The sequence below is a fragment of the Tachysurus vachellii genome, chromosome 7 (genome assembly GCF_030014155.1).
Source record: "Tachysurus vachellii isolate PV-2020 chromosome 7, HZAU_Pvac_v1, whole genome shotgun sequence".
Classification (NCBI taxonomy): Eukaryota; Metazoa; Chordata; class Actinopteri; order Siluriformes; family Bagridae; genus Tachysurus; species Tachysurus vachellii.
In genome coordinates, this window is record NC_083466.1 from 4380108 (window position 1) to 4452196 (window position 72089).

General features: G+C 39.1%; 5 gene segments (V, D, J or C); all 5 read right to left on the reverse strand.

Moving 5' to 3' along the window:
* Positions 1-471: 471 nt before the first annotated feature.
* On the reverse strand, positions 472-2405 carry LOC132848094 (T cell receptor alpha variable 12-3-like). The segment is given in 4 exon segments: positions 472-539; positions 1041-1089; positions 1871-2223; positions 2366-2405. Coding segments are annotated over 4 exon segments (510 nt in total).
* A 2549-nt stretch (positions 2406-4954) lies between these two features.
* Positions 4955-5483, reverse strand: LOC132847873 (T cell receptor alpha variable 12-3-like). The segment is given in 2 exon segments: positions 4955-5301; positions 5428-5483. Coding segments are annotated over 2 exon segments (387 nt in total).
* Positions 5484-10826: 5343 nt separating this feature from the next.
* Positions 10827-11439, reverse strand: LOC132847874 (T cell receptor alpha variable 12-3-like). The segment is given in 2 exon segments: positions 10827-11173; positions 11316-11439. Coding segments are annotated over 2 exon segments (387 nt in total).
* A 48206-nt stretch (positions 11440-59645) lies between these two features.
* Positions 59646-60123, reverse strand: LOC132847875 (T cell receptor alpha variable 12-2-like). The segment is given in 2 exon segments: positions 59646-59986; positions 60084-60123. Coding segments are annotated over 2 exon segments (381 nt in total).
* An 8231-nt stretch (positions 60124-68354) lies between these two features.
* LOC132847876 (T cell receptor alpha variable 12-3-like) lies at positions 68355-68844 on the reverse strand. The segment is given in 2 exon segments: positions 68355-68692; positions 68790-68844. Coding segments are annotated over 2 exon segments (378 nt in total).
* Between the last annotated feature and the right edge of the window lie 3245 nt (positions 68845-72089).

Below are 72089 nucleotides of genomic sequence, written 5' to 3' on the forward strand. Positions count from 1 at the left end.
GTGGCGCATAAGAACACTTTTTCTCTTAAACACAAAGTTTTTTTAAGATTGTATAATATGTTTATATAATAATATGTATAATATGTTTATATGCGGCACGAATTGCCGAATGCCGCGGTAGAAGACGTTCGTTCTTAAAGGCCACATCTGTACACACATACCAACTACACAGAAACTCAGTCGGGGGTGACTTGGAATAAACCATTCACTGCATACAGTATACTACAAGAACATTACAGTGGAAGCGTGGCTGTGGTCAAGCATCGGTTATCGAACCAGTGGGTAACATGTGACGATTCTTTGTGCTTTAAAAGTCTACCATGATCTGAGAGAGAATGAGTGACTGAGCAGACACACACACACAGATAAATATAGCCAGAGCAAGTCTTTTTCTTTTTTTTTTGTCTGTCTCCTGAGTCTTCCTCCACAACATCTCCTGCCAGGGCACTACAGTGCTGCCGAAACTCTGGTTCAGCAGTCCAAGAGCTGATGAACACTCCAAAACCTGCTGCAGCGCAACATGTCTCTAGCTGTATCCCCTGAGACAACAATACATGTGTTGCTCAGGAAATGGCCTCACCGGACAATCTGGAGACATCTCTGGAACTGTTTGAACATGCACAGATGCATGTTAATGGTTGGAGGAGAATTGGGCCTTGAGACTTGACGCGTGATGTGTGTTAATGGTTGGAGGAGAATTGGGCCCTGAGTGGTGAGGAGAGTAACTCCTTATCCTATCCAAGGAACCAGACATTACCTACATGTTTCTGTTAACAAATATTACAATTCATTTGTTAAGTGTCTCATGACCCTGATATTTGAAGCATAAGAAGTCCCACAAGCCACCATAGGATTTTGACTCCAATATCTAATGAAAAACATTTATTTCCACATCCTTTGGGTTACACCAGTTTGTCACACATCCTTTTGGGTTGTTTTAAGCCCCAGCAATGGTTCTCCTAGTAAACCCCAAAAATCTGATTAAGTACAGCACAATTGAGAAAAAAAATGTCTGGCCTTCAAGTCACCCCCAATACTACCTGCTGAGGGTATGGTGAGTGTCTTGTTTACAGGGGCAGATGACAGCATCTAGAGAAACACAACACTCTATATGTTGTGTACCGAACCATATTCAGGATCATTAACATTAGACACATTGCACAGATGCATGTTAATGGTTGGAGGAGAATTGAGCCTTGAGACTTGACGTGTGATGTGTGTTAATGGTTGGAGGAGAATTGGGCCTTGAGACTTGACGTGTGATGTGTGTTAATGGTTGGAGGAGAATTGTCACCCTGAGTGGTGACACTCTGTCCCTGCTATCAGGTGAAGGCTATCCTAAGTGTGTCCTTTGCTCCCGGTCAAGAGAATGACAACAGCAAAAGGACTGTTTACCGAACTGTTGTGCTATGTATTCAATCATTCACCAAATGGTTAACAAAGGTTTATACCTAAATTTTCAGATGTCACCTTGAAAATTTACTGAGTTGAGCAAGTAGAATTTTGCCAGGTTGTAATAACTCACTTTGAAGAACTTAACACTTTTGTTCTAACATTATACACACACAGCTATAAATACATGTAAACATTATGTGGCAGTGCTACAAGGTGGGTCTTACTTTTGCATTTGGCTGACTTTTCTAACCCTGTTGTTCTTCAGAGTCAGATAGATGGAATCTTTACTTTTTCATAACCAATACTTTAAAGAGAATATCATAAATATGTTACATATATAATTAGGTGAGGTTAACCTTTTTCTGAGAGAGAGAGAGAGAGAGAGAGAACACGCAAAAATAACAATGATACTTGTCTCCATTATTAAACTGAAGAAATTTACAGACCTTTGGCAATTAGTATAGTATAACCAAACTGTGTGGTAGTTTATGTACAGTGCAGCTGGGTTTCCTGTCACTGTGGGCACCAGAGCACAGTAGTATAGAGCAGAGTCTGATACAGCAGCAGAGGAGATGATCAGATCCACTTGTTTTTTATCTTTATCATCAACCTTAGCATCCAGACGTGGTGGAAGAGGGTTACTTTTATCTCCACTTGGCAGGATGTAAAGAAGAAGCTCAGGATTAGATTTTGGATATTGTTTGTACCAGAACAGACTCTGTACAACACCACTGAAGCCTTTGTAGCTGCAGGACAGAGTAACATCATCACCTTCATCTACAACTTTATGAGTGAAAAGTGGCTTTATTGGATCTGCCATGGAGTCACCTGTTATAGAGAAGAGAACATAATGTTATTAGCCTTAACATGATCAAGACAAAGTTAAAGAATCCAGACTCACATTCTGATTTTTTCACTCACTACTATTTACCATGACCTTTAAAGTTTCTGAATTTAAATGTGAACCCACTTAGTGAAAGCCACAGGCACATCAGTATAACAGTGAACATGATGAATGGTGATGAATGGTGTTGCCAAATGAAGAGGTCTCTCTGTACTCTATTATGTGAACATCATAAAGGTTCATGAAGCTCCACCCCACAGCATCACATGACACTTCCTTATCTTCTGACAGTTTCTTGACTTGTTATATATATAATCATAAATCTCCAAAAAGTCTCAGTTTATTGCCACATTACCAACTCTTCTAAAATCCATACATTCATGTGGGAATCATACTCTATATATACAGATAGATATACAACATACAGATCAAGTGATATAAACAAAATTCACATTTTCGTTCCAAAATATATAGAATGTGTCTTGCATAATTTGTCATCCTCCCGAACTCTTTGTTTTTAGACTGAAATTTATATAAACTTGAATCTAAATCATGAACCTACAAAAATAAATAACTAAATAGATAAATAAATAAATAAAATTAATAGTAGCCGAAAAAACCATTAAAATTCTGTTGTTATATTCCTTTTATATTTCAATCTAACCCAACCTAATCTTTTAAATAAGAGACATGGTTACATAGAGAAATTATCACAGTAGTTGTCAGACTTTGACTATGTTGCCCCCTAGTGGAAAGAAAGAGATTCATTTAATTGCCTCCAAATATGATTGTATTTATGAAATTATATTTGTAGTTTGTGGCCTAATACAAGGTGAAATTCTATTTTTTAAAAGCTAAAACTACATGACTGCATTTTTACTTAAATCACCTTAAATAGATCTTAAAACAAAAGATTTTACCTCATAAAATTTGTCTAATTTATATACAGTTATTTCCAGATAATTTTCCTGGATGTTTAATTGAACTCCTCTCAGAAGGAGTTAAAATCTCCTCTCCTTCTTATGACCAAACCTTTATTAAGGATTAGATATAAATTAATATTGTTCTGGATTATAAGAAGGTAAATGAGAACAGGATGCAAACAAAATTAGTAATACACTGAAATAGAGCCAGACACAAAGCAATCAAACATATTAAAAGATATGACAACTATAGCATATAAGGAGCAGGATGATATGTTGCTTCCAAAACTGCTTTAGTTCTTCAACTTAAATCTGACATATTTTACTACTTTTAGATCCAATGATATAATTATTGTCTCAGTAATAAAATAATTGAGAGAAATTTAGTTTTTCCTTACATCATTCATGTGAGATCATTACAGTGGCAGCATGGCTGTGGTCGAGCATCGGTTGTTGAACCAGCAAGAAATGTGTGATGATTAAATTTTGTGCTTTAAAAGTTTAACATAATCAGAAAGAGAGAGGGAAAGATGAGTGACTAAGCACACACACACACACATAAATACAGACAGAGCAAGATTTCTTCACAGAACAACAGTTATGATTCTTTTTCTTATTTTTGTCTGTCTCCTGAGTCTTCCTCCACAACTTCTCTTGCCTGGGCACTACAGTATATATATTCATCAATATATATCAAGGACACCAAACACACAGCCACACACACAAGAGAATGACAACAGCAAAAGTGAAGGGCTGTTATGGGGCAGTTTACCGAGCTGTTGTGTTATGTATTAAATCATTCCCCAGATGGTAAAGAGACTGCAGAGTAACTCCTTATCCTATCCAAGGAACCAGACATTACCTACATGTTTCTGTTAACAAATATTACAATTCATTTGTTAAGTGTCTCATGACCCTGATATTTGCAGCATGAAAAGTCCCACAAGCCACCATAGGATTTTGACTCCAATATCTGATGAAAAACATTTATTTCCACATCCTTTGGGTTACACCAGTTTGTCAAACATCCTTTTGAGTTGTTTTAAGCCCCAGCAATGGTTCTCCTAGTAAACCCCAAAAATCTGATTAAGTACAGCACAATTGAGAAAAAAAATGTCTGGCCTTCAAGTCACCCTCCGATACTACCTGCTGAGGGTATGGTGAGTGTCTTGTTTACAGGGGCAGATGACAGCATCTAGAGAAACACAACACTCTGTATGTTGTGTACCTGAACAAATTCAGGATCATTAACATTAGACACATTGTTTCAGTACTTTGATAACATTCATAGATATTTATAATATTAATACTAGTAACTATGGTTAAATCCGCTTAGGTTGAGTCCAGTCGAGAAGCTTTTATTGTCATGAAAACCATATACATCTGAACCAGTACAAAGTAAAATGAGATAACGTTTTTCCAGGACCATGGTTCTACATAGAACAACACAAAGATAAGGACTTAAAGTAAGTTAGTCCTAGCCACATAAAGTTCATTTGTGCAACCTGGTTCAAACAGTGCAGGAGAAAAGACAAACAAACAATACAAATCAATACAAAAACTACAAGACAATACTCAAAAGCACTGACCAATGTACATATTGTATATATTCTACAGTACATATGCAAAAATACAGGAATGAACACCTAATATAATAGCAGCAGTTATATGAGGTAGTGTAAGGAGTTAGAGAGAGAAAGAGAGAGCAAAATTTACAGGGCTCCTGTTCTCCAGTGTTAAAGGAATGAAATTTACAGACCTCTGGTGATTCCTATAGTAACAAAACTGTGTGTTAGTTTTTGTACAGTGCAGCTGGATTTCCTGTCACTGTGGGCTGCAGAGCACAGTAGTATAGAGCAGAGTCTGACACAGCAGCAGAGGAGATGATCAGAGCTACTTGTTTTTTATCTTTATCATCAACTTTAGCATCCAGACGCGGTGGAAGAGGGTTACTTTTACCTCCACTTGGAATGATGTAAAGAAGAAGCTCAGGATTAGATTTAGGATATTGTCTGTACCAGAACAGATTGTTTACGGTACCACTGAAGTCTTTGTAGCTGCAGGACAGAGTAACATCATCACCTTCATCTACAACTTTATGAGTGAAAAGTGACTTTATTGGATCTGCCATGGAGTCACCTGTCATAGAGAAGAGAACATAATATTATTAGTCTTTACATGATCAAGACAAAGATAAATGACTCACTATTTAATAACACTATTTACCATTACCACTAATGTTTCTGAATTTAAATGTGAACTCACTTAGTGAAAGCCACAGGCACATCAGTATAACAGCAAACATGATGAATGGTGATGAATGGTGTTGCCAAATGAAAAGGTCTCTATGTACTCTATTATGTGAACATCATAAAGGTTCATGAAGCTCCACCCCACAGCATTACATGACACGTAATGTTCTTCTGAAAGTTTCTTGACTTGCTGCAGTCCACCTAGTCACCTCCAAAACAAGTGATATATCCATTATATATATATATATATATATATATATATATATATATATATATATATAACATTATAATATATAATACTTACAAGTATATATTGTCTTAAATAATTTTTCATCTATATATAAATCTCCAAAAAGTCTCAGTTTAATGCCACATTAACAACTCTTCTAAAATGCATAAATTCATGAGGAAATCACACTCTGTATATAAAGATAGATACACAACATACGGGTGAAGTGATATAACCAAAATCCACAGTTTCATTCAGTGTCATCCTCACAAACTCATGGACTGAAATGTATATAATCTTGAATCTACATCATGAATTTAAATAAATAAATAAATAAACAAATAAATAAATAATATTATTACTAGGCACAAAAACATTAAAAAGAAAACAGTATTCAATTCTGTTTTTAAATCTGTAAATTGGTTCTTTTAAATAAGGGACATATACAGTGGCCGAGAAGTGCAAAACACATTAACAAATCCGAAAACACATTAACAAATTTGAATACACAACGACAAGTCAGACAACCCGGAAAAGTTAGGTATAGTTTGTGAATGGAAACTTGCCGATCATCAGACAAGACACCTGTCATTCAAGATATACAGGTATGGAATCTTATGTGTAACGTGTAAAGTTCTCCATTTAAATATAAGAAAATAACAGAATTAATCCACAGTAAGGACAAAACATTTTGTATACTTTTACACACACTTTCCACCTATTCCCTGCAGCAGACTGTTGAACTTCATGTATACCTTGAGTTAGAGGTGTCTTGTCCAATGATCGGCACGTGTTCCAATCACAAACTATACCTACCTTTTCCGTTGGTTGTCTGAGTTGTCGTTGTGTATTCGGATTTGTTAATGTGTATTCGGATTTGTTGTTTTGTTTTCGGATTTGTTAGTGTTTTGCATTTCTCGGCCACCGTAGACATACTTACATAGAGAATTTATCACAGTAGTTGTCAGACTTTATGACTTTATGTTGCCCCCTAGTGGAGAAAAAGATGACCTTTTATTATCTTTAAATTTTTCTTCTAATTGCCACAGATGTAGTTATAATTTGTGGCTATTCTATTTTTTTTTAAGGATAAAACTACATGACATACTTAAATCACCTTAAATAGATTTTAAAACAAAAGATTTTACTTAATGAAAAAATGTCTAATTCATGTACATTTATTTCAAGTTATCCATTAAAGGAACAAATATTCTGAATGATGATTCTAAAGCAGTACACAGTGTTAAAATCATTTCTAGCTTTGAGTCCATTATATCAAGGTGATGTTATCTAATGTGTTATAATTGAGACAAGCAAAGTTTTCATCAAGTTCAATCCTTACACCATTCATGTGAGAACTGTTGTGTCTTTATTAACATAAAGACTTGGACACACGTAACCTCTTATTGACTTTATATTACTTACACATGTACACTTTACTTCCTCATCCAATTACAGGCATATATACACACACACACATACCAACTACACAGAAACTCCGGGGGTGACTTGGAATAAACCATTTACTGCATACAGTATACTACAAGAACATTACAGTGGAAGCGTGGCTGTGGTCAAGCATTGGTTATCGAACCAGCGGGTAACATGTGACGATTCTTTGTGCTTTAAAAGTCTACCATGATCTGAGAGAGAGAATGAGTGACTGAGCAGACACACACACACACACACAGATAAATATAGCCAGAGCAAGATTTCTTGACAGAACTAAGTTATGAGTCTTTTTCTTTTTTGTTGTCTGTCTCCTGAGTCTTCCTCCACAACATCTCCTGCCAGGGCACTACAGTGCTGCCGAAACTCTGGTTCAAGTCTGCCATGAAAGCAGGAGCAGTCCAAGAGCTGATGAACACTCCAAAACCTGCTGCAGTGCAACATGTCTCTAGCTGTATCCCCTGAGACAACACTACAGGAAATGTTGCTCAGGAAATGGCCTCATGACCGGACAATCTGGAGACATCTCTGGAACTGTTTGAACATGCACAGATGCGTGTTAATGGTTGGAGGAGAATTGGGCCTTGAGACTTGACGCGTCATGCGTGTTAATGGTTGGAGGAGAATTGGGCCTTGAGTGGTGACACTCTGTCCCTGCTATCAGGTCAAGGCTATTCTAAGTGTGTCCTTTGCTACCGGTCAAGAGAATGACAACAGCAAAAAGACTGTCTACCGAACTGTTGTGCTATGTATTCAATCATTCACCAAATGGTTAAGCGACTGGAGAGTAACTCCTTATTCTATCCAAGGAACCAGACATTACCTACATGTTTTAACAAATATTACCAGTAGCCAGTGAACCCCTTCTAAAAATAACCAATTTTTTTCCATAGTACTGCCTGAACACCTAAATCTTTTAAACTAATGTTTATCAAAACACTAATAAAACCATACCTTGACCCCTGTCAGCTATACCTCCAACCCTTTGTAAACCTACCCTTTATCTCCAAGATCCAAGAAAAGGTTGTAGCACAGCAGTTATGCTAATAGCCTACATAGGAATAACATTTATGAAATGTATCAGTCAGGATTTAAGCCTCATCATAGCACAGAGACAGCACTGGTTAAAGATGTAAATGACCTACTACTGGCCTTTGATCAGGGTTGTGTCTCCTTGCTGGTGTTGCTTGGCCTGAGTGGAGTTTTTGACACCACTGATCATGATATTCTTCTTGATAGGCTAGAGAAATATTGTTTGAGTTAAGCGAAAAGCCGTCTTCTGGCTCAGGAATTATTTGACAAATTATTATAATCAATTTGTAGGGGCACGGTGGCTTAATGGTTAGCACGTTCGCCTCACACCTCCAGGGTCAGGGTTTGATTCCCGCCTCCACCTTGTGTGTGTGGAGTTTGCATGTTCTCCCCGTGCCTCGGGGGTTTCCTCCGGGTACTCCGGTTTCCTCCCCCGGTCTAAAGACATGCATGGTAGGTTGACTGGCATCTCTGGAAAATTGTCCCTAGTGTGTGAGTGTGTGTGTGTGTGTGTGCGCCCTGCGATGGGTTGGCACTCCGTCCAGGGTGTATCCTGCCTTGATGCCTGATGACGCCTGAGATAGGCACAGGCTCCCCGTGACCGGAGGTAGTTCGGATAAGCGGTAGAAAATGAATGAATGAGTGAGTGAGTGAGAATTTTCTTTTCTCATGATGCCATCTATTTTTTAAAGCACACCAGTCCCTTCTGCCGCAAAGCAGCCCCACAACATTATACTACCACCCCCATACTTCACAGTTGGGATGGTGTTTTGAGGCTTCAAAGCTTCGCCCTTTTTCCTCCAAATATACCGTTTATCATTATGGCCGAACAGTTCAATTTTTGTTTCGCCAGACCACAGGACATGTCTCCAGAAATTACGATTTTTTCCCCCATGTGCAGTTGCAAACTGTAGTCTGGCTTTTTAATGGTGGTTTTGAAGTAATGGCTTTCTCCTCCCAGAGGCTTTCTCCTCCTTTGCTGTTGTCCTGGGGTTGATTTGCACATTCCGCACCAAAAAAACTTTCCTCTCTGGGACTCAGAATCTGTCTCCTTCCTAAGCGCTATGATGGTTGTACATTCCCATGTTTTTTTATACTTGCGTATTATTGTCTGAACGGATGGACGTGGGACCTTCAGGCATCTGGAAATTGCACCCAAGGATGAGCCACACTTGTGGAGGTCAACAATTCTTTTTCTGATGTCTTGTTGGATTTCTCTTGATTTTCCCATGATGTCAAAGAAAGAGGCTCTGTGTTTGAGGTGTCCCTTTATATGCATCCACAGGTGTGCCACAAATTAACTTAAATGGAATCAATTAACCTATCAGAAGCTTCTTAAGCTCAGAATGGATTCAACTGGAGGTTTTTTTTTTTTGTTTAAAGGCATGATAAACTTAGTGTATGTATACTTCTGACTTTAATGAAAGTGATAATAAAAATACATAAAAATTCTCCCTCGCTCGATTCTGACATTTAACAAATGCAAAAAATGTTAATATTTATTGATTTAAAACAGAAAAGGTTTACTCTGATTTAATGTATGACAGTAAAGAAATAAAAGTTTTTGTGTTTTTTTTCTGAAGTGTATGTAAATATCTGGTTTCAACTGTACACACAGCAACACATTAGGTACCACAAAAAAAACAAGTGACAATACTTATGTGTTAAGACAGTACCCCCTCTGGTGGTCTAACAGGGAATTGCAATATTAGTTCCGAACACGTATAGTAATCATTTATCTACACCATCTGACAGATGTCCTGAGATCCTTGAGATGAACTGGGCTCCTAGCAAACCCAAAATACTGTGCACTTGGGGGGGGAGGAAATATGTTATCTAGTCTTCTGCTTGAACAGGAGCATCCACAAATTGATAAGTCAGGAGTGATTGCAGCCTGTCTGAGGCTTCAGACCAGTTCTTGTGTCTAGCTGGCTATTATCGAATGTTTGTACCTAAATTTTCCGACATTTTTGGGAGTGCCCCATGCTTTAAATCAGCCATAATCTCTAGGTAAGGCTGATTAAGTACAGCACGATTGAGACAAATTGTCTGGTCATCAAGTAGGTGTAGCTCTACTACTACCTGCTGGGTGAATCGGCTGTCTTGTTTAAAGGGAACAGATGACAGCATCCATACATTTACAACACTCTTTATGTTGTGTAGCTGATCATATTCAGAATGCTTAAAATTAGACACATTGTTTTTGTACTTTGTTAACATTCACATTTTTGTAGCTAAGGTTAAATCTGCATAGTTAATTTTGTTATTTCAATTTAATCAAATTTGTTACCTGTAATTGTAGAAAGATTGTATAATAAAGAGGTGTACAGGAATTTTCTGCACATGACGTTATGCCGCAGTAACATTTGAACTGGCCATCTTTAGTGGAATACTTCAGAAGGAAAGACGGCATCTGTAATTCTTACAGATTTATACAAGCATATGTCACTTTTACATGCAGATTTCTGAGAATTTTTTACTTTTTCATAGACAATAATTCAATTTTAATATATTACATATATTATTAGGCAACTTCATTATTTCTGAGTTTTGTGACATGCTTGTTAATATCTGATATCGCAAACACAGAGATAGAAAGAAAGAGAGAAAAAACACAAAATAACAGAGCTTCTCGTCTCCAGTTTTAAAAGGATAAAATTTACACACCTTTGTAAGTACAATTCCTATAACAAAACTGTGTGTTAGTTTTTGTACAGTGCAGCTGGATTTCCTGCCACTGTGGGCTGCAGAGCACAGTAATATAGAGCAGAGTCTGATACAGCAGCAGAGGAGATGTTCAGATACACTTGTTTTTTATCTTTATCATCAACTTTAGCATCCAGACGTGGTGGAAGAGGGTTACTTTTACCTCCACTTCGAAGTATGTAAAGAAGATACTCAGGATTAGATTTAGGATATTGTCTGTACCAGAACAGACTCTGTGCAGTACCACTGAAGTCTTTGTAGCTGCAGGAAAGAGTAACATCATCACCTTCATCTACAACTTTATGAGTGAAAAGTGCCTTTATTGGATCTGCCATGGAGTCACCTGTCATAGAGAAGAGAACATAATATTATTATCCTTAACATGATCAAAACAAAGTTAAGTAACTAAGACTCACATTCTGATTTTTTCACTCACTACTATTTACCATTACCACTAATGTTTCTGAATTTAAATATGAACTCACTTAGTGAAAGCCACAGGCACATCAGTATAACAGTGAACATGATGAATGGTGATGAATGGTGTTGCCAAATGAAAAGGTCTCTCTGTACTCCATTATGTGAACATCATAAAGGTTCATGAAGCTCCACCCCACAGCATCACATGACACCTCCTGTTCTTCTGACAGTTTCTTGACTTTCTGCAGTTCACCTAGTCACCTACAAAACAAGTAATATATCCATAATAATAAATATATATTTTCTTTTATATCATTAGAAAATTCACCATTTTTGTTCTAAAACATATAGAGAGATTGTGTCTTAAATCGAAATTTAAGTGAAATTAACTTTTAGAAGAGTTGTTGTTAAATGTGTCTATAAGTATACAGCATATATACAGTGTGTATATATTTATATGTGTATATATATATATATATATATATATATATATATATATATACATATATATATATATATATACACACACACACATTATGGCATGCTGTTTAGGAAATTATTCATGAGAGAATTGAATGAAAAGTCTGAATATATTGAATGAATTCTGAATATATTGCATGAATCTTGAATATATTGAATGAAACCTGATGTCATCAAAAAGCACCCAATATTTTGTACTTTAGGCAGAATGTGTAAGCCAGCGAGAAACTTAGTTGCTGCAATTTTAATGAATGAATTAAATGAAGAGAGGGAATAATGGGAGGGTTGTGTCAGGAAGGGCATCCGACGTAAAACCTGTGTGAAGTGGATGTGCAGATGGTCCACTGTGGTGACCCCCATGGGAGCAGCCGAAAAATAAAAAGTTTGCCTTATGCAACTGGACTCCTAACTTCTTTTTTATAGTCTTTGTCCTGTGTTTTGTTTTTGTTTACATGCCTTCTTTATTGAATATGAATCAGTGAGTGTACCCATCTCCACTCTCGCTAATAAATTTGTCTTTATACAATACTAGGGTTAGTACCCATCATTGGTGGGACAAGGTTAAAGCTTAAAATAAGTTAAACAGCTTTAATGTAATCAGTCATTGAAGCATACTCATGGAAAGTTGGCTGGAAGGGAGAAGTGTGGTAGGAAAAGGTGCACAACCAAAAGGGATGACTGCAAAAGGCAGTCAAAAACTTGAGACAGCTTCACAAGTCACAGATGTCTTCAGGAAATGGACTATGACTGTTGCCTTCCTACCTAGTGTCAGACCACTCATAAACCAAACACAAACACCAAAAGCATCTTAGGCTAAGGAGAAAAATAACTGAACTGGTCCTCTGTGGGCAAAAGTCCTCTTTTCAGATAAAGATTAATTCTGCATTTCATTTGTAAATCAAGGTCCCACAGTCTGGAGGAAGAGTAAAGTGGCACAGAATCAAAGTTGCTTGAAGGTTAGTGTGAAGTTTCCACAGTTGGTGGTGATTTGAGGTAGCATGTCATCTGCTGGTCTTATTCCACTGTGTTTTGCCAAGTCTAATGTCAATGCAGAAGTCTACCAACAGATTTTAGAGCACTTCATGCTTCTGTCTGCTAGCAAACTTTATTGAGATGCTGATTTAGGACTTGACACCTGCCCACAGTGCCAAAACGTCCACTAATTGGTTTGCGCACCATGATATTACTTGCCATGATTGGCCAGCCAACCTGCCTGACCTGAACCCATTGAGAATGTGTGGAGTACTGACAAGAGGAAGATGAGAAGCACCCACCACAACCAAACAGTACAGACAAGCTAAAGGCTGTTAACAAAGTAGCCTGGTCTTCAATAGCGTTTCAGCAGTGCCACAGGCTGATCTCCCTCCCGTGCCATGCTGCACTGATCATTTTTAGAAGTTGGACTTTTTTTTTTTTTTTTGCGAAATCTTTTTATTGCAAACAAAATCAAATAACAATACAGAATCCCAGTTTGGTTTTGCATGAAAAATGAGTAAAGTAAAAGAATTACAAGAATAACAATAATAAAAAAAATAAAAAAGGAAAATCAGAAAACAATCCACCCACCCACCCCGGGTCCTGGCTCTTTTTAATTATTGAGTACCAATAATTTTAAATTTACAAAAGAAAATAAAACCTAATCCGGCAAAACCTGAAGGTCTATGAAATATGAGATAAACGGTTACCATTTAGGAAAAAACCTGGCGGTATTACCTCTTATCATATATTTAATTTTCTCAAGCCCAATAAAAAACGCTGTATCCTTTAGCCATTGTGAGTGAGATGGTGGGACTGAGGACTTCCACTGAAGAAGAAGGCGACGTCTGGCCAACAATGATGTAAAGCTAATAACTTCTTTTTGCATAGAGTTTAACTGAGATGCTTCATCTGGAAGTCCAAATATAGCAATCAATGGGCAGGGTTGCAAATGTACTCCCAGAATAGTGGACATTGTACTGAAATAATCCGACCAATAATTACATAGTCATGGACAGAAACAAAACATGTGACTCAGGTGGCATTGTGTGCTAGAGCATCTTTCACATTTGTCCTCGACATCTGGGTAAATTTGAGACAATCTATATTTAGAAAAATGCACCCAATAAATGACCTTAAACTGGATGAGTGCGAGACGAGCACATGAGACATTACCAAAGCCATTTACAACACTATCCCACCACCCGTCCCCAAGCTGAAGTCCCAGTTCGCCCTCCCAAGCAGCCTTTGTTTTGGAGGTGGAAGTTGGACATTTCTGTATTGTACATGATTTCTTTGGTTGATCTAAGTAAATATTTGGATATTTTGAGATTCAGGATTTTTTTTATTTTCATAAAATGGCATCATAACTGGCATGTTTGTCAGGGAGCACGCTGCTACGTCTCCCGTGCGTGCCCCGCCCACTAGAAGCTCCTCGCCAGCATACTAACTACACACACCGGACACTCATCTACTCACTCATTTCACCGCCTATATAAACACTCACGTCACACACGCTCCCCGTCCTTTATTGTCGGTCTAGCATCCGATGTTACGCCTAGTGGAGGACTTTATCCCGTATCCAGCCCAGCGCCGTGCTTCTCCTGAGCGCGCACTTTCCCTGGCTCTCACGAACTGCCTCCCGTCAGTTCCGGACATTGTGGGCCGCGCCCCTAGAGCGCACCACCGGATTATTCCTGCGTCGCAGGCATTTGTCTTCCGTGAAACTTTGTTTACGGCCACTTCGGCTTCCGCCTCCGTTTTCGCATAACAATGTTACACACATTCAAGTACAATATGTTTTCTTTGACAATTAATGAAACTTGAAACTTTAATGAGAAACAAGAGATTGAAAAATGTAGATGAGCTGAAGGCCACTGTAAAAGATACCTGGGCTTCCATACCACCTCAGCAGTGCCACAGACTGATCACCTCCATGCCATGCCGAATTGAGGCAGTAATTAAAGCAAAAGGAGCCCATACCAGGTATTGAGTACTTATACAGTAAATTAAAAAAACTTTCCAGAAGGCCAACAATTCACTAAAAATGTTTTTATTTTTATTGGTCTTATGAAGTATTCTAATTTTCTGAGATAGTGAATTGGTGGGTTTTTGTTAAATGTGAGCCAAAATCATCACAATTAAAAGTACCAAAGACTTAAACTGCTTCAGTCTGTGTGTACTGAATTTATATAATACACGAGTTTCACTATTTCAGTTGAATTACTAAAATAAATGAACTTTTCCACAACATTCTAATTTACTGAGATGCACCTGTACATCTGTAACGGATTTCAATCCATGGCGGTGTATTTTGATACCAATGGTTTGTTTGGTGACTATGGTCCCAACTGCATGGAGATCATTCACATGCTCCTCCCATGTAGTTCTGGACTGATCCTTCACTTTCCTCATGACCATCCTTACCCCATTAGATGAAATCCTGCATGGAGCTCCAGACCGAGGGCGATCACCTTCTTATATAATCTGTGTACCACATGAGCCCATAACCAGTCTGTGAATTTTTTGGTGTTTTCTGCTGTAGTTGAGCCTATGTTTTTTTTCTGGAACCAAGCTTAAACCTGTGGCATTTATACATGTATGGGAATACCTTAGAATTTGTAGCATTGTAAGAGGGTAGACCTTTTGTCAAAGGCATACAAACTGTTTTTTCTTCTAGGTTCTGTGATAGTTTAAAGGTGCTTGGTGTCTTAGATGCTCTTCAGAAATACCCTCTGCAAATGATGTGTCTTTTGGAGAAGCCTGAGAAGGCTTTAACAGCAGGTGATTTGGAGAGACTGTGTGACAGAGTGACCTGTCCCTATGCCCGTTGGTCCGTGCAGCACATACACACACATTAGCTTTGTCTTTTGTTTGATGTTTTGTCCTGTTGTTGTATCTATTCTTACCTGTTATGAGCGTTTGTCAGCATCTGTGTTGCCGGTCTTCCACGTTGCTTCTCCATCATCGGCCGGTCGAACCCGAGCGCCACCAGCGGCCTGAATAAATAGCGCTGGGTCCGCTGTGAGTGGGCGTGTCGGCGTGGAGCAGCCGGAAGCCGGCTCGTCCATTATACTGTCTGATACAGGGGGAATAATTAAATTTGATATTATTATTCTGTGTTTATTATTTTTGTTTATCTTTTGTGTTTGTAATTTTGATCACCTTTTGGTTTCTAGAAATATTTCGTTGATATATGTTTATATATATATATAATTGTGTTGTGTAAATGTACATACTTACCTATTCACTTACCTCCTGTGTTAATGATGGTCTTAACTAAAAGAGTACTCCGAACATACTGTATCATACTGAATCACTGCTTAGTTTAATTGAAATCATCCTGGCTATCACAATGGGAAAATGTACCTTTAACGATCTGTGGCTCGAAGACGGTTTGTTTAGTAGCTGGCTCAAGCCCGTCGCTAACAATCGGTATCAAGCCTATTGCACTCTGTGTAAGAAGACGTTGGAGCTGTCTAGTTTAGGCATAAAAGCCTTGAAGTCGCATGCAAAGTCGGAAAAGCATCTCGTTGCTGTAAAAGACCTGCAGCGGGTGCAGACGATCCGTCAGTTTTGTTCGGCTCTGTCACTAACGTTACCCGGTCCAAGTACAGCGCGGAATTCCGTTTCTGTCGCATCCAGTGCCACACACAGTGGTTTCGGTTCAACCTCTACACTGAAAGCGGAGGTCCTGTGGGTGTTGAATACTGTTACCAAACACCAGTCGTACAACGGGAACGAGGATATTGCCGAACTTTTCGAAACAATATTCCAAGACTCTGACTGAAAGATAAGACCTGAAAGATAAGACCTCTTTACTCTTTAAATAATAAAACTTGTTACTTTCAATGAAAGTCAATAATAAAGACTTTTGAAAGGAATTTTAATGACTGAAGTTATTTATCATAATTCGTGTAGGTCACAAATTCAAATCATAATTGTCATAAAAAGTCTTAAATTTGACTGATTAAACCCTGCAGAAACCCTGGGTAGGGTAATATGGGTTTGCAATAGCAGAGTTGGTTGTAAATTGTTATAAACTTAAAAGATATTTGCAGGTTTAAAGGATTTTTTAACCAAGTCACCGATTTTGCATCACTTTCCCATATTATGTCAATTCAGCAGAAATAGTAATCATTATTTTTTTCTTGTTGCTTTAATTCTGTTTTTCACAATTGAGAAAGATGTCTCTCTGGAAGAAATTCTTAATAAATAAAATTATTACTAGAGGAAAAAACATTAAGATTCCTAGATTTAATCTAACCTAACCTAATAAGGGACATGGTTACAGAGAGAAATTATCACTGTAGTTGTCAGACTTTATGATTTTATGTTGCCCCCTAGTGGAGAAAGATCATCAATAATTTTTTTTTTTCTTTTACAGTTTTCTCAATTGATTTGGTACATTTCTACAAACTCAGGTAACAGCTAACAAAACAGTTAACACCGTGATCAGTACACTTTGTAATTGTCCTAAACAGATAGTAAATTCTCCTTCATTTCATACAAATCAAAAGCATAATTTTCTCAAAACACTGCACAAAAATCTCTAATTTTATCACAGCAGTTCATACAGCCAACAAAATCTTTAATATATCAGGAAAAACATTTGTAACTTTTTCACTGTTCTTCACAAAGATCACAAGAATTTTTGTACCAAAATACAACAAACAAAACTCTGTGAATTGTAAAATAGTCAGTTGCACACCTTGTGTCTTCAATTTGTGCCAAATTGTTATCTGATGAGTTAGTAATCCACTCAACACAGAAAAAGAAAATTTCCTAATTGTTCACACAGCTGTCTTACGTAATTACAACAACTACAAAAGGGGAAGAGAAGAAGAACAAAGAAGACAAATGAGGAGATACAGTAAGACAAAAAAAAAAAGAAGTATGAGCAGTGGAAACAGAAGAGGTTTAAGAGTGAGAGGTGGTGGCCAGGGTAGAGGGAGAAGAGGAAGAGGAAGAGGAGATAGAGAAAGAAGAGCTGAAGATGTAGGAGGAAGAGCAAGAAGAGCTGAGGATGTAGAAAGAGGAGATGGTATAGTGGAAAGAGAAAATATAAGAAGAGGTGGACAGGGAGGAAGAGGAGGGCGAAGAGGAGGGAGGAGAGGTAGAATGAGGGTAGGGTACAGGCGTGTTTCAAATGAAACTAGAGCCACACTTATTGACCATGTCATAAATCATGGTCTCTGACTGAGAGAAGCTGGCCTATATCATTCTACTTTTACAATGAGAGTCCATGTAGTCTTGTTTGACATAGGTCTAGATCTCTACAGTAAATGTTCCTGCTTATCCAAACCTTTTCAGAATTGAAGTTAGAGAACATTCAGGTGGACGAACAAGACTTTTTTCAGTTGAACAAGAGCATGCCATTGTTGACATGGTGGTCCAGAACAACACCCTCCGCCTCAAAGAAATTCAGCAAAGAATAACACAGGACAATCAACTGTTCCACAATATCCACCAATGCAGTCGCTCCACAATTGGCCGTGTTCTAAGAAGAAATGCTATCCGAATGAAGCAAGTATACAAAGTGCCCTTTGAGAGGAACTCCGTTAGCGTGAAGGAGTTGCGATTCCAGTTTGTTCAAGTATGTGCAACCCAATTACTGCAATTTTACTATCACCTCAAAGATATATATTTTTCCTGAATGAGTCCATAAATTATTCCATGCTACTATATGTGAAAAGATTTAGGCATATCTATGTGAACGCAAACTCAACAATTTCACAGTAGTATTGACTGCAATCAATGCCATTAGTGTAAAACACAAAGTTACTATATTTTACCTTGTGTTCTTTTTACTCTAGAGAATCTTGGAGTTGGATAGCAGTGCAACTCATTATGAGTACCTGTATATTGATGAAGCAGGCTTCAATCTTCAAAAAAAAAAAGAAGAGGGAGAAATGTGATTGGCCATCGTGCTACAGTCAATGTCCCTGGACAAAGAGGAGGCAACATCACGCTCTGTGCAGCAATTTCTACAGCTGGTGTTGTGGCACACAATGCTGTCTTGGGACCATACAACACAGCAAGGCTCCTATATTTTTTAAACCTCCTCAATGAAATCCTCTTTCCGCAGGGTGATCAGGAGCAAATGGTGCATTCCACCATTCAGCACTGGTGCGAGAGTGGTTTGAGAATCACCCACAATTCAGGATGGTGTTTCTTCCACTATATTCTCCTTTCCTGAATCCAATTGAGGAATTCTTCTCCTCTTGGAGATGGAAAGTACATGATCGCAACCCTTGCAACCAAGTAAGTCTTCTTCAAGCGATGGAAGAGGCCTGTGGAGATATTGGGGCACAAGCATGTCAAGGATGGATACAGCATTCAAGGTGTTTTTTCCCACGAATTCTCTGGCCGGATGTAATTGAGAGCCATGATCAATAAAATAATTGATTCAATGAATGCAGTACATTTATCACTTTTTTTTTATTTACCTATGTACTTATTTGCATAATTATATATATATATATATATATATATATATATATATATATATATATATATATATATATATATATTTGTGTGTGTGAGGTGACAACTTATCGTTGTACACCTGAACTCCTCATTAAAGGACTTAATGAAAAACATGTATTTTCATTTATTTCTTTGTGTATCTTCAGCTGAATTTGTTATAAAATCAACAGAGAACACACTTTTAGTTTTGATGTTAATATTGAATTTTAATAAATGCATTACTAGATTAAAATGATGTGTTTCATTGTGCAGTGAATACTTAACGGTTTCGCCAGCATAAGAGTGTGTTTAGTTTGCTGTGTTAACTGTTTTGAGAGCTGTTACCTGAGTTTGGAGAAATGTACCAAATCGACTGAGAAAAACTGTAAGTAAACAGGTGTCACCCAACTGATACACTATGACATGGGGTATACTACATGTGTACTACATGAAATTTTGGTTACATACCTGTTCTCCAGTCTAAAGGTCCGGATGACAGAGGTGACAGTAAAACGGCTCAAGTTTGGCTGCACTCTCTGTCCAGCCTCACGCATTGTCAGCCCATGGTTGATGACATGATCTACTAAGGTTGCTCTGATTTCATTTGAAAAGTGTTTGTCTTCTTTGCCCATGAACTCCTCTACCTGTTCTACCCCTACCTCACACTCTTCCTCCCCCTCTTATTCTCAACCTCCCGCTTCCTCTTCCTCTTCTTCTTCCTCTTCCTCTCTCTGCAATGTCTTCCATTGTTGTTGTAAAAAAAAAGGTTCTCACCTGTGCTCTTTTCATAGTGCTTACATCCTGATTGAAGTGTTAACAATTAGCCATTGAGGTGTTTGGCCAGGTGGCACATGTAATTGGCCAATTAACTCATGTAGTGTCATTTTTAATGGCAGTGTTTTGAAATGGCAAACATGTGACTGTCAGATTGTTGTGTCTTTTGCAGAGAACTGTGTTCAGTGCATTTAAAAAGTGCCATTTTGAAATGCAAAATGTGTGAAAAGCAGAAAATGTGTTTAGACTTTTGGAGACTTGAGAAGAAGTTTTGCTCTCTGTGTGTCAGTTTAAATAATTGTGCTGTGCATGTCATGTTAGTGTGTTAGCAATTGGAAAAAACTGTATTGACCATGTCATCAATCATGGCTTGTCCTTTAGAAAGGCTGGACAAAAGGTCCAGCCCATTCTAAGTGGGAGCACTGTGGCATCTATTGTCAGGCTTTTTCGGAATGAGAACAGGTAATACACAGTGTTACTGTAATGTATACCACTGTGTATTTCAGCTTTACTGTATTGCCCTATTAGCAGAACAAACTGTGTCTACAGTAATGCAGACGTTTTATCAATCCCATTTATGTGACTGTCATACAGTAATGTCAATTTTGACATGCTTTTTTGCTTTTACTTTATAGAATCCACACATTACCACACACTGATGGCACAGGAAAGATATTTAGTATTGAACAGGAGTCTGCCATTGTAGATATGGTAGTGGCAAACAATGCAATCAGACTGCGTGAACTCCAGGCAGCAGTAATTGCAGATCAGGGAGCATTTAGAATTATAAACAGCGTGAGTGTGGCAACTATAGATCGAGTCCTTAAACGAAACCATGTCAGAATGAAGCAGCTGTACAGAGTTCCATTTCAAAGAAACTCTGACATCGTAAAGGAGGCACGATTCCAGTATGTGCAGGTACAGATTTTTTATTGTAATAGCTTGTTTACCATAGTTACATGCGACTGGAAAGATTTCATTCATTCATTCATTCATCTTCTACCGCTTATCCGAACTATCTCGGGTCACGGGGAGCCTGTGCCTATCTCAGGCGTCATCGGGCATCAAGGCAGGATACACCCTGGACGGAGTGCCAACCCATCGCAGGGCACTGGAAAGATTTGCTTTATGAATTTGCTCTTTTTCTTAGAGAATAATGGAGCTTGAAGCTGAAGGGGCACATCACAAATAAATTTTTGTGGATGAAGCCGGCTTCAACCTCTGTAAAGTGAGGCGACGCGGGAGGAACATCATTGGGCAGAGGGCCACTGTCACAATGCCAGGTCAGAGGGGTGCCAATATCACCATGTGTGCTGCCATCTCTAATGATGGAGTCCTTTGCCACATACTGTACCAACTATTGGCCCATACAATACAGAACGCCTCATTACATTTCTTGATGCATTGAAAGAATTACTGATTCCACCCGAAGAGAGAGGGCTGTTGAGGCCTGGCATGACTCTGTATGTCATAATTTGGGGCAATGTGGCTTTCCACCAGTCTCGCCTTGTGAATGAATGGTTTGTAGCATAGCCACGTATTATGATGCATACTCGCCTTTTCTGAACCCAAACGAGGAGTTCTTCTCTGCTTGGAGGTGGAAGGTGTATGATCACCGGATATATGAGCAGATGCCCCTCCTGGAGGCAATAAATGCTGGTGCAGAGGACTGCCAGGGATGGATACGCCATGCAAGGAGGTATTTCCCTCAGTGCATTGCAAGGGAAAACATTCAATGCGATGTTGATGAGAACCTGTGGCATAATCGTCAAGAACGAATGGACTAAATGTGAACGATAAAATATATATCTTTCTTTTTTTTAAAGGTATTTCCACCCATACGTTTCCTTTGGTAGCTTTTTCCCAGTATCCATTAGAGTTTGTAAAGTATCGTATTTCATATTGATGGCTGCAATTTGTATTTTGTTGTCCATTGTGTAATGATTGATTGAAAGAATAAATTCATTTGACCACAAATTGTGGTGTTTGATGGAAATATTTGCTTATGTTGCATGTTTGTAATGTTTTGTGAGTGTTGGAGCATTTTGCTAACAAAATGAGTCATTTTGGCCAGTGAGCTTCAGTTTTATCCTGTGTGTTAACTGTTTTGAAAATATGATGTCAGAGTGGGCAAATGTGTTTAAGCAATCGAGAAAAACTGTAACTGTTTGGCCAACATTCATGCTGGTAATTCAGACTGTGTGAAGAGTTTTGAAAATGTGGTTTTGGTATTGAACAATGCTTGTTAGCAATTGAAAAAAAAAACGGAATTTGTGTCTTTTTATTTTCTATCACAATGACATTATATTGTAATTTTTTTGTCAGTCCACTAGTAAAGAAAAATAAAAAAGTTTGAATCCTGTCCAGTCTCTTACATTCAATATCCCACATACAGTAATGTGTAAATTTGTGCTGTTGAAATTCATAGTTGCCACTTAGAAGTAATTCAGCTTTGTGCATTTTTAATACTTGTAATCCAAAACATAGTTTACATCAGGAAATACTAAAATAAAGCATTGTCATATTGAAAAAAATGACTAAACATTTTGACTATCTTGTTCGTAAACAATGATAAAAGGACTTGTTATTTTGATGGCAATGATATGTTCATTGACACAAATACTTTTGAGAGTAGTAAGGATTTTGAGCAAAAAACAGGCTTTTGCAAGAAATCCAATACATTGTGCTGTTTGTATGCATTGTTTTGAGAATGCACTTACTGATTTGCAAATCTTAAGGATGATTCGAGAAATGCTCCAAAGCAACTAAGAAAAAATGTAACTGAAGAAATTTACAGACCTCTGGTAATTCCTATAACACGTGTAACAAAACTGTGTGTTAGTTTTTGTACAGTGCAGCTGGTTTTCCTGTCACTGTGGGCACCAGAGCACAGTAGTATAGAGCAGAGTCTGATACAGCAGCAGAGGAGATGATCAGATACACTTGTTTTTTATCTTTATCATCAACTTTAGAATCCAGACGTGGTGGAAGAGGGTTACTTTTATCTCCACTTGGAATTATGTAAAGAAGATACTCAGGATTAGATTTAGGATATTGTCTGTACCAGAACAGACTCTGTACAGCACCACAGACGTCTTTGTAGCTGCAGGAGAGAGTAACATCATCACCTTCATCTACAACTTTGTTTGAAAAGTGGCTTTATTGGATCTGCCATGGAGTCACCTGTCATAGAGAAGAGAACATAATATTATTAGCCTTTACATGATCAAGACAAAGTTAAATAACTAAGACATACATTCTGATTTTATCACTCACTACTATTTACCATTATACCAATGTTTCAAAATTTAAATATGAACTCACTTAGTGAAAGCCACAGGCACATCAGTATAACAGTAAACATGATGAATGGTGATGAATGGTGTTGCCAAATGAAAAGGTCTCTCTGTACTCTATTGTGTGAACATCATAAAGGTTCATGAAGCTCCACCCCACAGCATCACATGACACCTCCTGTTCTTCTGACAATTTCTTGACCTGCTGCAGTCTACCTAGTCACCTACAAAACAAGTGATATATCCATAATATATACTTTTTAAATTCTATCCTACCTATCCTTACATCCTATTCACTTTTTTAATAGAAATAGACTTAAAGGATATTATATATACAACCCCGATTCCAAAAAAGTTGGGACACTGTACAAATTGTGAATAAAAACAGAATGCACTGATGTCGAAGTTTCAAATTTCAATATTTTATTCAGAATACAACATAGAGGACATATCAAATGTTTAAACTGAGAAAATGTATAATTTTAAGGGAAAAATGTTGATTTTAAAATTTCATGCACGCACTTACAGTATACAACCCCATACCATCAGAGATGCAGGCTTCTGAACTGAGCGCTGATAACTTGGGTTGTCCTTGTCTTCTTTAGCCTGGATGACATGGCGTCCCAGTTTTCCAAAAAGAACTTCAAATTTTGATTCGTCTGACCACACAACAGTTTTCCACTTTGCCACAGTCCATTTTAAATGAGACTTGGCCCTGAGAAAATGCCTGTGCTTCTGGATCATGTTTAGATATGGCTTCTTTTTTGACTTATAGAGTTTTAGCCGGAAATGGCGAATGGCACGGTGGATTGTGTTCACCGACAATGTTTTCTGGGAGTATTCCTGAACCCATGTTGTGATTTCCATTACAGTAGTATTCCTGTACAGTATGTGATGCAGTGCCGTCTAAGGACCAGAAGATCACGGACATCCAGTATGGTTTTCCGGCCTTGACTCTTACGCACAGAGATTGTTTCAGATTGGATGATATTATGCACTGTAGATGATGATAACTTTAAATTCTTTGCAATTTTTCTCTGAGAAACTCCTTTCTGATATGGCTCCACTATTTTTCACTGCAGCATTGGGGGATTTGGTGATCCTCTGCCCATCTTGACTTCTGAGAGACACGGCCACTCTGAGAGGCTCTTTTTATCCCCAATCATGTTCCCAATTGACCTAATAAGTTGTAAATTGCTCCTCCAGCTGTTCCTTACATGTACATTTAACTTTTTCGGCCTCTCATTGCTACCTGTCCCAACTTTCTTGGAATGTGTAGCTCTCATGAAATCCAAAATGAGCCAATATTTGGCATGACATTTCAGAATGTCTCACTTCCAAAATTTGATATGTTATCTATATTCTATTGTGAATAAAATATACGTTTATGAGATTTGTAAATGATTGCATTCCTATTTTATTCACAATTTGTACAGCGTCCCAACTTTTCTGGAATCGGGTTTATATATATATATATTTTTATATATATATATATATATATATATATATAATCAAAATTTGAATATATATATATATATATATATATATATATATATATATATTATATAATATACACACATACATATACTGCTCAAAAAAATAAAGGGAACACTTAAACAACACAATGTAACTACAAGTCAATCACACTTCTGTGAAATCAAACTGCCTACCTAGGAAGCAACACTGATTGACAATCAATTCCACATGCTGTTGTGCAAATGGAATAGACAACAGGTAGAAATTATAGGCAATTAGCAAGACACCCCCAATAAAGGAGTGGTTCTGCAGGTGGTGACCACACAAGTGGCTCAGGTAGTGCAGCTCATCCAGGATTGCACATCAATGAGAGCTGTGGCAAGAAGGTTTGCTGTGTCTGTCAGAGCATGGAGGCGCTACCAGGAGACAGGCCAGTACATCAGGTGATGTGGAGGAGGCCGTAGGAGGGCAACAACCCAGCAGCAGGACCGCTACCTCCGCCTTTGTGCAATGAGAAACAGGAGGAGCACTGCCAGAGCCCTGCAAAATTACCTCCAGCAGCCCATAAATGTGCATGTGTCTGCACAAACAGTCAGAAACAGACCATAAGTTTGGCAGTGGGTAATGGTGTGGGGTGGCATTTCTTTGTAGGTCCACACAGCCCTCCATGTGCTCGCCAGAGGTAGCCTGATTGCCATTAGGTACCGAGATGAGATCCTCAGACCCCTTGTGAGACCATATGCTGGTGTGGTTGGCCCTAGGTTCCTCCTAATGCAAGACAATGCTAGACCTCATGTGGCTGGAGTGTGTCAGCAGTTCCTGCAAGACGAAGGCATTGATGCTATGGACTGGCCCGCCTGTTCCCCAGACCTGAATCCAATTGAGCACATCTGGACTGAGACATCATGTCTCGCTCCATCCACCAATGCCACGTTGCACCACAGACTGTCCAGGAGTTGGCAGATGCTTTAGTCCAGGTCTGGGAGGAGATCCCTCAGGAGACCATCCGCCACCTCATCAGGAGCATGCCCAGGCATTGTAGAGAGGTCATACAGGCACGTGGAGGCCACACACACTACTGAGCCTCATTTTGACTTGTTTTAAGGGCATTACATCATTTTGAGCAGTGTGTGTGTATATATATATATATATATATATATATATATATATATATATATATATATATATATATATATATATATATATATATAAAATGAATCTCCAAAAAATCTGTTTATTGACATATTTACAAGTTTTCGAAAATGCATAAATGCATGTTAAAATCATACTCTGAATATACATATAGATATACAACATACAGATCAAGTGATATAACAATAATAAAAAAATCATTTTGAAAAAAAAATCACATTTTCATTCCAAAAAATATAGAATAACGTTAGAAATAAAATTATTACTAGAGGAAAAAACATTAAAATTTCTAACTTTAATCTAACCTACCCTAATAAGGGACATGGTTTCAGAGAGAAATTATCACTGTAGTTGTCAGACTTTATGAAATTAAGTTGCCCTCTAGTGGAGTAAAAGAGATCATCAGTCTTTGGCTGGTGCAAAATTTAAAGCCACATTTCCATTAGAACAGATAAAAAGGATCCTGCTCTCTGCCAAACACAGAGCTGAGCAAAGTCCTCCACAGGACCAGAAGTAAAGCTTCTCCAGCTGAAACAGAAGCAGAGAGAAGGCCCTAGGGGATTGTGACTGGGAAGTCCACATTAGACAAAAACCGCCACTTTGATTGTCTCCCCAGACATCCTTCTCATAATCCCAGGCAACTGCCAGTTCAAAACCAGTTATTGATGACGGAGGAGCAGGGCAAAGATCAAATCATTGAGCTGGTGATCCTGGTGCAGTTTGTCACTTGACACCTAAAAGGAACAGCGGAGTGCATCCAGTGCCATCAGCCAGTGTCCTTGAATGAAGCTCTGCCATTGTGGGAGGACCATGTGGTGGTTGTTCCTCGATCAGGCATCGTTGTTTTCTCTGTCTTCTTCCCATTCCTTTGTTTCAGCTCCCCTAACCCATGGTGCTGGGTTCCAAAGTATGTCCCCTTGACCCGATTCATACCTCCCTTTTCTTTCCTTATCTCTCTACTATTAAGACTGACAAAGATGATTGTGTGTAAACATGTTTTTTTGTGTAATTTGTGTAATCATGTAATTTCAGTTAGTTGTGTTTCTTTGTGCTTTAAAAGTCTACCATAACCTGAAAGAGAGAATTAGTGGCTGAACACACACACACACACACACACACAAATATTAGACAGAGCAAGATTTCTTGACAAAACTCAAATTTATGAGTCTTTTTCTGTTTTTTCTGTCTCCTGAGTCTTCCTCCACAACTTCTCCTGCCAGGGCACTACAGTGCTGCCAAAACACTGGTTTGAGTCTACCATGAAAGCAGGAGCAGACCAAGAGGTGATGAGCACTCCAATACCTGCTGCAGTGCAACATGGCTCTAGCTGTATACCCTGCGATGACATGTGATTCTCAAGAAATCCTGGCTATCCTGAGTGGGTCCTTTGCTACCAGTCAAGAGAATGACAACAGCAAAAGTGAAGGACTGTTATAGGGGCAGTTTACTGAGCTGTTGTGCTATGTATTCAATCATTCCCCAGATGGTAAAGAGACTGAAGAGTAACTTCTTATCCTGTCCAAGGAACCAGACATTACCTACATGTTTTTTTTAACAAATATTACCAGTAGCCAGTGAACACCTTCTAAAAACAACCAATTATTTCCATAGTACTGCCTGAACACCTATATCTTTTAAACCAATGTTTATTAAAACCCTGATTAAAAAACCTTGACCCCTGTCAGCTATACCTCCACACTTGTAAACCCACCCTTTATCTCCAAAATCCAAGAAAAGGTTGTAGCACAGCAGTTATGCTAATTATCTACAAAGGCATGTTGATCAGGGTTGTGTCTCCTTGCTGGTGTTGCTTGGCCTGAGTTGAGCTTTTGACACCACTGATCATGCTATTCTTCTTGATAGGCTAGAGAAATATTGTTTGAGTTAAGCGAAAAGCTGTCTTCTGGCTCAGGAATTATTTGACTAATTATTATAATCAATTTGTAGGGGCACGGTGGCTTAATGGTTAGCACGTTTGCCTCACACCTCCAGGGTCAGGGTTTGATTCCCGCCTCCACCTTGTGTTTGTGGATTTTGCATGTTCTCCCCGTGCCTCGGGGGTTTCCTCCGGGTACTCCGGTTTCCTCCCCTTTCCTCCTCTAAAGACATGCATGGTAGGTTGACTGGCATCTCTGGAAAATTGTCCCTAGTGTGCGAGTGTGTGTGTGTGTGTGTGTGTGTGTGCCCTGCGATGGGTTGGCACTCCGTCCATGGTGTATCCTGCCTTGATGCCCAATGACACCTGAGATAGGCACAGGCTCCCCGTGACCCGAGGTAGTTCGGATAAGCGGTAGAAGGTGAATGAATAAATGAATGAATTTGTAGATGGAAATGGTGACATCATGGTGCTCTTATAGAAAGGACATTATTTATAATCTAAATCTCTAGTGAGACCCAGATAAGGATGGCTTCCCTTCTGAGTCTGGTTCCTCTCAAAATTTCTACCTTATATCATCTCATCTTTTGCCTAGAATATTGATTCACAATCATGAGCTCAGGACCTGAGACATACTCACAGAGCAACATCCCTCTAGATCATCATGACCTCCAAGAGATCTTCAGCCTCATCCTGTCTTTTGTCTGCACCATAGATCAGGTGCCTTGCCACTGGGGTCAAGTTTACCACTGTTCCTAAACAAAAAGCCATTGAATAATCCTTTGAGGAGGCACTTCAACTTTTTGGGCAAGAAAGATTGTTAAAGACAAAGTTAAATAACTCAGACTCACGTTCTGATTTTATCACTCTCTACTCTCTACTATTTACCATTACCAATAATGTTTCTGAATTTATTTAAATTGTGAACTCACTTAGTGAAAGCCACAGGCACATCAGTATAACAGTGAACATGATGAATGGTGATGAATGGTGCTGCCATATGAAAAGGTTTCCCTGTACTCTGTATTATTTGAACATCATAAAGGTTCATGATGCTCCACCCCACAGTCCAGCTAGTCTTGTACAAAACAAGTGATTATATATATTTTCTTTTAAAAATAGAAAAATCACCATTTTGGTACTAAAACATATACAGTAAAAAAAAATTATTTAGGACACAATCTCTGTGTATATATATCTGTGTATATATATATATATATATATATCACGAATCTTCAAAAATTCTCAGTTTATTGCCAGCTTAACAACTCTTCTAAAATACATACTCTATATATACAGATATATATCGTCGCTGTCGGGCGGAAACCTCGTATGTCCAAATTTTGTCAATTTCATATTTTTTTTCATGTGGGTCTGTTATTTTTACAAGTTATTAACCAATCTAAAGTCTTGAAAATAGCTTGAACGCAAATCTCTTAACTCCATTGGACACTTCAACTGTCCACCTCTTCCTCACTCCGCGGGAGAGATTCGCGGCATATTTCTCCTCAAGAAGAGTCGCAACGAATCAACACGTCTTCTGAGGTAAAGGTCTTCAAAACACTGGGCTCAAAGAAAAAAAACAAATCTTGACCCCCGCTAGTTCTGGTGCTCATCTGAGGACAGGAATTTAGCGCAAGACAATCCACTGCAACGCGGACTAAACCCTGTGCATTGCAAATAAGATACAGCGTTTTTTTAATTTCCTGATAGGAGGATTCCGCCCTACAGTGACGATATACGACATACAGATCAAGTGATATAACAATAATAATAAATCATTTGAAAAAGAAAAAATCCACATTTTCATCCCAAAGCATATAGAATGTGTCATTCATTATTTATCATCTCAAACTTTTGGTTTTTGGGCTGAAATGTATATATCTTGAATCTACAAAAAATAAATAAATACATTATATAAATAAAAATAAATTTTTAAATAAATAAAGTGGAGCAATGATGACAGTGAAGTGGAGTAACCTTTTTAGTCCTGCTTAGTCTCACTACTTGCTACTACCTGCTTTTAGTCCTGCTACGGTTTCCGACTCTCTTCTACATTGTCATGAAAATCATTCAAATAGCATCTTTAAATGTCAACAGGGCAAGAGATAATAGGAAGAGAGCGGAGTTGTATGAAATAGTGAGGCAGAAAAAAAATAGATGTATTTTTTCTTCAAGAGATCCATAGTGACAGTAAGAATGCCATCAACTGGACACAAGAATGGGCCGGTGTCTCCTGCCTGAGCCACAACACCTCCACTAGTGGAGGAGTGACAATTTTATCTGTGTCTATGCTCCAACCTCACCAATAGAAAGACTGGGATTTTTAGAAAAATTATGCAAAACCATAGAGGCCTGTAACAGTGAAGAATTTTTATTCTGTTTGTTTTATCTATATAGAACCCCACACACCTTCACATACACGGCTAATCCATATCAATAAGAAACATGAGTTAAATGATGTTTTGGAGTTCTCTTTACTCCTGTGATAAACAGTACACATGGGCTCATATACATAACAATTATGTCTCTTGCGAGGTTGGACAGGTTTTATGTTTTTAAACATCATTTAAGCACAATTAAGAGTCGTTTTATTAGCCACATTGGTCTTTCGGACCACAGTTTGGTCTTATGTGAAGCGGTTTTAAAAGAGTGCATACTGGCATTTTAATACAGCTCTATTAAATGATAAACATTTTACTGACACTTTTAACTTTTTTTGGAACAATTTTAGGGAAGAAAAAAGTTGTTTTATGTCCTTACAGCAGTGGTGGGACCTGGACAAAATAAAAACCCATCAGTTATGTCAGCGGTACACTCAGTGTCATGAGGGATTTTTCCCTGATCTTTAAAAACGGTTGAACATACTACACAGAACTACAATATAGAGTCAGCAAATGCACAAGAGCACATCCAGATCCACACAGTTAAAAAGAAAAAAATGTCAGACGTCATCAGAAGTACAAGGCGCACTTGTAAGATCACGCTTCCAGAATGCAGACCAAATGGATGCACCTTCAAAGTTCTTTTTTAACCTTGAGACAAAGAATGGTCAGAAACGTTTTAGCCACAGCTTGAAATCTGAAAATAGAGATGTATTATCTGAGCCTGCAGAAATACGTGAGAGAGCTGTTGGTTTTCTTTATACAGTTTTTTATAAAATCTAAGTCACAGAAGAGATCTTCTTAAGAGGACTGCCAAAAGTCCCACAATACCTAGATACAGCACTCAGTGTGGCAATAACCCTAGAGGAGCTTCAGAAAGCTTTACAGGTGGAAAAGCTCCTGGCATACTGTAGATGGACTTCCAGCAGAGTTCTACAAGTCTTTTTGGGCCATAGTGTGGGAGGACCTGCTGGAGGGCCTAAACGATAGTTTAAGGAGAGGGCTGCTGCCGCTGAGTTGCAGGAGGGCATTCCTTACACTAACACCAAAAAGGAGATTTAGCTGACATTAAAAACTGGAGACCTGTCCCTATTATGCTGTGACTATAAACTTCTAGCAACCAGACTAGGAAGTGTTCTGTAAGACATTGTTCATCCTGTTCAAACCTACTGCGTACCTGGGCGGTCCATATTTGACATCTCGCTGATTCGAGACCTTTTAAGTGTCTCGAAACTCTTCGGGTTAAATTTAGGTTTAGGTTTACTCTCTATAGATCAGAGGAAAGCATTTGAGTAGAACACGGTTGTTTATGTAAAACTCTTAAGGCTTTTGGTTTTAACCCAGATTTTTTCAACAAAATGTGTGTTTTATACAGTACTGTGACATTGAGAGTGTGCTGAAGGTTAATAGCGGCTTATGTGCTCATTTTAAAGTATGCAGGGGTGTAAGACAAGGTTGCTCTCTGTCAGGTATGCTCTACGCCTTAGCCATAGAACCTTTTTTAAATAGATTAAGACCCAAAATAAAAGGGCTCTTGATTCCTGGATGTCAGAATACCTTCCGTCTGTCAGCTTATGCTGATGATATAGTGATAATGGTATGTAGATAAACAGAGTGACATCGACACAGTGCACAATATTGCTAGAGACTTTGGTTTTATATCCAAAATAAATTGGAACAAATGTGATGCCCTTTTAGTAGGGCAGTGGTCTTTTAATGTATCAAAACTCCCAGGGGGACTCCTTTGAAAAAAAGGAGGTTTTAAGTATTTAGGTGTGTTCCTGGGAGAAGATTCAGTCATGCAAAAAAAACTGGGAAGGGACAGTTGAAAAAATAAAAGGTCGCATAGAAGATATAAATGGCAAGTACCCAAAACGTCCAACAGGGGTCACAGGCTAATTATTAACAACTTTGTGGCATCTTTACTTTGGAAATTTTTATACCCACCGATTACACTTTTAACCAGAATCCGGTCGATTTTACTAGATTTTTTTTTTTTGGGACAGTTTACACTGGGTACCTTTCAGTGTTTTTTATTTGCCTAAAGAAGAAGCTGGGCAAGTGCACCTACAGAGCAGAACTGATGCTTTTCGTTTACAGTTTTTACAGATGTTTTTAACTAGTTCAATGTGTTTTAGTTGGAAACTAAACCAGTACTATTTTAAAAACTTGGTGATGTGGGACTCGACAAACCTTTGTTTTTAATGAAATCTCAAAACTTGATCATCTCTACATTGTGTGCACAATTATCAGGCAAGTTGTATTTTTGAGGATTACGTTTGTTATTGTACAACTACAGTGCTCTTGGTCAATCCAAAATGTTAACAAACCATCAAACCAGAACATTTAAGTAGTAAAAGTGAAGTTTTGGCTTTCTTAAGAGAATATCTATATGTACACCGTTATTAGGCAACTAGTAGTGTGCAGAATTATTATGCAACTAAATGAAAAACAAAGATTTTCCCATCTCACTTGTTTATTTTCACCTGTTAAAGTGAGAATAATAAACAAACTCAGTGACCAATATAGCCAGCCTTCTTTTCGATAACAGTCACAAGCCTTCCATTCACGGAGTCAGTCAGTTTCTTGATCTGGTCAGAATCAACTTTTTGTGCAGCCGCAACCACAGCCTCCCAGACACTGTTCAGAGTGGTGTACCGTTTACCTTCACTGTAAAGTTCCTGCTTAAGAATGGCCCAAAGGTTCTCAGTAGGGTTTAAGTCAGGTGAAGAAGGGGGCCATGTCATTAGTTTTTCATCTTTAAGGCCTTTACTGGCCTGCCACGAGTGGAGTACTTTGATGCATGTGATGTAGCGTTGTCTTCTTGAAAGTCTTTTTCCTCTACCACTGATTGAAGAAAGTGTTTTCTAAAAATTGGCAGTAGGTTTGAGAGTTGATTTTGAGTCCATTTTCAACCGAAAAGGTCCAACTAGCTCATCTTTAATAATACCTGCCCATACCAGTACCCCACCTCCACCTTGCTGCCATCTGAGTCGAAGTGGAGCTCTGTGTCCGTTAGTGATCCAACCATCCATCTGGTCCAGAGTCACTCTCATCAGTCCACAAAACCTTTGAAAAATCTGTCTTCAGATATTTCTTGGCCTATTCTTGACGTTTCAACTTCTGTGTCTTGTTCAGAGGCGGTCGGGTTTCAGCCTTTCTTACCTTGGCCATGTCTCTGAGAACTGAACGCTTTGTATTTCTTGACACTCCAGGTAGGATGCGGTTGAGGAATATGGCAGCACTGGAGGATAATTGGTTCATGGTAGCATCATGTTTGATTCTTCTCAAATCTTTGGGGGTTAATTCGCGTCTTTTCTTCTCGACACGTTTCTTGCGACCCTGTTGACTATTTGCAACAAAACGTTTGATGGTTCTGTGATCACAAAATCTTAGATATTTCAGGAGTGCTGCATCCCTCTGAAAGACTTTTTACAATTTTTGACTTTTCAGAGACAGCTAAATCTCTTTTTTGGCCCATTTTTCCTGAGGAGAAGAATCTGCCTAATAATTATGCACACCTTGATATAGGGTGTGCATATATTGTTGATATATTGTTGATCTCCTTAGGCCACACCCTCCCTCGTTACACAAATACACATCACCTGATATGCATTAAATCCAATAAGCATTCAAGTTTATACAGCTTGGAGTTGGAAATTATGGATAAAATGATGAAATGGTCAAAATAATCACTTGCCTAATGACAGTGCACACAGGGTATTTGGGAACTGGTCGGGTGAAAAACCAAAGCTTCCAGAGGGGCTAACTTGGAGGAGATGGAGTTCCAAATACCTGAGGGTTGTTTTAGGAGATGATGCAGACATGATGAACAATTGGGAAGGGTTACTTGAGACGGTAAAGGGCCAATTAGCAAAGTAGAATTGGCTGGCGCTGGATATGTCGTATAGAGGACGGGTTTTAATAGTCAATAATCTAGTGGCATCCTTATTGTGGCACAGAATAGCTTGTCTTGACCCCCCCCTATACATTTTCTGAAAGATGTACAAGCTGTATTAGTGGATTTGTTCTGGGATAAATTGCATTGGGTTCCACAGAGTGTGCTGTTTTTGCCAAGGGAAGAAGGCGGACAAGGTCTCATTCATCTACAAAGCAGGGCAGCAGCCTTTCGCCTGCAATTTCTGCAGAGACTTCTGAATGGACTTGCAGAATCCAACTGGAGAGCTGCTGCATGTTCAATTTTAAACAGCACTGAAGGACTGAACCTGAGTAAGTCACTCTTTCTGCTGGACCCCTGTAAAATTGACACTCTGAAAATGCTGGTGTTATACATAAATCTGTTTAAGGTGTGGAGTTTGTTCAGCAGGCAGAGGACAAAGGCTGCATGTTCCCTCTACTGGCTGCTAGAGGAAGCTCTAGTCCACGGGGCTCAATTGGACTTCACATCCACTAATTGTAACCTGCTAGGACTCAACAAGGTTCTTTTAAACTCAAGGACTGTAACACATATGCAGCTTGCTGAACTTTGCAGGACTGGCAGAGGTGGATAGCACAGCAGTACTCCTGGGAATGAGGTCAGCTCGACTAACCACACAACTAACCACAAACCTTTAGTTCCCGAAGACCCTTTTCCAACTTTGCATTTGGCCCCTAAGTTAGACGAGATCACAGGTGCCTTTCTGGATCCTGCAAAATGTACAATGGACTTTCTATCAAGTACAAGTAAGACTATTTACAAAGCATGCGTAAAGGTTTTCAACAAAAAGTGGTTAAACAGTAGAACTGACTCACCTTGGCATGCAGTACTGGGGGTGAGTGATACTGTTAAACCAGAGTGGAGAGTACTGTATAAGCCACCATTATCAAAAAGACTAGGAGACATTCGGTGGAGGATTATACATGGTATTATTACAGTTAATGCTTTTGTTTCTGTTTTAAATCCTGAAGTGAACCCAGAATGTCCTTTTTTTTCTTGAAAGGGAGACTTTTCCATGCTTTTATGAAATGTTGTAGACTAGAACCTGTCTTTAAATTACTGAGTTTTTTTTGTCAGTTTAATGAACCTTTTTCCTTAAAGATTTTCATCTTTGGAAACAATTATTTGCAGAGAAACCGGCATGTGTGTCAATTGTTGAATTTTCTATTAGGCCCAGCAAAACTAGCTATCTACATTAGTAGAAGGAACAAAATAGAAAAAAGAGCCAGGCATGATGTGCAGGAGGTGTTTGTAAACACTGTTAAAGCTAGAATTGCGATTGATTACCAATTCTATCAACTGACGGGTAAATTGGAAATGTTTAAGTTAATTTGGTGCAACAGAAATGCTTTATGTTGCATATTTGAACCCAATATTGTTTTTTTCACAGCTCCATGTGTGATGGTTGGGTCCTGTACTCTCCTGTGATATATTGTGTTTATGCATTTAACTATTTTTTTGATCTTGGTTGACTTTGCGATATCACGATCAGTGTGACCTTTTTTTTTAAATCTGTAAGTAAAGTTTCTGGAATAAAAAAACTCTCTCTCTGTCTCTCTGCACATGTGTGGCGGAAGAGTGAGTGTGGCGTGTGGAGCACATGAGTGCGGTCTGCATCTTGCCAATTTTTTATACACTAATTGCAATTTGTTCCTTTTTAAACATCTCGGATATATCATAATTATTTGTGTGTAGGGTGGTTTCCCAGACTGGGATTAAATAAAGTGAGAATTAGCCTAATTCTTCATAAATTAATTCAGAATTAAAAAAAGGCTTTTTGAGACTCTACTTAAGTTAAGATGAATTAGTTGTAGACTAGAGAGTCACAGACTAAGCTAAATTGGGACTAGCAGGCTACTCTTTGTGAAGCCTGATTATATTAATGAAGAGTGCATTGTGATGACCTGAGGATGCTTCAAAAACCAGGAATGAAATCTTAACACACATTAGAGTTGTGTGGAACTGGAGTAAATCATCCAACTAAATAAAGGGCAAAGGTAAAAGGAAATGTTCAAAGAATTTCTGTGAATTTGAAAAACATTTCTTGAAGCAAATTGTGTAAAACCACCAAATTATTGAGAGGATATAACGGCATAATTCATCAACAGAAAGCAAGAAAAAGAATGTCTGGAGTAAAATTTGCACTGAATTTAACTCAAACAAAAAAGTAAACCAAAGGACAGTACAGCAACTTCAGGTAAGAGTGTATTTATTAGATTTGCCCGCTTTTACAAATCAGTCCTTTTAAGTTTGTTTTGTGTAGCACACAAAGTGGGACCTACACATATCTAAAAATTAAAAAAAAAAACTATAATAATTGCTAACATAATTTCTAAATTGTCATCTTTCTAAGATCCTCTGGAAATCCATAAAAATTCAATTAAAGAAGACAAATGCTGCTGCTCGTAGCGAGCATTTCAAGACTGGTGGTGGAACCCCGGAAAGACCAGAGACAGATGACATGAGAGACTTGTTGAGTGCCCTCATTGATAGCCAGCGACCCCTAGAAGGTATCCCCGATGATGACTGTATGGACAGTTAAGATGGGGCACCTGTCCAATCCTCATAGGCAACATGTGCCATACAGACTTCAGTGAATATGTAATGCTGTCCGTCATCTCTTATATTCCCAAAATAAAAATAAGCAAGGAACTCATCTGAAGTATTGTTCTCTGATGCATCATCAATACAATGTTTTTCAGATGACCACAAAAGCTTGGAGGGCCCAAGAGAGGGTACATGCCAGCGCACTACATCTAAGGCAGCCAGGAGGAAAGATGGTGTCACTAATCTGGGCCAAAAGACCAAGAGACAGACCATACATGAGAAACTGGCCATGAACTATCATGAGCACAAATTAAAGTATTTAAAAGAAGAACATGAAATAAAGATTAAAATCCTTCATATTGAGTTGACTATGAAGGAGGAGGAGAGAAACATGAAGCAGCAACAAATTCTGTCCAGTTCTAGGTCCTGAAATTTCCTTTGCGTTAATAAAAATGATCTTTTTTTATTTTGTGAAAAATTGTCTTTGTGAAAAATGCTGCAAAGCAAAAACATCTCTGCAGGCTAGTCCATATCTGTCATTTTCTGCTTCAACAATGGGAATATCTAGGTCACTGTCATCTTCTATTTCAGGATCTGGCCAGCCATGTTGTTTAAGGTAATTGTGATGGACTGCTGCAGCAATTATCACAATACAGCATCTTCTTGGTTCAAAGCGCTTCTGAGTGTGCTTCAGTGTGCTTGAGACACTGGAAACGACTCTTCCACACACCAAACATACGCTCCACTATACCTCTAGTGTGGATGTGAGCTTGGTTGTAAATCTGTTGCTCTGGTGTGACCGCATGAAGATAAGGGTTGAACAAGAAGTTGTTCTGTGCATATCCACTGTCCTAAGTATGATTCCACTATGTTGTCTTCCTTCCAACTGAGCATACAAAGAGAAGTTTTGGAAAATCCTTGAGTCTTGAGTTGCACATTTCCAACACGCAACAATGTTGGAGAACTGCATAGTGGGAGTGCACACACCTTGCACATTTATTGAGAACTAGTTTTTATGATTCCTGCACTCTTCAGCATCTGGTGTAGAAGGAAGCTTTATGGGAATATGACACCCATCAATGCAGACAATGACTCCAGGGAAATTCATAGAACTGCACCTTGTAGATGGCTTGGGTAGCAGCATCAGGGAACTTGATGTAGTCATCTTTTAGTTTACATATAGCATTGCAGACTTTGTGGACTATTTTGCACACTGTTGGTTCACTCACACCACACAAATATACTGTTTCATGATGGAATGTTTCACATGCCAAAACCCCCAAGATAATCAGTATTTGAAGGGAAGGAGGGATAGGCCTTCCCCTTAAAGAGTGAGATGAAAGCCTTGGTTCAAGCAAAATCAGCTACATTTTGTTTGTACATACAAAAATGGTCATGAAAGTTAATTTAATCAATCTAGTTCAGTGGTTTGCTCCTGTCTATAATTGCCCGCCTATCTGGTTTTGGTGGTACCCTTTCATCATCATTAAAATAGTCCAAGTAATCCATTTTCTTCTTTTGCTGATGTCGGCCTGGAGGCCAACATCAGTTAATCTGAAGTTAAACTTGCCTCTGGCCAGGTTTAGGTTATGCCAGGTTGAAACTGTGATGGCTTACTTTTATTGGAGTTCAAACAATGTAGCTACCTTATTCAAGTGTATGTTGATGGAGATGCTTTTATTACACAAAGGAGATTCAACTCAACACAGATAAACACAACTTCTTTGCAAGAACATTGTTTGCTTTTGTCATCAGCATTTCTGGTCTTCTCAAAACTGGACATCTACCCAGATAAGACTGTTTTTGTCAACATTTTAAATTCATCCAAAATATCTTGCTCAAAGATTTGTGTATTGTAAAGCTGAGTAACACGGTGTTATTATATTTAATGAGGGTTTAAGGTAGATGAGGGTTCATATAAATAATACTAAGCAAAGAAATTGTTTTTCTGGCTGTCTTACTTTACTTTGTGGTCTTTATCATCATTTATGTGATAATATGTATCTAACTCTGGTTTAAGTTTGATCAGAGTGGTTATATAATGACTATCTCTGATCGTCCTTTAGGAAACCTGACTTTATAATTTAAGACTAAGGAAAGTCTGAGACTATTTTAAACCATGTCTGAGAAATGCTTTTTCAGTTAATCCAGTTTAAATGTGCATATAATTCTAAGATTAATGTTAATCCCTGTTCGGGAATCCCTGTCCCTGTGTGTGTGTAAGTAGTGTGAGCAGCACGGTGATTACGGATCTGAACACGAAGTTATGTGAAAGTTTGACTCGCCGGCATAGTGTGAGGGTGGTGTGTGCGGCGAGGGTAGAGGAGTGTGTGTTAGTGGTCAGAGATGTAGTGAGGCACAAGAATATTGTCTCTGCCTCCAGAATGAATGTTTTGAATGCTGTTGAAAAGGTTTGAAAGCTGACTCAGAAAGGCATCGTGATTAACAACAAGCTTAAATTAGTTTCTGCCCTCAATTCTCCTGCTAAAAAAGTGATTGTCTAATGTCCCTCCTTTTGTAACTGATGAAGTAATTGGTAAAGAGTTGACTCGGTAGGGCGAATGGTCTCCATCATTAAGAAAATCCCCCTTGGATGTAAATCTTCACTGGTCAAAACACCTGCTTTTAGAAGAATGGTTTTTATGATTATTAAAGAAGGTGTTGAAGAATTAAAGGCTGGAGTTTAAATTCAGGATCGATGGGTTTGATTACAACATATTTGTTTCTTCTGATGCCGATATGAAATGTTTTAAATGTGGTAAAACTGGGCATCTTGTTTGAGCCTGTCCTGAGAGGCAGAGTGTCCCCAGTGTTTCTGAGCGACTGGGGCATGATGCAGCTGTGTCTGCTGGGGCCGTTCACCCTGCGGCTACAGTTCGGCAGGCTGCTGAGGGCCCCGGAGCTGCTGCTGCAACAGAGGTAATGGTGAGTAAGCCCCAAGCCCAGCCTGCAGCCCAGAAGCCCACTGTAGCTGAAGTAACACCAGAGAAGTCCCTCTCAGGTGAACCGACCACGGTGAAGCCATGCTCGGCCGAGCCAGACCGGGAGAAGCTGTGTTTCTCAGACAATGTGTTTCTCTTTCTCAGACCAAAGAAAGGCTGTGCTCAACTGAGAAAAGCCCAGTGGCTTCTGTCGCAGTGCTGGAGCCGCCTTCACTGCAGAAGCAGGCACAGAGGTGCAGAGCAACCGCCTGAAAACACCCGCCACAACACCAGTGCAGGGGGATGGGGAGACATGGAGATGGTGGATGAGCCCAAGTACCAACAAAAAGGAAAAAGCAAGGTAAGCGTCAAGGAAAGAACAATTGATAAATTGTTTTATCAGTTTTATTTTTCTTAATGACTGGAATCCATGTTGTGAGTTTAAATATTAATGGAGCAAGAGAGCATAACAAGAGAGTTAAATTATATGAACTGCTAGATCAGAAACGCATAGATGTTGCCATGCTTCAGGAAACCGACAGTGATATCAGCAATGTTGCTGATTGGTTGAAGGAGTGGGATGGGTTGGTGATTTTAAGTCACAGCACAGCACTCAGTGGTTGGGTTGCCTTGCTATTTACTCACAATTATATTTATTGTTCTTATTCAGTTGAAGAGTTTTTAATTAGGAGGCTTTTAAAAGTGAGAATGAGGTTTTAGTTTTTCTCTGTGTGTATGCTCCCACAAATGCAGTGGAGAGGATGTTTTTTTTTTTTTAAGATAAGCATAGCAATGTGATTGCTAGTTGCAACACTGCTGACATTTTAATTTTAACTGGTGATTTTACATTTAACATTTTTAAATTCTGATTGGATAAATTTCAGAAGGCAGCAAAAGCAGCCAGAAACTATTTTTTTTTCTGATGTTATCAGCTGTCATTGCAATTCTCCCAAAATTCTTTTTAGCACTAAAAAAATCAATTGTTAATTTTAGTAATTTACTCAAGATTGAGCCATCAAATAATGTCTGTGAGGATTTTTTAAAATTCTTTCATGACAAAATTGATGTGATTCGCTCCTCTTTTAGTGCATCCAACCCCTGTGAAATTTTGCCATGTTCATCTAGAACAATAATATTAAAAATAAATTCAACCTGTATCCATTTCTGAACCGAGAGATGTGGTTATGCAGACAAAAAACACCTCTTCCCCTCATGATATTATTCCATCTATTATCATTAAGGATGCTTTTGATTTCTTTGGTCATACAATTACTGCTATCATAAATTCTTCACTAGTTTCTGGCATTGTTCCAGCATCCTTTAAACATGCTTTTGTTCAACCACTGTTGAAAAAACCCAATCTTGATATTTCTTCCTTTAACAATTACAGACCAATTTCCAAACTGCCATTTATTTCTAAAGTATTGGAGAAGGTGTTTTTTTCTGGAACCATTTCAATCGGGTTTCAGAAGACATCATAGTACTGAGACTGCCTTGTTAAGAATTACAAATGACCTACTGACCTCTGTTGACTTAGGTGAAAATGCAATTCTAATTTTATTAGATCTTACAGCTGCCTTTGACACAGTGGACCATGATATTTTGTTATCTCGTCTAGAAAACTGGGTGGGCATTAGAGATTCAGCTTTTGAGTGGTTCCACTCATACCTCCAATCAAGGACTTTCTCAGTGTCGATAGGACAATGCTCCTCCACTACTGCTTCTCTTGATAACGGGGTTCCACAGGGATCAATTTTAGCTCCACTTCTTTTCAATCTTTATATGCTCCCTCTTGGTAACATCATCCGGAGTTTTAATATTTGTTTTCACTTGTACGCCGATGACTCACAAATGTATATCCTGTTAAAATCTCTTTACAGCCCCTATTAAATTGCTTAGACAGTATTAAGACCTGGATGGTAAAAAAATTCCTCCAGCTGAACCATGACAAAACTGAGGTTATTATTTTTGGCCCACAAAAAAAAAAAAAAAAAAAATCGCACCCGTCTGGGAAGTAACTTGGGCTTATGCTCGCCATATGTAAAGTCTTTTGTAAAAAATCTGGGGGTGATCGTTGACTTTGAACTCAATTTTGAGAAGCAAATTAGCCCTGTTGTTAAGAACAGTTTCCAACAACTGAGAATTATATCTAAGGTGAAACCAATGTTAACTTTCCAGGATCTAGAAAAGCTCATACATGCATTTATATCATCTCGATTGGATTACTGTAATTCTCTTTATACTGGTCTCCCCCATTCCTCTCTAAACCGGCTACAGTTAGTTCAAAATGCAATTGTTTTTAAAGCTCTGAAAGGTCAAGCACCCATTTACATCTCTGAAATTATTCACCCTTATTCAGCATCCAGATCTCTTAGGTCCAATAATCAAGCTCTTCTCCAGGTTCCTCGATCACGGTTGAAATCTAAATGGGACAGGTCTTTTGCAACAGTTGCACCCGATCTCTGGAATCAGCTTCCTCTTAGTATAAAGAATGCCTCTTCTGTTGAGGGTTTTTAAAAAAAACAGCTAAAAACCCATCTGTATTGTCAGGCTTTTCCTGTGGAGTATTAATTTGTCTTTTCTTTTTGAACTTTCATATATTTTACCTGTTTTATTGTGCACTTTTTTATTGACTGTGTTTTGATTGTATGTTATGTCTCTGTACAGCACTTTGGTCAGCTAGAGCTGAATTTGAATGTGCTTTAGAAATAAACTTACTTACTTACTACTAATGTCACAAGAGACATTGTTAGATCTCTGAAAGCTATGGAGATAGAAATAGTGGAACTCCAAGGTTTGGAGGCCACAAGAAATTGAGGGCATATTGAAGCACTCAAAAGTAAAAAAGCCAAAATGTATGATCTGTTAGACATCACAGCACAGAGGGCACTGATCTGCTTAAAGCACGAATGAGATGGATGCTCCATCTAAGTTCTTTTTCACTTTAGAGCAAAAGAATGGACAGAAAAGATTCATACATGCTCTGCAAACAGAATCAGGAACTCTCTCATCGGAGCCCACTGAAATTTGCAAGCAGACAGAAAGCTTCTACTCAAAGCTATACAGCAGTGAGCGGTCAGGGGCACAGTTGGTGGAGGAGAGTTTCCTGGTGGGTCTGCCAGAGCTCTCTGAGCAAGCAGCCAGGAAGATGGACAAAGAGCTTACACTGGAGGAGCTTCACAAGGCTCTCCAGGGGATGGATAATGGACAGGCGCCAGGTATAGACCATCTCCCTGTCGAGTTCTACAAGGCATTCTGGGCAGTTATAGGGCAGGACATGCTGGACGTCCTAAGGGACAGAGTGAGGAAAGGTAAACCCCCTTTGAGCTGCAGGAGGGCAGTCCTGACGCTACTGCCAAAAAAGGGAGACCTGTGGAACTGGTGCCCAGTTGCTACGGTGCACTGACTGTAAGCTGCTCTCAAAGATATACCATCAAGACTGACTAAGGTAATGGAGCAGCGCATTCGCCAAGACCAGACGTACTGTGTGCCTGATAGGTCTATATTCCACCGATGTACATTTAATTTATAACATTTTGGATGTCTCCAGGCTATTGGGCTTAAAGACTGGTCTGATTCTTATAGATCAGGAAAAGGCATTTGACTGGGTTGAGCATGAATATTTGCGGAAGGTGCTGGAGACTTTCGGGTTCAACTCAGGTTTCATAGCCATGATCAAAGTGTTGTACAGTGAAATTGAGAGTGTGCTGAAGGTTACTGGCGGTTTATGTGCCCCTTTTAGAGTGTACAGATGTATAAGACAAGTCTGTTCTATGTCAGGTATGTTGTATAGTCTTGCAATTGAACCTCTTTTATGTAAACTGAGATCTCATCTGTCTGACTTTTACATTCCACACAGCAACTCTTCACTATGCCTCTCAGCATATGCAGATGACCCAGTAGTTATGGTAAGCTCACAGAAGGATGTCAGTGTTTTAATTGATATTTTAAAGGACTTTCACATTTTATCTTCAGCTAAGGTCAACTGGGGAAAAAGTGAAGCCATTTTAGTTGGGGAGTGATGCGGTGGGCAACCTACACTACCGGGAGGCCTAGTGTGGAAAAGAGGCGGTTTTAAATACTTGGGTGTCTACCTGGGGAACAATGACATTTTAAATAAAAACTGGAAGGTACTGTAGAACACATGAAGGGAAGACTGAGTAGGTCGAAGTGGCTGGTCCCAAGGATGTCCTACAGGGGGGAGAACGTTGAAATGCTGGATGTTTCTGGATTACCATTATTTTATCGTAGCATGTTTAAAATCTGGAACCTTTTAAAAACAGAACAAAGGCAGTGGAACATGGTACTGGGTGCGTGCTGGAGGAGCCTCTGGTGTATGGCGGACAAAGGCAGTGTTACCATCCCTGCACTGTCCAGGACTCTTATCTCCGCAGGCATTGTGACACTCCGGGAGCTTGTGAACATTGCAAGAGCTGGCATATGGAAGGTAGAGCTAAAAACAACATTAGTCGGCTGGCTCTCCCGTCCATTCTACTTTCTAATGTTTGCTCCCTGAACAATGAACTGAACTACATCCGATCCAAACGCTCTACACGGCGTCTAAAAACTGCTGCTTCTTTGTTTTCACGGGGACGTGGCTCAGTGACAGAGTTCCAAACGCCACCATTCAGCTAGACGTGCTCACCTCATTTCATGCCGACAGAAATGCAGCTCTGTGTGGTAAGGCTCACGGTGGTGGTGTGTGTGTTTACATCAACATGGAATGGTGTATAAACTCTGTGCTTACTATGGGAATTTACCACAGTTTTCATTGCCCCCCAGGTGACTTTCATTGTCTATCCATGGCTGACGTGAGGAGAACTCTATGCATAGTTAACCCACTGAAGGCTGCTGGATTAGACAACATTCCTGGCAGGGTGTTCAGGGAATGCGCAGAACATCTAGCGGATGCCTTCACTGATATCTTCAACGTTTTCCTGAGCAGTGCTGTTGTTCCTACATGCCTCATGACAACCACCATCGTCCTCGTCCCAAAGAAATCTACAGTGTCCTGCCTCAAAACACCCATTGTTATGAAGTGCTTCAAGAAGCTCGTCATGAGGCACATCAAGACCCAGTTACCACCCTCACTGGAGCCCCTACAGTTTGTGCATCGTCCAAAATGCTCCACGGACGATTCCATTGCCACAGTCCTTCATTTAGCCCTCCCCCACCTGGACAATAAAGACACCTATGTATGAATGCTGTTCATAGACTTTAGTTCAGCATTCAATACAATCATCCCTCAGCACCTGATTGAGAAGCTGAGCCTGCTGGGACTGAACACCTCCCTCTGCTGGGACTGAACACCTCCTTACTTCTGCAACTGGTTCCTGGACTTCCTGACTTGGAGACCTCAGTCAGTCCTGATCGGGAACAGCATCTCCAGCAACATCACACTGAGCACTGAGAGTGAGAAACGGGGCAACACAAAAAGAAACGGAACATAGTACAGGTGAACACAATAAGCTAGTGATTACAGTAAACAACGGTTATGCACCTATACATTGTGTGACTTTATGTGGCTCTGCTACAACACGACCGTGGTGGATCTCATCAGCAAGAACGACAAGTCAGCATACAGAGAGAAGGTGCAACAGCTAAATGCCTGGTGTAGAGCCAACAACCTGTCTCTGAATGTTGATAAAACTAAAGACATGGTTGTTGACTTCAGAAGAGCACAATCCTTTACATTTTCTCAGGGACCTGCTACTATAACACTGTGTTCATTCAAGTATTACTTGAATGAATATTGCACATGCAATATTGTTTGAACATACAGTATTTACACCAGTTGGCACGGTTCCTTTTAATTGTCTTTTGGGTATTGTCTTTTTTTGTATTGTCTTGTAATTTTGTCCTGCACGGTCTTGTCTGCCTTGTCCTGCACTGTTTGCACAGTTGTACTTTATGTGGCTAAGACTTACTTACTAAGTCCTTAGCTCTGTCTTTGCTTTTATGTAGCACCATGGTCCTGGAGAAACGTTGTCTCATTTCACTGTGTACTGCAACAGTTATATATGGTTGAAATTACAATAAAAGCTTCTTGACTTGACTTGATTAAACCAGAGTGGAGGCCACTGTACAAACCACCGTTAACAAAAATCTGCCTACCTCCAATGGAGGATTTTACACTGCATTATCTCTGTGAACTCATTTACATTTTAAACCCTGATGTTGCACATGACTGTCCTTTCTGTTCACAGAGAGAAACTGTTTTTCATGCTTTTATTCACTGCTCGATTACAATTTTTCTTTGAGTTTTTTAAGGTCTTTTAATGTTGATTTTACTTTTCAGTGTTTTATTCATGGTTTTAGCACCAGAGTTAATGATTTATTATCAGTTAACCTAATTAAGTGAAATTATTTTAGTATTCTTATTTATTTATTTATTGAGTCACTGTTTTTTTATGTGACTTGTGCAAATAAAGGATTGAAAAATCTTTCTCTCTCTCTCTCTCTGCACATGTGTGAGTGTGAAGGAGCAAGTGGAGAATGTTTTGTTTTCTTTTTCTTTTTTTATTTCTTTATTTAAGGGAATTGCTAGGTGTGTGTGTGTGTGTGTGTGTGTGTGTGTGTGTGCAGTTTTTGGTGAATGCTAAGCCTGCCGAAAGCATGGTGAGTCCAAACGATAGCATTTACGAGTCACTTACACGCTGGCATGGCATGAGGATTGTGTGTAACGCTAGTGTAGAGGAGTGTGTTTTTGCAGTGGGGTTTAACAACATTTTGGCTGCCTCATGTATGAACAGCGTGATTGTCATGTTTTTAAACTCCATAGACAAAGTATGTGCATTGGTGCAAAATAAATCAGTGTTAAAAGACTCACTCATACTGGTGCATCATCTCAATACTCCAGCTAAAAAGATCATACTCTCAAACATTCCTCCCTTCCTGAAAAATGACACAATTGGGAAAACCCTCCTGAGACTGAACCCTTGGTGGCCTCATCCATACTGGACACTGTTGTTGCTGTTTCCCCTGTCTTGTTGGGTACAACAGTGCAGGGAACACTGATCCGCTCATGTTTTAGAAGCGTGATGGAGATGGATGTGCCATCCAAGTTCTTCTTTGGTCTAAAGAAAAAAAATGGACAGAAAAAGTTTATGTATGCTTTGCGAACAGACTCAGGGAAGCTTGCAACTGAACCTACTGAAATTTGCAAGCAGTCACTTTTTACTCAAAGCTGGATAGAAGTGAGCTCACAGCTGTGCAAGAGGATGAGGAGATTTTTTTTCTAAAAAAATGTTTTTTTCTTTCTTCCTGTTAGGGCAGGACTTGCTGGAAGTGCTGAAGGCAAGGACAAATGAAGGGAGGCTGCCACTGAGCAGTTGCAGAGCAGTCCTGACGATCAAAGAAAGGTGATCAAACTGACCTGAGGAACTGGTGCCCTGTCTCACTTCTATGCACAGACAGCAAAGTGCTCTCAAAAGCATTAGTAACAAGACTAGGGAAGGTTATGTAGCAAGTCATCCATTTTCACCAGACGTACTATGTGCCTGGCAGATCAATTTACTATAACGTATGTTAGGATTTGACCGGGGGATAGGAGGCAAATGTGACATAGAAGCCACTTGGAGTCAGGTGAAGGGTGATTTATTAGTGCACACATGTGGTAACAAACCCCAACACATGGTAAGTAATAAAATAATCCAAAAAGAAAAATAAAACTGTACAAAATTTAGCCTATATACAAAATATTTACAAGCTAGTTCAGCTAAATCAATTGACCTGAACCACCTCAGCAAGAAAACAGCATTCACTTTGTATACCATCTACAAACACCAACTCCTACAATAACCTACAATTTTATACTCTTAGTCCCACCCCTGGATCTAACCATTCTGAAATTGGTAGGGGGTTTTCTCCTCTGACTATAGGAGCATACAATCATTGGCAACAAAATATACATTAATGAAAATAAATAAACACAAAACACACAATTCAACACACATGTCCAACCACCATTAAGACTTTAAACACAAAACAATAAATTTTTATACAGGCATGAACTGGTGACCCATATGATGTCAAACAAAAATTGCTGCTCAGCATGGTAAGTGTATAAAAGTCCTAGGTTGTATATTGCACAGGTTTAGTGTTTGCAATCTTTGTGTGTGTATATATTGTCCAATAAATGATAGTAGATAAAAACCTTTGTCTGTAGTTATTTCAAGTCACAGTGCCTTAACCTCATCTTACACTGTGGCATTTCCTCCCCCTTCTGGTGACACCCCCTGTGGTGTCCTAGACAAAAATTCAGCAGTACAATTTTCAGGGCCAGACCTGTAGGACACCGTAAATTGAAAGGGTTGCACTGCTAGAAACCACCGTGTAACATGGGCATTTGTATCTTTCATTTGTTTTAGCCAAGTCAAGGCTCTATGATCAGTCTCCAAGATGAACTCTCTACCAATTAGGCAGTACTTAAAAGAGTCCAAGGCCCATTTAACTGCCCGGCACTCCTTCTCCATAGTTGAATACCGTGTTTCACGGGGAAGAAGCTTCCTGCTAATGTAAGCAATGGGTTGAAGTTGTCCTGGTTAACCTTGTAAAAGTACAGCACCCAGACCGCATTCTGACTCATCAGTCTGTACTGTAAAATGTTTATCAAAGTCTGGACTCAGCAAAACAGTTTCACTGCACAAAGCATTTTTTAAGTCTATAAAGGCACTTTCACAGTCAGTTGTCCAGATAACAGCATTGGGCTTATCTTTTTGTTTCAGTGAGTGCTAACGCCCTTCTTGAAAAATTGGGGATAAATCTTCTGTACCACCCTACTAAGCCAAGGAAAGCTCGTACCTGCTTCTTGGTTGTAAGACGTACTGCTTGCTTGATGGCATCGACTTTCCCCACCTGTGGGTATATGACTCCACGTCCCAGCACATGACCAAGGTAAGACACTTCCTGCTTGGCATTAGCACACTTGTCTGGATGGATGGTGAGTCCTGCAGATTTAATCCTGGACAGTATTTCCTGTGGATGTTGAAAATGGTCCTGCCAGGATGTACTAAAGATGATTACATCATCATTTTGGACGTAACTAGTCTATCACTAGACTGGGTGAAGTCATGTCCTAATGGTTAGAGAGTCTGACTTCTAACCCTAAGTTTTGGGGTTCGAGTCTTGGGCCGGCAATACCACAACTGAGGTGCCCTTGAGCAAGGCACCGAACCCCCTCCAACTGCTCCGGGTGTGTGTTCACGGTGTGTGTGTGTTCACTGCTGTGTGTGTGCACTTTGGATGGGTTAAATGCAGAGAACAAATTCTGAGTATGGGTCACCATACTTAGCCGTATGTCACTTCACTTATTGGGCTTGAAGACTGGTTTTATTTTTCTGGACCAGGAAAAGGCTTTTGACCCGGTTGAAAACCAGTGCTTGTGGAGGGAGTCTTTTGGGTTCAACTTAGGTTTCATGGCCATGATCCAGGTTTTCTACAGTGACATTGAAAGCATACTGAAAGTTAACCGTGGTTTATGTGCACCCTTTAAAGTGTATCAGGGTATCGGGCACCGCTGCTCTCTGTCTGGCATGCTATATGCCCTAACCATAGAACCACTTTTATGCCAGATAATAAGTAAACTTTCTGGTTTATCAATACCAAATTTGAATACTCCATACTGTGTATCAGCATATGCAGATGCTGCTGTTGTTGTTGTTGTAAATGGACAGATAGACATTGACAATAGACATTCTAAAAAAGTTTTACCTGTTATCATCTGCAAAAGTGAACTGGAAAAAGAGTGAAGCCATTTTATTCGGGGATTGGAAGTGTGGGGAACCATCTCCCTTTCTCTTTCTCTCTGCTTGGCTCTCTCTCTCGCTCCAAAATAAAATATATTTTAACTTTAAAATTGTATTATTCTGTTTGCTAATGTTAGCTACACTGCTAACTGCTAACTTATCTTGGTAGTTAAATAAATAAAAGATAAATATTGTACTGAGTAAAACATTAAAATGAGTAGATGATAAAATATCCTCTTATATTATTAACACTTGTTCATAAATTATACATTTTGATAGTTATCTGAATGTTAGTCCCCTTGAAAACATGGCTACTGATTTTAAGATCTCAACACAATGCTATATTTCTCCTAATTTTACCTACTAACTAATAGATGTAGCTATTGTTAGGCGATAGTGATGGAGGCGGAAGCCGAAGCACCAGCAAAACAGAGTTTAATGAAACAGGTAGGTAGAGCAAACACACTGTGCACAGAAAACAATAATGGACACTGGACTGGAGCTAGTGTGGTGTTTATATAGTCGTGTGTAATGAGAGACAGGTGTGCGAGATCAGTACGATGGCGATGAGCTCTGAGCGGGCGGGGTGCGCACGGGAGAAGAAGCAGGGTGCTCCCTGACACCAACCCCTCCCCCAGGGGCGGCACCAGATGCCCTGACCCGGTGACGAGGCCGGCCCCTCGCCCGGGACGCCAGGCAATGTGGATGCGAGGCATGGAACTCCGCCAGCAGCGCCGGATCCAGCACGTTCCCCTGAGCCACCCATGACCGCTCCTAAGGGCCATACCCCTCCCAGTCCAACAGGTACTCAAGGCGACCCCTGCGCCACCTGGAATCCAGAACCTCCCTCACCGCATAGACACCGGGCTGGTCCACAACTTCCGGCTGGGCGGGCGCCGCAGGGCCACCTGGGGGGCGAGAGACAGGAGAGGCACAAGGTTTGAGCAAGGACACATGGAAGGTAGGGTGAATGCGGTACCTCGGTGGCAGTTCTAGTCGGTAGGACATGTCGTTGACCTGGTTGGCAATTTTGAAGGGCCCAATGAACCGAGGGCTCAACTTGTGGCAGGGCAGCTTCAGCTTCAGGTCCTTGGTAGATAGCCACACCAGGTCCCCGGGACGGAAGCGCGGAGAGTCCAGCTGCTGTGCATCGGCGTGTCGGCGGGTGTTGCGGAGGGCTCGACGCAGCTGGGTGTGTGAAGACTCCCAAACCCTACTACTCTCCCGAAACCAGGAATCGACTGTAGGCTCGTCCGACCAAGGGAACATTGGTGGTTGGAACCCCAGCATGCACTGGAAAGGGGTGAGTCCCGTAGTGTCCTGGCGGAGTGAGTTTTGTGCATACTCGGCCCACGGCAGAAACTGACACCACTCCCCTTGATCCTGGCTGCAGTAGGTCCTCAAATAACAGCTCAGTTCCTGGATCTTTTGCTCTGCGGGTGGTATCCTGACGTTAGATTCACCGACACCCACAGGAGTTTGAAGAACGCTCTCCAGACCTGAGACGTGAACTGAGGACCCCTGTCCGAGACGATCTCCTCGGGGAGTCCGAAGCTCCGGAAGACGTGATGGAACAGGGCTTCCGCTGTCCCAAGGGCGGTCGGCAGGCTCTTCATGGGAATGAAGCGGCAGGCTTTAGAGAATCGGTCTACCACCACCAGGATTGCAGGTGTGGCCCTCCGACCGGGTCAAATCCGTCACGAAATCGAGTGTGACCTCCTCAGTCATTCCTGGCCACCAGTATCGTGCTTGGACGGGACGAGCTGGACCATCCGCTTCTCACCTGGGTGGCCCGTGCCAGGTCCCTCATGGACTGATCTGATGAGACCGCGTCGGCAGGAGGTCGGGACGAAGACACGTCCTTCCGGGCAACCCGCAGGCATGGCCTCGTGGAGCAATGCCGTGCGAATCTTGCGGTCAATCTCCCAAACGATTGGCCCCAGGATGAGCGCGGGGGGAAGGATGGGTTCTGGGTCACTGGGTTCATCCGGCCCATACATCCGGGATAGGGCATTGGCCTTGCCGTTGAGTGTACCGGCCCGATAGGTGATGTGGAACTGGAACCTGGTGAAAAAGAGGGCCCAGCATGCCTGTCGGGGGTTGAGCCTCCGCGCCTCTCGTAGGTACTGGCGGTTCTTGTGATTGGTGACCACTGTGAACGGGTGATCGGCTCCCTCCAGCCAGTGTCTCCACTCATCTAGGGCCAGCTTGATGGCCAGATGTTGCCGATGTCGTAGTTTTGTTCGGCTGCGGAAAGCTTGTGGGAGAAGAAGGCACATGGGTGGAGCTGAGCAGGGGTTCCCGATCGCTGGGAAAGAGTGGCCCCCACTCCGGTAGAAGACGCGTGGACCTTGACCACGAAAGGCTCCCGGGGGTCTGGGTGACGAAGAACAGGGGCGCTACAGAAGCATCTGCGAAGCTCGTGGAAGGCTTCTTGAGCCTCCCTGGTCCACCTCAGGGTTCGTGCTTTACCCCTGAGGAGCGAGGTGAGGGGGGCGGTAATCCGGCTGTAGCCCTGGATGAACCGACGATAAAAATTCGCGAAACCAAGGAAACGCTGGAGCTCCTTGATTGACTCAGGAACGGGCCACTCCCTCACCGCCTTTACCTTCCCTTCGTCCATCTGAATCCCCTACGCACTAATGATGTAGCCCAGGAAGGGGATAGTATGGCGGTGGAACTCGCACTTCGAGAGGTTCAGGTAGAGCCGGTGTGAACGAAGTACCTCCAGGACGGCACGCACGTGTCTCAGGTGTTCCTCCCGATCCCGTGAGTAGATCAGAATGTCGTCTATGTAGACCATGACAAACCTTTGGAGGTAGGCCCGAAGTACCTCGTTCATGAACCCCTGGAAGACGGCTGGAGAGATGGAGAGGCCATACGGCATGACCCGGTATTCATAGTGCCCCGAGGGTGTGATGAAGGCAGTTTTCCACTCGTCTCCCTTCCTTATGCATACCAGGTTGTAAGCGCTCTGGAGATCGAGCTTGGTAAAAACCCTCACCTCCCTCAGGTCCTCCAGAGCAGTGGGCACGAGTGGGTGGGGGTATGGAAGAGGAGCGATCTGGGAGTTCAGCTGCCGGTAGTCAATACAGGGGCGACGACCTCCGTCCTTCTTTCCCACGAAGAAGAAGCTGGACAATGCTGGGGAGGACGAGTGCGTGATAAACCCCTGACGGAGAGCCTGCTGGACGTATTCCTCCATTGCTCGGTGCTCAGGAGCGGACAGTGGGTACACACGGCCCTTGGGTAGCTTAGCACCGGGGAGCAGGTCAATGCAGCAGTCCCAGGGTTCGATGAGGGGGGAGACGTAAGCGGTCGAGGCAGGCCTGGGAGATGAAGTTCCCCGCCGAGCCGGAGTCAACTAGAGCACGCACAGAGATAGATAGAGCGAGGGTTAGAAGAGACACGGTGAGCTTGGATAGGGGTGAGATGTCTGTTGGGAACTCAACAGTACTCACCGCAGCATGAACAGGGCGAGTGGGGCACCGAGTGACGGAGTGTCCCTGTGATCCGCAGTATAGGCACCTCCAAGTGGCCAGGCGGCAGTTTCTTTCTCTCCGGGACAGTCCCTGGGAGGCCAGCTGCATCAGTTCAACGTCCGGGGCTGCCATTGCGCCTTCCGGTCGAGTAGGAGTTGGGGCGGGATGGCAGGCTGCCAGGTGCTGAGAGAGCCCAATGGATTTCTGGATGAAGCTCTCCAACCCCACTGTGTCCTCATGTACTGCCATGGCCTGCTTGATCTCTGGATTCAATCCCAGCCGATAAATGCGGACGCCGGAGGAGGCGCAAAACACTTCCAGGAAGTGTGCGGTGAACCCAGCGTAAGATTGTGACCAAGCCAGCGCTCTCCCAGAGAGGAGGGAGGTGAAGAACGCTGCCTTGGATCATTCGGTGGGGAATTGTTGTGGTTGCATCTCAATATACAGATTCACCTGGAGCTGGAAACCGCGGCATTCGGTAGCTTCTCCGGAAAAGGCCGCTGGGAGCGCCATGGGGCTGCCGGTGGAAGTGGGGGGTTTTGTCGAGCAACAGAGGAAGGGAAAGCTGCTCGGAGCATGGCGATGAGGTCCCGAACCGAATTGGAAGCCGTGCTGGGTTGTTGATCCATTGCGAGGTAAGAGCCCGGTGGATCCTGTCCTTTCTTTCGTCTTTCAGGTCCGTTATTCTGTTTCGTTATTCTGTTATTCTGTTTCGTCTTTCAGGTCCGTTATTCTGAAGCCAAAGCACCAGCAAAACAGAGTTTAATGAAACAGGTAGGCAGAGCAAACACACTGTGCAGAGAAAACAATAACGGACGCTGGAGTGGAGCGTGTGTGGTCTTTATATAGTCGTTTGTAATGAGGGACAGATGTGCGAGATCAGTACGATGGCGATGAGCTCTGAGCGGGCGGGGCGCGCACGGGAGAAGAAGCAGGGTGCTCCCTGACAGCTATTGGTTGTAAATGTTTGATAGAAAATATTAGTTGTAATTGAAATTGTAATTCTGAGTCAATTTATTGCAGACTCTGTGGATGTGCTGGGGAGAATCAACAGATACTCCCTCTGTCCACCAGGTATGTGTCAGTTAAAAAGTAATATTTTAACTACATTCTAGACATTTAGACTGCTACTTGCACACTTATTGCTATGCTTTTCACAGCCTTACAGTGCTGCTGATGTTCAGGTTCTGTCTACAGGCTCCTTCATCTTCCAGTCTAAGGTACTGAACAGTGCTGCAGCGATACCAATTTAAGCACACACACACACACACACACACATTAATAACTTTTTATTAATATTTATGAATAATATTGCAATATATTATATAACTATATTTATGCTGTTTAATTAATTATATTTTTTACTACTACTATTTCTACTTCTAATAACAACAACAACAACAACAATAATAATAATAATAATAATAATAATAATAATAATCTTTTACCTTGCCAGTCTGCTGTTCCTGCACCAGCTTGGAAGCTGCTGACAATCTACATGTTGGAGTCAGCTGATCTGGACAAACAGATCAGGATGCTGTGTGAGTCTCACAGTCATATACAAACTTAGACACAAATACAGCTCAAATACACTTTCTCACAGCATGAGAAGTGTTTTCTTAAATACAACAGTGTATACAGTCTACAGTCTATTTTACACTCCTATTGCTTTCGGAATATGGAGCCAAACAAAACCAAACAAATGACAAATAACATCTCTCCAGCTCACTCATCTCTCTCTCTCTCTCTCTCTCTCTCTCTCTCTCTCTCTATCTGGCTCTCTGCAGATGAGTACATTTTTCCTCTAGTGGAGAAAATCCATCCAACCAGGGCCAAATATATAACCTGGTTGGTTACTGAAGGGGAGAACAAATTTTACCTGATCCACTTGATTGCGGAGCCCAACCTTCTGCATGCCCAGGTTCACACACACACACACACACACACACCCACACACACACAAACTCACACATAGAGGGGGTTACTCTTTCTTTTTTTGTGTGTGTTTTATTAAATTATCTAAATGTTTTACCACATATAAATTGTGCTATGTCTGATTTATGCAGTTGACATGAGCTAGCATTACTTGTGTGGAAACAAAGCCACACCCACTATTGACTTATTTACAGATATTCACATTCATGTACAGTATATCACTCGCTTATTCATTCATCTCTTGTGCTCTCACTATCATGAAAACAAGCCAGCCAATAAGCGGTTAACGCTCACTGCCAGTCCTGGGCACAGATAAAATTGGAGGGTTGAGTCAGGAAGGGCATCAGACATAAAACCTGTGCCAAATCAAAACATGTGGATCTGATGATCCGCTGTGGCGACCCCGAACAGGGAGCAGCCGAAGGACAACAACAGCAACTTGCTTAATCATTCATCATGTACAAATCAACTAGATGAAACACCGTAATTTACCGTCATATTCATGTGTGTGTGCAGGTAGAGCAGATTGCTGCTGTGCTTCGGGCGAGGGAAGCTGGCCAGGACGTGGTATGTACTCTGATGCACACAATAATTCTTAGACAAATGCTACACAATTTTATTCTGCAGTCATTACACACACTTTACAATTTATAGCCAAAATATACAGTAGTCTAAGCTTCCTAGGTATGTCAAATGTTTGGCCGGAAATAAAACATGTCCAGTTTGATACACAGTATAAGGATGAGATCTCTTCTGCTTGAAGACGAGCTCTTAAGAACACTTGTTAGGGCAAAATGGAGATCTGCCTATCTGCTCAATAGGAATCTGCTGAATAGAATACATGCAAGAATGACTATAATTTTGGAATATCATAACAATTATTAAGACCAGAACAATAATAGTATAATATTGTTATAATATTATAAACTGTAATTTTTTTTGTAAGTGTCATTACATATATAAAAAAAAAGAGAGAGAAAGACTATGAACAGACAATTTTTTCCCCGAATAATGTTAATCCCAAAATAATGCAACAAAATGAAAACTTATTTTTGTTATGGGAAGTGTTGAGAAAGTTCTGAGAGAAGGAGAGCATGTGATAATGTATAAAAAAATAATAACTAATTCTATCTTACTACTTAATCTTAATTGTATGCAAATCAGGCTTTCAATAATTAATTTAGCTTAAGTGCCTTAACTTTAGTAGATAAGCAAATGATCAAAATGAAATCATCACTCAGAGGAACATGGATCAAAAGAAGTTTATTGATGAAAGGCCTAGTCAATATAAGTATAAGAACATCCTGGAGAGGGAGATGTAGGGTGAACAGGGCAGGAAGGATTGAGAGAAATGGCAGAATTAGGAGATCCAGGAGGTGAAATCTCAGTCTCAGGACTGGAAGGAGAGTAGGTGGGAGACGAGGAGGCATAAGGGGAAGCTACCTAAAATGGTGAAGATGCCAGGAGTGCTGAGAAGCTTGGGATGACATAGAACTACTTTATATCGAAGCAATAAGATGAGAAGGGTGAGAACAAATAATGCACAGAGACTGTTGTTAAAATCAACAAACAAGTGTTCTATTAGAGGCCAGAGAGGACAGTGCAGGTTTTAGGAAATGCCAGGCTTAAGTAGAAGTTGTGTGTATATATATATATATATATATATATATATATATATATATATATATATATATATATATATATATATATATATACAGGGAGTGCAGAATTATTAGGCAAATGAGTATTTTGACCACATCATCCTCTTTATGCATGTTGTCTTACTCCAAGCTGTATATGCTCGAAAGCCTACAACCAATTAAGCATATTAGGTGATGTGCATCTCTGTAATGAGAAGGGGTGTGGTCTAATGACATCTACACCCTATATCAGGTGTGCATAATTATTAGGCAACTTCCTTTCCTTTGGCAAAATGGGTCAAAAGAAGGACTTGACAGGCTCCGAAATGTCAAAAATAGTGAGATATCTTGCAGAGGGATGCAGCACTCTTAAAATTGCCAAGCTTCTGAAGCGTGATCATCGAACAATCAAGCGTTTCATTCAAAATAGTCAACAGGGTCGCAAGAAGCGTGTGGAAAAACCAAGGCGCAAAATAACTGCCCATGAACTGAGAAAAGTCAAGCGTGCAGCTGCCAAGATGCCACTTGCCACCAGTTTTGCCATATTTCAGAGCTGCAACATCACTGGAGTGCCCAAAAGCACAAGGTGTGCAATACTCAGAGACGTGGCCAAGGTAAGAAAGGCTGAAAAACGACCACCACTGAACAAGACACACAAGCTGAAACGTCAAGACTGGGCCAAGAAATATCTGAAGACTGATTTTTCTAAGGTTTTATGGACTGATGAAATGAGAGTGAGTCTTGATGGGCCAGATGGATGGGCTCGTGGCTGGATCGGTAAAGGGCAGAGAGCTCCAGTCCGACTGAGACGCCAGCAAGGTGGAGGTGGAGTACTGGTTTGGGCTGGTATCATCAAAGATGAGCTTGTGGGGCCTTTTCGGGTTGAGGATGGGGTCAAGCTCAACTCCCAGTCCTACTGCCAGTTTCTGGAAGACACCTTCTTCAAGCAGTGGTACAGGAAGAAGTCTGCATCCTTCAAGAAAAACATGATTTTCATGCAGGACAATGCTCCATCACACGCGTCCAAGTACTCCACAGCGTGGCTGGCAAGAAAGGGTCTAAAAGAAGAAAAACTAATGACATGGCCTCCTTGTTCACCTGATCTGAACCACATAGAGAACCTGTGGTCCATCATCAAATGTGAGATTTACAAGGAGGGAAAACAGTACACCTCTCTGAAGAGTGTCTGGGAGGCTGTGGTTGCTGCTGCACGCAATGTTGACGGTGAACAGATCAAAACACTGACAGAATCCATGGATGGCAGGCTTTTGAGTGTCCTTGCAAAGAAAGGTGGCTATATTGGTCACTGATTTGTTTTTGTTTTGTTTTTGAATGTCAGAAATGTATATTAGTGAATGTTGAGATGTAATATTGGTTTCACTGGTGAAAATAAATAATTGAAATGGGTATATATTTGTTTTTTGTTAAGTTGCCTAATAATTATGCACAGTAATAGTCACCTGCACACACAGATATCCTCCTAAAATAGCTAAAACTACAAACAAACTAAAAACTACTTCCAAAAATATTCAGCTTTGCTATTAATGAGTTTTTTGGGTTCATTGAGAACATGGTTGTTGTTCAATAATAAAATTAATCCTCAAAAATACAACTTCCCTAATAATTCTGCACTCCCTGTATATATATATATATATATATATATATATATATATATATATATATATATATATAGTAAAACCATAAAAGGAATAAGGAAATAGGTGGTACAAGCTGAAAACTCAAAAATAATAGTTAATTAGGAAGAGCTATGTAAAATATATAGGAGGAGACTACATCTCAGACTTGAAAATAATGGGAAATCGGCTAGAGCATGCAAATTAAGAGAAGGATGAATAAAGACAGCCTGTCTGAGACTTTGCGCACTCTCATACAGCATGCCTGGATGATTGGATTGATTGACTTTTCTGCTGAAGACAGTTTACTGAGGAGATTACCTTTGAAGATTTCTGTTTGACTGCAATAATGTTGGGACTTTGTTTATCTCATCCAAACTTTCATTCATTCATTCATTCATTTTCTACCGCTTATCCGAACTATTCTCGGGTCACGGGGATCTCAGGCATCATTGGGCATCAAGGCAGGATACACCCTGGATGGAGTGCCAACCCATTGCAGGGCACAAACACACACACTCTCATTCACTCACGCAATCACACACACACACACACACTACGGACAATTTTCCAGAGATGCCAATCAACCTACTGTACCATGCATGTCTTTGGACCGGAGGAGGAAACCGGAGTACCCGGAGGAAACCCCCGAGGCACGGGGAGAAAACTCCACACACACAAGGCGGAGGTGGGAATCGAACCCCCAACCCTGGAGGTGTGAGGCAAACATGCTAACCACTAAGCCACCGTGTCCAGCCTCATCCAAACTTGTGGAGTCAAATTTTTTTTCATTCTTTTTGATTTGGCTGTTTGACTAAAAGACTATTGGTTATGGGTTGAAACATTGATCCACCCGAGGGACTCTAAATTCTGACAGAAGTTAATGAGCGATTGGACTGGTTAGAAAGTAATGGAACCAGCAATGGTTCTCCTAGCAAACCCCAAAAATGTGATTAAGTACAGTATGATCGAGAAAATGTGCCTGGCCTTCAAGTCACCCTCCAATACTACCTGCGGGTATGGTGGGTGTCTTCTTTAAAGGAGCAGATGACAGCATATAGAGAAATACAAAACTCTGTATGTTGTGTACCTGATCATATTCAGGATCTTTTACATTAGGCACATTGTTTGAGTACTTTGATAACATTCATAAACATTAATAATGTTAGGAATAGTAGCTATGGTTAAACCCGCTGAGTTAGAGTTTTCATGTCAAGTCAACAAGCTTTTATTATCATTTCAACCATCTATATATCTGAAGCAGTACAAAGTGAAATGAGACAATGTTTCTCCAGGACCATGGTTCTACATAGAACAACACAAAGCTAAGGACTTAAAGTAAATTAGTCCTAGCCACATAAAGTGCATCTCTGCAACCTCGGGCAAACAGTGCAAAACAAAAAACAGTGCAAACAAACAATACAAATCAATACAACACAATACAAGACAATACTCAGAAGCACCAACCAATGTCCATATTAAATATTCTACAGTACATGTGCAAAAATAAAGGAATGAACACTTAATATAATAGCAGCAGTTATATGAGATATAGTAATGAGGGAGAGAGAGAAAGAGAGCAAGCAAAAATAACAGGGCTCATCATCTCCAGTATAAAACTGAAGAAATTTACAGACCTTTGGCAATTCCTATAGTATAACAAAACTGTGTGTTAGTTTTTGTACAGTGCAGCTGGATTTCCTGTCACTGTGGGCTGCAGAGCACAGTAGTATAGAGCAGAGTCTGATACAGCAGCAGAGGAGATGATCAGATCCACTTCTTTATTATCCCTAACTTTAGCATCCAGACGTGGTGGAAGAGGGTTACTTTTACCTCCACTTGGAATTATGTAAAGAAGAAGATCAGGATTAGATTCAGGATATTGTCTGTACCAGAAAAGATTTTGTACAACACCACTGACGTCTTTGTAGCTGCAGGACAGAGTAACATAATCACCTTCATCTACAACTTTATGAGGGAAAAGTGGCTCTATTGTATCTGCCATGGAGTCACCTGTCATAGAGAAGAGAACATAATATTATTAGCCTTTACATGATCAAGACAAAGTTAAATGTACCACTAATGTTTCTGAATTTAAATGTGAACTCACTTAGTGAAAGCCACAGGCACATCAGTATAACAGTGAACATGATGAATGGTGATGAATGGTGTTGCCAAATGAAAACATCTCTCTGTACTCTATTATGTGAACATCATAGCGCCACCCCACAGCATCACATGACACGTAATGTTCTTCTCACAGTTTCTTGACATGCTGCAGTCCACCTAGTCACCTACAAAAAAAGTAATATATCCAATATATATAATATATTATGCATAATATAACTGTAATTAAAAATTACAGTTGAAAAAAAAACAAATGCATAGAATGCATCTTGCATAGTCATAGTCATCCTTTCAAACTTTGTTTTTTAACTGATATTTTTATGTTTTTAATCTACATTATGAATCTACAAAAATATATAAATAATTCCTAAACATTAAAATGAAAACAATATTCAATCCTGTTGTTAAATCCCAAACTTAGTTCTTTTAAATAAGGCACATGATTACAGAGAGAAATTGTCACATTAGTTGATCTACTTTTTGGCTTAATGTTGCCCCCTGGTGGAGAAAAAGTGTAATTTTTTCTTTAATTGCCACCAAATATGATTTTTATTTATGAAATTATACTTATAGTTTTTCGGCTAATTAAATGTGATATTCTATTTTCTTAAAGCTTAAACTACATAACTGCATTTTATTTAAACCCTCATAGATATGTGAAAGAGAAGATTTTACCTCATGAAAAAATATTTGTCTACATTGTGTACAATTATTCCCAGTAATATCCCTGAATGTTTAATTCGACGCCTCCCAGAAGGATATGCAATCTCCTCTCATTCTGATGACTAAAACCTTTATTAGGGATGAGATTTTGTATTTTTAATTAATATTGTACTGGATTATAAGAAGGAAAAGGAGAACAGGATGGAAACAAATTACTAATACACTGAAATGGAGCCATACACAAAGCAATCAAGCATAAACCTATTATAAGATATTAAATCTATAGCATATAAGGATTGTTTCTGCGCTGTGATTGGTTCCTGTCTGTTATTTATACTCTGTTCACTTCCCTGCTGTTGGTCGTTTTTGCAGGTTGGATGTTGGTGTGCCTGTTCCCGTTGCTAGCTCTGTGCTCTGTGCTCTGTGTGTCTGTCTGTCCCCGTTTCCTGTTAGCTCGGTTTGCTGCCTTGTTCTGTCTGCCTGTCTGTTCAGCTGTCTTTTGTGTCTTGGATGATTAAAACTCTAAAATCTGCATTTGGATCCTCACTCGCCTTTGTCCTGCATCATTACAAATAGTTACAGGGTTTGTTTGTTATTTTGGCTTTGTCTCCTCTTGAAGCCTTGAAATCCTCCCACATTTGTACAATAAAAGAACTTGTTTTTGATATTGACTTGCATTTTGGTCTTTGCTAAAAGCCCTGGGGTTGGGAATTGAACCTTGCTGCCTCCACACATCACACCATTTTTATTGTTACTCGTTCCCCCCCACCCCTAGACTAGCTAGGGACGTAACACCTAGCAAAATCAATTAAAATCTACTTAATAATCCATGAAATGTTTGTTAAAAACATTAAGTAAATGTTACTTATTTTTATTTTAGAAGTTAGATTTATTTGAATTATTTAGTTAAAGTCTATTAGATTTTTTCAAAGTGTGTACTGTAGCATTGCTGTACTAGAAATATTTAATAAATCTTATTTACTTTTTTAGGGTAGATTGCATTTACTGTTTTATATTTTTTTTGTAGTAATAAAGTAAACATTATTAATAATAAAGATATTACCAAATAAATGTAATCACTTTGTCTATGCTTTCAACACAAATCACACTGGTTAAATACAATTCAATTTTTTATTTTTCCCCCAATGGTATCAAAACATTTTGGATAAAACAGCTTTATTAAATATGTTAAACACTCTAGATAAAAGTACCTGAAAATTGGCAAAAAAAATATAACTAAAAACTAAAAACAACTACAATTACTAAAAACAATTTCCCACCACTATTTGCCTTGATTAAAGTAAATTCAAAAGCACTGACACACACAGTACAAACACATCGATGTTTCTAAAGTCTGGTCTATCTTGGTGTTAAAGGTTTGTGATAAAAGACAGTAAGACCAAGTGGTTATAAGGCATTAAACTGAAAACACTACTACAGGTCAATTTAGTACAACTGGGAAAAGTACAAATTATGTAGAAAAGTGAGGGAAACAAGTTCAAAACAACAGAACAAAAATAAGTTATTTATGCAAAGGGTTCACAAAAACATGCAGGATGGAAAACTAAGTTGTGGTGTTGTAATGGCATCCAATAATGTGCAGAACTTGCCATCGCAAACACACTTTAAGACACCAGCTTGGATTTTAAAGTTTGAACATTAGAGGACGCATAAGTAGTGCACAAGCTTTAGCCACGTTGTGACATCCTGGTAGGATTTCCTGGCTTTCGAGAATAATGGATACATCCACTGAATCCTCTACACCAGCTCCATAGACCACCAGAATCTTAAGGATGTGTTGCATTGTGTTACTGCGACTTTCCTCCTGCATATAATTAACAAGAAATATTACTTGGTTTGTACTGGTAAAAAAAACCCTCAAATAGTTTACTAGAACATGGCATTAGATTAAGAATTTATGTGCCTCTTAATTCAGGCTTAACTTTATGGTAACACAATTTAAAAATGTTATTTTACAAAAAAAAGCTTTACCAGGCATTCTTCAAAAAGTTCCTCTTCTTTTTCACCAAGTTACAGTATGAGTCTCCGGATAATAGCTTCACGTCTCACCTTAATGCTTTGGTTCTGTGAAGAGAATAATGTTGTCAACAAATACTGAACTGTGCAAAAGTATAAGGCATGCTAGTATTTCCCCCAAATGAGATTTTAAGCCAGTTAAGCTCTTCTGAATTTAAGTTTCAGTTTGTAATAATGTAATAATAGACAGATTTTTTGATGATGAGATCAGATCTCTGTGTGTAGCACTGGCTGTTGTCAGACTCCTTGTGCATACAAAAATACAAAATGTGTTATATTAAATCAACAGAATTAATGATAATACATTAAACTACAGATAAAAATATTCTGCCACAGCTAAATCATACATCAATGACATCACCATATTGTACTGTGCACAACTGGATGTAACAACATTTTTCTCTTTTTAAATTATTAAAATGAAACACCTTTCCATACGATCTTGTCTGCTTTCTATTCTCGACGACGTGTTATGTTAATCGATGATCATCCATTGTCTTGCTTAGAATCCATAACACTTAACAAGCCTTTTTAAATTGAATTTAAAATGTGTGCAGTAGCTTTATTATGCATTGCTTACCAGACGACGTGCAGTCTTTTTTGTGCAAGGCTACTTTAACTTCATGACTCGTGCAGCATGATATCCGTGCTAACTTCATGACTCGCCCTTTTCAGTATACTATGAACCCGCTATTTTGAACACAGCACTAAACGTAGCTAATGTGTCGTGTTATCTATTCATGTCTAATATCAAATTCATGTACTTTAAATATCATTACCATTATAGAAAATAATATGGTTACGTTTTTCAGTGAATATATTTATATATTAAATAATATGGTTAATAATAAATGAACTTAAATTAAAATGGTCTATAATAAATATATATAATAATAATATATTATGTATTTATATGTAACGAATTGGATCACAGCATCAAGTATTTCTATAAGAATCTGCCTGATTAGTAAGACAATTGCATAACGTGTAAAGTTAAGAAAATCGGAATGCAAATTTCAAGTCAAATGTTTTTCTATTTTGTCATGAAATCACCATCCACCCACAGACATTTGTTTGGTTTTAAACAAACTTCTGTATGAGCCTCGATGCTTTGTAAATGGCTATGGAAAGTTCTAGGCCTCATTAGCATTGAAAGTGTAACGTTAACCCCTAACATTAACGTTATTTTACTGAAGTAAAGTATTATGCAACAAAATCACCTAACAAAAACTATAAAAATGCTCACAGACCTATAAAATGACACAAATTACAGAAGAAATGTAAAAATAACTCACCTTACTTCTACTAGCCACGTGAAACAGCCCTCCTCTGATCCAAAACGTGGGTAAGAGTGTAGTGTCCAATGGCGCATGCGCAATGCGCAGACTTGAATGCACTAAAGTTTTTAATTAAAATTTACTTGGTATTTTTAGGACTAGGTGCAGTGTCTATAAAACAGTTAAATAATACAAGAAAATATCAAATAAAACTTACTAGTCCCACACAGTTCATTTTGTACATGAAACAATTGTGTATTTATTTACAATTCTAATTAGAAAAATCTAGTATTCAATAAATGTTAATATTACTATGTAGAAATTATTAGGGTTAATCTAATATATTTTACTACACCAAAAAGTTTGTTTTTTCAGTGCAGGATGAAATACTGCTTCCAAAACTCTTAGTCATGATCAATCTTGGATATTTTCATGTTGGACCATTACGGGGTGTTCCGACAGTTGTGTCTTGTGCTATGTGTTTTTGTTCACATGTTGCGTTCACGTGTCTGCCCTGCCCTAGTCTTAATTCCGTCCCACTTCTGACAGCTAATTACCCAACTAGTTCCTAACACATATAGTAACTGTTTAACTACAACATCTGACGGATGTCCTGAGATCCTTGAGATGATCCGGGCTCTTAACAAACCCAAAGTACTATGCACTTGGGAGAGATGAAGTATGTTATCTGGTCTTTTACTTGGGCCATGAACAGGAGCATCCACAAATTGATAAGACAGCAGTGATTGCAGCCTGTCTGAGGCTTTAGACCAGTTCTTGTGTCTAGCTGGCTATTATCGAATGTTTTCGGACATTTTTGGGAGTGCTCCGTGATAGAAATCAGCTGTCTGGCTTTATGACTTGATTTTGCCCCCTAGTGGAGAAAAATAGAATATTACCTTTTGTTCTTTTTCCCTTTAATTGCCTCTGAATATGAATTTTATTGAAGAAATTATAGTTATAGTTAGTCTGCTAATAAAATGTGATATTTTATTTCACCCTATTACAGCCGAACGAGGTCCTTTGCAAAGCCAAAATATTCTGAACCACGCTTCCATTAGAACAGATAAAAAGGATCCTGCTCTATGCCAAACATAGAGCTGTGCGAAGTCCTCTGCAGGACCAGAAGTGAAGCTTCTCCAGCTGGAACAGAAGCTGAGAGGCGACCCTGGGGGATTGGGGCTGGGAAGTCCACATTGGACAAAAACACCATATTGATGGTCTCCCCGCACACACTCTCCATAGTCCCAGGCAATTGGCAGTTCAAAACAGGTCATAAACACATAAAAATAACACTTCTCAGGCGTTCCTGCTGGGTCTGCAAATGATTAGTCATTCTGTTATGTTTTCATGGAAACACCTCCAAACAGATGCAAATGCTCCACCAAATTCTTTGCTTTAATTTACCATAAAACACTTAACATGACAAAACTTTAGCATAATGCAAAATAAACAAAAAAATTTATAAGACATTTATATTTATATATATATTATTAACAACTTTTCTAAAATGCATAAATTCATGTTAAAATCATACTCTGAATATACAACATACACATCAAGTGACATAATAAAGCATAATAAATAATCATTTTGAAAAAAAATATCCACATTGTCATTCCAAAATATATAGGATGTGTCTTAATAATTTGTCATAATTTGTCATCCTCTCAAACTATTTGTTTTTGGACTGAAATGTATATTATCTTGAATCTACATCATAAATCTGCAAAAATATATAAATAAGTAAATAAATAATTTATTATTCACTCACTTGGTTCTTTTAAATAAGCTACATGTTTACAGAGAGAGATTATCACAGTAGTTGTCAGACTTTATTGCTTTATGTTCCCTCCTAGTGGAGAAAAATAATAATTGCCGCCAATATAATTTGTAATTATAATTTGTGGCCTATTCTCTTTTTTTTAGGATAAAACTACATGACGTTCTTAAATCACCTTAAATAGATCTTAAAACAAAAGATTTTATCTCATGAAAAAATGCCTAATACATATACAGTTATTCCCAGTTTATTTCCCTGAATGTTTAATACGACTCCACTTAGAAGGAGGTAAAATCTCCTCTCCTTCTGATGGCCAAATATTTATTAGCGATGCAATATTAAACAATAATGTACTCACTTATGACATCATCAAGCTAAAGGAGAACAGGAAGCAAACAAAATACCAATATGCTGAAATGGAGCCAGACACAAAGCAATCAAGCATAAACCTATTAAAAGATATTACATAAATAGCTTATAAGGAGCAGGATGATATTTTGCTTCCAAAACTGCTTTAGTTCTTCAACTTAAATCTGACATATTTTACTACTTTCACATCTAGTAATATAATAAGTTTAATAAGTACTTTCACATCTAGTAAAATAATAAGTTTATTATTGTCTCAATAATAAAATAATTGAGCCAAATATACTTTATCAAGTTCAATTCTTACACCCTACATGTGAGAACATTACAGTGACGCGTGGCTGTGGTCAAGCATCAGTTGTTGACCCAGCAGGTAATGTGTGTTGATTCGTATCGGTGCCTTATTGGAAGTTCAGTTAGTTGTGTTTCTTTGTGCTTTAAAGGTCTACCATAATCAGAGAGAGAGAGAGAGAGAGAGAGAGATAGAGAGATTTTCATTTGATTTTTAACTCAGCTTTATTAAATAAATAATAAATTACAATACAATGTTAAAAACCTGCAGCACTTTTTCTTTTTTAAAAAAATGCTTTTTTAGTGTAAAAGGGTGTTAAAAATTAGCTCATCATCATCATCATCATCATCATCAATAAAACAGATAGCATTTGCATAACACCATTTCAACATAAAAGTGCTCAAAACATTCATTGCTTTAAAAAAGCTAAAATCTATTTTGACTCTAGCTTTCACTAGAGCTCTGAAAACAGAAAGACTGATCAATCCTTTCTTCTCTACTTCATTTTTCCGGCTTCATTTTTCTACTTCATTTTACATTAATGAAAAGAAATAAACACAAACACACAATTCAACACACATGTCCAACCACCATTAAGACTTTAAACACAAAACAATACATTTTTATACAGGCATGAACTGGTGACCCATATGATGTCAAACAAAAATTGCTGCTCAGCATGGTAAGTGTATAAAAGTCCTAGGTTGTATATTGCACAGGTTTGGTTTAGGAAAATGGAAACTGGTGAGTGTTTGCAATCTTTGTGTGTGTGTGTGTGTGTGTGTGTGTGTATATTGCCCAATAAATGATAGTAGATAAAAACCTTTGTCTGTGGTTATTTCAAGTCACAGTGCCTTAACCTCATCTTACACTGTGACATTTCTTCCCCCTTCTGGTGACACCCCCTGTGGTGTCCTAGACAAAAAATCAGCAGTATAATTTTCAGGGCCAGACCTGTAGGACACCGTAAATTGAAAGGGTTGCACTGCTAGAAACCACCGTGTAACATGGGCATTTGTATCTTTCATTTGGTTTAGCCAAGTCAAGGCTCTATGATTAGTCTCCAAGATGAACTCTCTACCAATTAGGCAGTACCTAAAAGAGTCCAAGGCCCATTTAAGTACAGCATGATCGAGAAAATGTGCCTGGCCTTCAAGTCACCCTCCAATACTACCTGCTGTGGGTATGGTGGGTGTCTTCTTTAAAGGAGCAGATGACAGCATCTAGAGAAATACAAAACTCTGTATGTTGTGTACCTGATCATATTCAGGATCTTTTACATTAGGCACATTGTTTCAGTACTTTGATAACATTCATAAACATTAATAATGTTAGTAATAGTAGCTATGGTTAAATCCGCTTAGTTAGAGTTTTCAAGTCAAGTCAACAAGCTTTTATTGTCATTTCAACCATCTATTTATCTGAAGCAGTACAAAGTGAAATGAGACAACGTTTCTCCAGGACCATGGTTCTACATAGAACAACACAAAGCTAAGGACTTAAAGTAAATTAGTCCTAGCCACATAAAGTGCATCTCTGCAACCTCGGGCAAACAGTGCAAAACAAAAGACAGTGCAAACAAACAATACAAATCAATACAACACAATACAAGACAATACTCAGAAGCACCAACCAATGTCCATATTAAATATTCTACAGTACATGTGCAAAAATAAAGGAATGAACACTTAATATAATAGCAGCAGTTATATGAGGTATTGTAATGAGGGAGAGAGAGAAAGAGAGCAAGCAAAAATAACAGGGCTCGTCATCTCCAGTATAAAACTGAAGAAATTTACAGACCTTTGGCAATTCCTATAGTAACAAAACTGTGTGTTAGTTTGTGTACAGTGCATCTGGGTTTCCTGTCACTGTGGGCACCAGAGCACAGTAGTATAGAGCAGAGTCTGATACAGCAGCAGAGGAGATGATCAGATCCACTTCTTTATTATCCCTAACTTTAGCATCCAGACGTGGTGGAAGAGGGTTACTTTTACCTCCACTTGGAATTATGTAAAGAAGAAGCTCAGGATTAGATTTAGGATATTGTCTGTACCAGAAAAGATTTTGTACAACACCACTGACTTTGTAGCTGCAGGACAGAGTAACATCATCACCTTCATCTACAACTTTATGAGGGAAAAGTGGCTCTATTGTATCTGCCATGGAGTCACCTGTCATAGAGAAGAGAACATAATATTATTAGCCTTTACATGATCAAGACAAAGTTAAATGTACCACTAATGTTTCTGAATTTAAATGTGAACTCACTTAGTGAAAGCCACAGGCACATCAGTATAACAGTGAACATGATGAATGGTGATGAATGGTGTTGCCAAATGAAAACATCTCTCTGTACTCTATTATGTGAACATCATAGCTCCACCCCACAGCATCACATGACAAGTAATGTTCTTCTGACAGTTTCTTGACATGCTGCAGTCCACCTAGTCACCTACAAAAAAAGTAATATATCCAATATATATAATATATTATGCATAATATAACTGTAATTAAAAATTACAGTTGAAAAAAAAACCAAATGCATAGAATGCATCTTGCATAGTCATAGTCATCCTTTCAAACTTTGTTTTTTAACTGATATTTTTATGTTTTTAATCTACATTATGAATCTACAAAAATATATAAATAATTCCTAAACATTAAAATGAAAACAATATTCAATCCTGTTGTTAAATCCCAAACTTAGTTCTTTTAAATAAGGCACATGCTTACAGAGAGAAATTGTCACAGTAGTTGATCTACTTTTTGGCTTAATGTTGCCCCCTGGTGGAGAAAAAGTGTAATTTTTTCTTTAATTGCCACCAAATATGATTTTTATTTATGAAATTATACTTATAGATTTTCGGCTAATTAAATGTGATATTCTATTTTCTTAAAGCTTAAACTACATAACTGCATTTTATTTAAACCCCCATAGATATGTGAAAGAGAAGATTTTACCTCATGAAAAAATATTTGTCTACATTGTGTACAATTATTCCCAGTAATATCCCTGAATGTTTAATTCGACGCCTCCCAGAAGGATATGCAATCTCCTCTCATTCTGATGACTAAAACCTTTATTAGGGATGAGATTTTGTATTTTTAATTAATATTGTACTGGATTATAAGAAGGAAAAGGAGAACAGGATGGAAACAAATTACTAATACACTGAAATGGAGCCATACACAAAGCAATCAAGCATAAACCTATTATAAGATATTAAATCTATAGCATATAAGGAGCACACTGAAAAAAACGAACTTGTAAAATTTACTAAAAAAATCCTCATAACAATTTGCACCAAAGTTTTTTAAGTAAAATTTACTACCTAATTTCAAGTATCAATTAGAGGTGGGTGCCATTTTCTTTCCCATATTGTTTTCTCTTGTTTAAGTTAGTTAGGGAGTCAGTTTAGTATTGTAAATTTTGTTTTGTTTTCTTTTGTAGTTTAGTTAGTTTTCTTCTAATAGTGTAATGAGTCTGTCTGTGTTTCTGCCCTGTTTCTGTCTGCTGTCTTTCCCTGTTGTTAATTGTTTGCTCCACCCACTCATTGGTTACCACGGACATTTATTGAACTCCATCTCTCCTTCAGGTGTGTTGTCTTTGTCTCTGATTGTTTCTGCGCTGTGATTGGTTCCTGTCTGTTATTTATACTCTGTTCACTTCCCTGCTGTTGGTCGTTTTTGCAGGTTGGATGTTGGTGTGCCTGCTCCCGTTGCTAGCTCTGTGTGTCTGTCTGTCCCCGTTTTCTAAAATCTGCATTTGGATCCTCACTCGCCTTTGTCCTGCATCATTACAAATAGTTACAGGGTTTGTTTGTTATTTTGGCTTTGTCTCCTCTTGAAGCCTTGAAATCCTCCCACATTTGTACAATAAAAGAACTTGTTTTTGATATTGACTTGCATTTTGGTCTTTGCTAAAAGCCCTGGGGTTGGGAATTGAACCTTGCTGCCTCCACACATCACACCATTTTTATTGTTACTCGTTCCCCCCCCACCCCTAGACTAGCTGGGGACGTAACACCTAGCAAAATCAATTAAAATCTACTTAATAATCCATGAAATGTTTGTTAAAAAAATTAAGTAAATGTTACTTATTTTTATTTTAGAAGTTAGATTTATTTGAATTATTTAGTTAAAGTCTATTAGATTTTTTCAAAGTGTGTACTGTAGCATTGCTGTACTAGAAATATTTAATAAATCTTATTTACTTTTTTAGGGTAGATTGCATTTACTGTTTTATATTTTTTTTGAAGTAATAAAGTAAACATTATTAATAATAAAGATATTACCAAATAAATGTAATCACTTTGTCTATGCTTTCAACACAAATCACACTGGTTAAATACAATTCAATTTTTTATTTTTCCCCCAATGGTATCAAAACATTTTGGATAAAACAGCTTTATTAAATATGTTAAACACTCTAGATAAAAGTACCTGAAAATTGGCAAAAAAAATATAACTAAAAACTAAAAACAACTACAATTACTAAAAACAATTTCCCACCACTATTTGCCTTGATTAAAGTAAATTCAAAAGCACTGACACACACAGTACAAACACATCGATGTTTCTAAAGTCTGGTCTATCTTGGTGTTAAAGGTTTGTGATAAAAGACAGTAAGACCAAGTGGTTATAAGGCATTAAACTGAAAACACTACTACAGGTCAATTTAGTACAACTGGGAAAAGTACAAATTATGTAGAAAAGTGAGGGAAACAAGTTCAAAACAACAGAACAAAAATAAGTTATTTATGCAAAGGGTTCACAAAACATGCAGGATGGAAAACTAAGTTGTGGTGTTGTAATGGCATCCAATAATGTGCAGAACTTGCCATCGCAAACACACTTTAAGACACCAGCTTGGATTTTAAAGTTTGAACATTAGAGGACGCATAAGTAGTGCACAAGCTTTAGCCACGTTGTGACATCCTGGTAGGATTTCCTGGCTTTCGAGAATAATGGATACATCCACTGAATCCTCTACACCAGCTCCATAGACCACCAGAATCTTAAGGATGTGTTGCATTGTGTTACTGCGACTTTCCTCCTGCATATAATTAACAAGAAATATTACTTGGTTTGTACTATTAAAAAAACCCTCAGATTAAGAATTTATGTGCCTCTTAATTCAGGCTTAACTTTATGGTAACACAATTTAAAAATGTTATTTTACAAAAAAAAGCTTTACCAGGCATTCTTCAAAAAGTTCCTCTTCTTTTTCACCAAGTTACAGTATGAGTCTCCGGATAATAGCTTCACGTCTCACCTTAATGCTTTGGTTCTGTGAAGAGAATAATGTTGTCAACAAATACTGAACTGTGCAAAAGTATAAGGCATGCTAGTATTTCCCCCAAATGAGATTTTAAGCCAGTTAAGCTCTTCTGAATTTAAGTTTCAGTTTGTAATAATGTAATAATAGACAGATTTTTTGATGATGAGATCAGATCTCTGTGTGTAGCACTGGCTGTTGTCAGACTCCTTGTGCATACAAAAATACAAAATGTGTTATATTAAATCAACAGAATTAATGATAATACATTAAACTACAGATAAGAATAT